This window comes from Stegodyphus dumicola, chromosome 1, assembly GCF_044657685.1.
Source record: "Stegodyphus dumicola isolate Sdum_Otavi_A_Nest chromosome 1, ASM4465768v1".
NCBI classification, from domain to species: Eukaryota; Metazoa; Arthropoda; class Arachnida; order Araneae; family Eresidae; genus Stegodyphus; species Stegodyphus dumicola.
In genome coordinates this window covers 46,747,899-46,819,987 of record NC_140768.1, presented here as the reverse complement: position 1 = coordinate 46,819,987, position 72,089 = coordinate 46,747,899, and the positions used below count along the sequence as shown (strand labels likewise).

Genomic DNA, 72,089 nt, shown 5'->3' with positions numbered 1-72,089 from the left:
GAATTATACATTGTGTTTGTTGCATATATTATTATATTGTGTTTGTGTATATATCGTGTATACACTTTATTATGTATATGTTACCGTGAAAGACCGAAATTGGAGAATGTCGACTTTCACCGGAGAATGTCAACATTCACCAAATACGTCGGTGAAAGATCGAATATTGCATTGCATTCTTGCACATTCGGACCCTCACCGGTGTATGTCGACAATCACAGATATGCTCTGGTGTAGTCGAAAAGAGAGGAGTATATGTACACGCTGCAATTCCAAAAGGAAGTGTTCCACAAATAAATGCAGTTGTAAAAGCAAGGGCCTCTTGTGCTATTCAAAGTGTCATAATAGTTTAAGTTGTTGCAATAAATAAGATTTGAATCACATAATTTGGTAAGTTTATAACTTCTATTATTTTCCTTTCTCATTTTGAATGTACTGTGCGTTTTAAGTTCTTATATTCTTAAGTTCTTATTCTGAGTGTCAAGTCCGTTTTTTCGCGAACGAATTACGGAGAAGGAAATATAATATTCTTATATGTTCAACAATCACCATTAGTATATGGTGAAGTCGACATTCACCGGTGTAAGTCAGAAATAAGAGTATTTGGAAAATATTTCGGACATACACCAAGCGACTATGTGAATTTTGACATTCACCGGTGAAAGTCGACATTCTCCAGATTTCGGTGTTTCACCGTAACATATGTTTACTGTGTTTATTGCATTGATTTATACTACTGTATTTGTTTACTATATTGATTTATATATTGTGTTTCCTGTATATATTTTAAATAGTTTCTTTTTAAGTATGTCATATGTATTTGTTGAATCTGTTATCGTATATTTGAGTGCCATGAGTTAATTTCAAAATTAGGTATACAAAATTTACCATTGTATTATGTAATATTAAGTATTAACTAAGTATTTATATTAAGTAATAAACATTACGTATTAAGTATTACGCAATATTTTATGTTTGAATATTTCTGATGCCCTATGTTCAAAGTTGTCAACGTTTTTCCTATTAATCAATAAAGTGTATTTTTGCAATGATTGTAATAAATGTGCTGATCTTCCAGTCCTACCCTGGCAGTGGTAGCTGCTACAGTATATGAGCTCAACTGAGCAGGCACCAGTTCCGTGTGGTTTAAATCTTAGGTCGGAAGCCTGCCTCAGTGGTGTAATTTTATGTCAATCAGAAGATGAGAAGAGCCCGTTTTTATTTGAATGGATATATAAGCAAGCAGAAAGCAATCATATGTGAAGTTATGTCTTGTTGAAATCTCTTTACGGCCTTATATTATTCTCTTTATGGTATTTTATGGCCTTTCCTGCATTATAAAACTGCATTTGTAGGTAGTATTGCTGAAAATAATGCTAAAATTAAAATGAGAAAAAAAGGCCTATTTTAATGAATGACTACTTTATGAAAGAATAAAGTGATGCACTTTAGTAATTTCCCCCTTATCTTTTAAAATATTTTCGCAATACTTTATTCGCTCATTTCATCACAACGTTATGTTCCCTTCAGATATTTGCTCTTCCTCCCCAACCGAAATGATTTGTTTGGGAATTTTAACTGCACAGAATGTTCTTCAGAACGAAACAGTGGCAAAAAAGGTTACCGAACCCTGCTCTCTACACATCACAGAAAAGCCTCTCATTTTCCAAGAATATTCTCATGATCCCAACGACCTCCGCCCACGTAGATAGCGGCATTCATCTTACCTTGATCTTTTCCTCTCCTCCGCACACGATCTACCTTGAAAACTGAAAGAAGATGTAAATCCGACAGTCGAATCGTGACAAGTTTACGGGCATCACATCATCGTGGGAGACAGCTGCATATACATGCCTAATGCTTGCGTGAAGTGCTTGCTCTCTATAAGCCGCACAAGATCTTCGCAATGCTCTCTATAGAGCCAAACTCAACAGTAAAGGAAATTCTTGAAAATGCAGAGAACTTTTGGCAAATTTCCCATAACCTAGTGGCTTGCGAACTTTTTGTTTACCCGTTCCGTTCATTTCATAAATTTTCTCTGCTTCTCCTCGATTTAGTTTGAAGATCAGGCTGTTACTGATGTTTTTATTAATTTTGCATTAAGATTTTAAAATTCTGTAATTACAAAAGTCTATGACGAATTTTTATCATGCCTCTTTTTTCAACATATTTTTTAACATTTCTGTAACACAATTAACCTCTTTTTTTTAATCAAGTCACAAATTTATTCTGCTTATTAAACTAATTTTAAAATCATTACGGAAACTGTAAATAACTTTGGTTAAAAATTTACATTTTAAGTTTCATATGAAGGAGACTAAATAATTTTGGCCTTTTGCGACTAATTACTATTACGCAACGAATAAAATCTGCATTGTAAACAACATTTTTTTAATATTCAAAACACGTTTGTCAGTAGAAATTTGATTAAAGCATATTTATTTTTGAAGTAGAGCAAAACATTTAAGGATATTAAATCTAAAGTTCCTCTTCAAAGAAATAATTTTCACATTTGTTATATTTTCATGAATGTCAAAGTTTATTTTATTCTAACATATGCAATTAAACTACTAAGCATTTTGACTAAATCATCTTTGTTATCCGGTCCCATCCGCGTAAATATCGTATTGTCAGCGCAAAGAATAATATTGCAAAAAACGTAGAGCAAATATAAGCTAAGTTGAATTTCGTGGCATATTTACAGAATACAGAGCAAGTTTTCGTAACTTTTTTCACTTGTGCAATCCGTCTTAAAACTAATTTCATAAACTGTAACGTTTATTTTTAAAATAGTAGATTAATTTCCCCTTTAAATACTGATAATTTTGTTAAACCTCTATCTTAATATTATAGTAAAATAATAGTAAAAGGAAAATTACAAGACTAGAAAAGGAAATGGATTATGAGAGGTTATGAGAAAAGTTAGGAAAAAGGTAAAAAGGAAAATTACAAATCAGATATTAAATTTACTATTCTCGTGCCGTCCAACAGGGATAGTGGTTAGTGACTCTGACTGCCGTACCGAAGAGCCCGGGCACGAATCCCGGAGAAGCCATGGATATTTGTAAATGTATAGTGTCTGTGCGGCAGGGGGAGGGCTCTCAAAATATGTGGTGAACCGAAAGTCCTCTCGAGATATTCGTAGCAAGGGAAGAGGGGTGGGAAACTCTCGGATATGTCTTCTTGGAGTGCTCTCCTTTTAAAATTGGGAGCTGAAATGAGCAAACTCGTTCTGTAACCTGTATGGTGCCCAAGGCTTTTGCCATCGACAAGAACAACCTTGCCTCCTTACCCCAATGAATTTGGTGGGCTTGCTCTGATATCACACAAGAGAGATTAGTCACAACAACGACAACAACTAGAGTCATAACACAAAAATAAGCCTCGCTTTGTATTAAATAATGCTGATGAAATATTTAACAAACTCTCAATTTAAAACAACATTTGTTTCTGTTATCTGAAAATCTAATAATTGTCACACGGATTACTAGCCGATGGAAACATTGTGACTGAGCTCATTGAGCTTGGTTTGAAGTGTTCAATGTTTTTAAATATGCTCAAAACGTAAGAGACAAAGGTCTTAAATCCGAATTGGTGTTAATGGTTGCTGCAATATTTATTTCTTATTATTATATGTAGAGATGAAGGTGTAACACCGGAAAGCTCTTTCCACTAGCTTAATATTTGTAAAGAGCCCAAGTTATTTTTATGCTTTCTCACTAAGCTGATCGTATTTTTCCCTGACATCTATCCGCAAGGTAATGAGATGTTTTCTTTAAAACATAATTTAAAGAAGAATTCGGAGAAGCTCAATGAATTGCTCTTTTTTCTTGATAAATAGTTTAATTTCCGCGAAGAATTCTTCTCTGAAAGGACCTAGAATGCATTCATTTTCTTTTCTATGCTGAGGGAAATATTTGTAAAAGCACACTTTGAGACCTTTCAAGTGACTACAGCACTATATTACGAAATTCTATTTGATGCTAATGAGAGAGATATAAATCATTCTCAAATAAGAAGTTGTGCAGAGTTTCACAGACTTCAGGTTTTACTTCTTTCAAAATATATACAATATATTCGTATATATACACAGTATAATATTCAATGTACAGTTAACGATTGTATACAGTGCATTACAAAAGACCAGTTTTTTAGTCATCAACGCAATTTTGTCTTTCACTTGCCATGCAGTGACTGAGCTATATTGAAGTATAAATTTCAGTTTGTTTATTTATTGAAAAATATCTGGTAACTATGCAAAATTCTGAAACCAATCAGTTTAATTAAACTTTGGTACAAGAGGGAAAGGATGGTAAAACAATAATATAATAAAATAATTAAAAAAAACAATTTGGACCTTCACGTTAAAAAAAAAAATCTAATGAGGACAACACATGACTTTCTTGTACGGCCTATTAAATTATACACCTTTTTGTCTGCTGCATTTCGTTTAAACTTATTTCATCGATACGTAAAATCAAAACATCTTCATTAAAAATTGTAAAATACAGAGAAACATAAAACACCAAAGTTAAAAAAAAAAAATTGCAATTAAAAGAGTTTCTACGCAAAAATAAGAAATTCGGCCAGTGGATAGGAAGACAGATTTTTCGATGCTCAAAACTGAAAGTCTACTTTTCGTCCAACTCAACAAAAACATACTGAAGTTGGTGCAGATACTGACTTAATTTGCTATTCTACTTAGAGTTTCAAATGTAAAAAAATGGTGGCTTCGTTAGGCTTAGATCATTTAAACAACTTTTAAATTGCTGATAATTCTATAGCTATTGAATAGAGATTAATTGACTAAAGGCCTAAATACCTTAACCAGAACATAAAAACAGTATAATTCAATCACTTTTTAAGCAAAAAATGCACAAATTACCAACATATAAGAACACAAAACTGAACTCACAGAGCCGGGTAACAGAGTTGATATACACACGCACACACACCTGTATATATGTGTGGGTGTATATATATAAAATTACAAAAATATTTTTTAAAACATACTTTTTTGCATTTATAGGATTATTTGAAATTTATTACTTATGAATTTCAATTTTTGGTCTTTGTGAAAAATTGGTTCTAAATTTCTTACTTTATGTCTTTACTGATACTTACTAAATATATCAGTTTTTAACTGTTTAAGGCTGAGATTAGATTTTATATTATTCATAGAAATCTCTTCTGAAAAGTTTTTCGTTTTCTTGGTATTAAAAGTTTAGGATCGCATAATTGGAGACCCCCCAAATTTTGAGTGTTGTTTAAATGACAATTTATTTTAAAATATATTTGTTTTGCTCTTTGTAATTGCTTTTGAATGTCGGATTTACATATAACGTTGTTTGAACATTTTGTTTTGAGTGGTCAATTTGCATAATGTAAAGTTTTATTGTTTTTTTGAGTAGTCAGTTTCGCACAATATAATGTTTTATTCTTTTTTTTAAGTGTTTCGAAAGCATGTAGGGAAACTTCTGGATGCATTTGAGATTCGATTTTTCTGTTTTAATGTTTTTCGGTTTTAATTTTAATGTCTTAAATGAAAATTTAATTGAATCCTTTTCGGTTTTTGATCTCAAATGAACCAGAAGAACGAAACATGCTTTCGAAGCATATAAATTGACTTTTATGAAACTTTAATTCATTTTCCCCTTATGAGATCTGAATTAGAGTTTCAGTAAAAGGAGATTAATTTTTATATTTTTATAATTTTTTATATTTTTTCCTTTTTGTATTTAAAATTTTAGAGTTTATTCTACTGACGAATTCTTATTTTAATTTTGATATGTTCAGATACAGTGTTAAACCTCTTATACACGGTTGCAATTATTAATATTGTTCAGGAATTACCTTGCTTTGATTCCAGTTTAGTTTTTACTTTAGGTGCTTTAAGTTTAATTTATATATATATATACATATATAATTTATATACTTTTGGTGCGGACGATTGCAACCAAAAAGGGAGATGCATAACTGCATGTTACAGCAGTCCCACATACAAAATTTCAACATTCCGAGGCTACTCATTTTTGAGTTATGAGAGATACATGTATATAGTTAACCCACCTGGACTCTACAAGCTTTTAATGCATTTAAGTTGAGAATTTTGGATCTGAGAAAGAGAGAGAGTTTCTGACATTCGTAAAGTGTTGTTAGAATTCTGCCAGCTCTAGCTAAATGTAATTATCTCGGCTTTATATGCGCTTGCAGCGAACACTTTGAACTTACGCCCCGGTAAAGTATTTGAACCAGCTTGTAACTTAGTTATTTAAGCTGTGTACAGACTTAGAGTACTGAATAAACGTTTAAATTTATTTGACTGTTGTTATTTTATTTTTGGTCGTGATTATCTTTAGAGCACGAGCCATTTATGTTAAAAGTACAATTTAATAAAAAGTTTTTTAAACTTTTGAAAGTTTTTGTCGTAATACTTTAGACATACCGATAAGTCGCTACCTGCCTAGTAAAGTTATAAAACTTAAGCTCCAGTATCACAACAAGTACAACTTTATAGCTTCCAGGCAAGCATTGCAACATTTTCAAACAAATTTTAACATGTAATTCTGCATCCTAAAAATTGTATTTTTCTTCGCTAATCCTATTATGCTGTTCGTTTAATTCCGGTTCCTTTAAATTTGATTTTTAGTCTTCATCATTTTTTTGCAATTATTGAGTGTGCTGCCAATACTCCAGAACAGCCCTCAACGCGCATACCGAGGAATTGATAGGCGTTAATTTGCCCTCACTGGATAAATTTCTGAAGGGGTGAAGGTTTTGTGGTGATTTATCTCACTTGTCTAACAGTAACATAAGAAAAAGCCCACGAAGTTCATCGTGACAAGCAGTGCAAAACTGTGCCTGTCGTTGGCAAGAGCCTTGAGCACCGTACAGGTGACATTACGATTTTGCATAGTTCTGCCATAGTTTGCATACAATTTCGCATAGTTTGATAATTTATTGATTGATCACATTTATTGATTTTGAAGTAAAGACTTCCTTTGACAGCTTGAAATCCTTGTTGAAAAGAAAACATTTGACTATATGGCAAGCAAAGTGGAACGACCCACATTCTAAAGGAAGATTCACATATAATTTAATCTCAACTGTAAGTGAGAGAAGATGCTTAAGTGACAAGTATCTGAGGCAAGCTTTAACTAATCATGGACACTTTCCCTTTTATTATAATAGGTTTTTGATTAAAAATTGTGCCTGTCCATGTGGCATGAGTAATGTCGATATTGAGCACCTGTTATTTAGATGCTCTTCTATGAAAAATATTGTTCTAAGATTTATTCCAAATATTGCTAAATTTAATACTCTAAAGGATCTAAGTAAAAATACAGTGACTAAATTGAAATTGTTAAATTTCATAAAATATGTATCTGTAAATAAAATGAATTTATATATTGATTGTGTTTAAAATTTCCCTCTCTGTTTTAAGAAAAACTAAGGTGTTTAATGATATTCTGTTATTTTATTTATTTGTATGTGTAAGTAATATATTTTTATGCATGTAAGTAATATGTGTTATATTTTACAACGTATGTAATAATGTGCTTTTGTTGGTGTAGCTCGTAAATATCACAAGCTCCTACATTTTAAGTTCATATTTTAGTTGTTAATTCTATTTAAAATTATTTCAGGTAGTATGTTGGCAGTTCTACTGCTTAATGGGCCTGGTTTAGACCTTGTTTGAGATCTCAATGTTTCTTTAATTAAAAAGCTCCACTAAGCCCCGTTAAGTATCTAATGGCGGTACAGGAAGTTCGACCAGTCATAGTTTGATAGAGGGACGGGTCCTAGGGTCTACTACCCCACTTCTCCTACCATCAACCTCTCCAGAGGACTTTCAGCTCGCTGCATATTTTAGAATGCCCCCATGCTGCACAGGCACTATAATTTACTTCTCCGGGATTCGAATGCGGGTCTTCAGTACTGCAGTCAGTGTCGTTAGCTACAACGGCTAACGACCAGTGGCGGCTGAGTGGAAGTAACAGATGAAAGAACTATTTGAGATTTTCGAACACGTAGGCATGATATAATCAAGTCAGATTTCTGGGTGTTGCAAAAATAGTTAAATAATTCTAATAATAACAATAGAACCTTTTAAAGGGCACTAGAAAGCTGCTGTACATTCATAAACTTACAGCTTCGAAAGTTACACGGAGAATCAAAATAACCTTTCATTTTAAATGTTCATCGATAATTTAATCTTTGACTACTCTCAATTTCCACAAAACAATTTATGAAAGTGACACATTACGTGATTTGCTGTTTTAAGCTTATGCTTTGCGTTAACTCCACATTGCAATAAATGCGAAATAATCAAGAGCACAGTTCAAATGTAAAATGTAAAATGGTTGAGGGCCTATGTTTTAAATCAAAGAATTCCTTACCGCATGCAAAATTTCGAGTTTATCATTCAGCGAGATTTTGGACGACTGATTAACAAACTCGCAAATAAGAATTTAGTTTTATATACTAATACGGACTTTATTAAGAGGATTTATAATTTTGAAACTGATCTAATTTAAATAATTTGCTCAACATATAGCAGATAAATTATTTTCTTGAAACCGAAAAAAAAATATTTGAACTTTAAAATTTTAATTACTAAGTTAATCTACAGACAATAGCCAAGTTACATTTCTCTCTTAATTCTATTTAAACACAAAGTAAATTTTTAATGTTGGCATTTGAGGAAAAAAAAAAAAACAAAAAATTGGATCAGTATCAACAATTCTTGCCAACAGTTTATCAAGGTGTCGCTTATTCATCCCAGACATATTTAACTACTACTTTCTTTCATCACATGCAGTTCTATCTTTACCAGATCCTGCTGCAAATCCAAAATTGTGAACCGATCCACCTACCTACGCGCATTTATTTGAAGATTCTTTTGCCGCTTGTAATAAATCCGGGAATTGAATAAAGGTTCGTTGTGAAAGATCAGAAAATAAGAATAACAGATGTGTTTATGTCGAATTATCCTTACTATCATTATTCCAACATTAATTTTTTGAAGATAAAAAGAGAAATAAAAAATAAAGTTCAACTCGAAATAGGAGAGTCAAATAAAAGCCTGCATTTAAATGGAACTAATTCTCAGCAAAAAATTCCATTTCCGGAAAATAAATTAAAACTCGAGCAAATTTCGGTAGTATATTAAATCAAGTCAACGTTGGGGTAACAAGCATTTAATTTTACCGGAGATAGTTTTAGATTTTTCTAAAACATGTAAATGGGAATATGCTGTTTCAAAAATGTGAAACATCAACCTCGAATCTTGATGTAGAAGGTGAATATTGCACAACAAGTAAATGCATTTATAAAAACATAAATAATGGATATCCAGTTACTAATTTTCTTCAAGTATATAATGATTTTGGAAAGCTATTCAACAAAGATTAAGCACCGTTGCATTCCCTTGATATACACGGATAATGAATTCCCAGCACCAAGAAGAAATAAGTTTAGAGGAATAAAATGTTGGCAAAGCATTTATCTGAACAACATATTACTTGATTAATGTTTCAGAGTTAAAGTATGTGTGCGAAGAGTTATTACAAATGTGAGGTGGCGATGCATTCGTAATCGCTGTAGTCGCCTTGATGTTGAATGCAAGTATGCAAACGTTGTGTCTTTTAAGTACCGTAAGTTATTTTCTAATATAGATTTGCATGCCTATTGCACTTAGACAATCAAATTGGTAGAGGTCTGTGCTAGCTGTGGATGATGCTGGATTTGTCGTCACATGTCCCATACGTGTTCGATGAGAGAACCATCGTGTGATCTCGTAGGTCAAAGCAACATGTCGGAACTCTGTAGAGAACATTGAATGATAGCAGTTCATAGGTATGGGGACGAGCGCTAGCCTGTTGGAAAATGCCCCCTGGAATTCTGCTCAAGAATGATAGCACAACCGGTGCAGTCACCAGTCTGTCGCAAAACTTTTCTGTCAAACTGTATGGGATAATGACGGGAGTGCTCCTGTTGTCATGGTAAATGGTTAGCCAAAACTGCAACGTGTTTCCGCCCCAGACATCTCAGACCCAAGCGCTCACCTGGTGTCCTACTAACCAACATACGGTCATTACTTTCACCAAGACAGAATCGGCTCCCATCTGAGAACAAGACAGATCTCCACCCTACTCTTCAGTTTGACACCATTTAACTCGCACATGGCGGTGCTTTGGAGTTAGTTGTAAGGCTAAGTAAGGCGGAGTTAGTTGTAAGGTTAGGAGCTTTCCTCAAGTAATCAGTTTGTTATTATTCACTGTGTCACTATGGTGCCAGGAAAAGCTTTAATGTTTGTTGCAGATGCAAATGCGCTACAGACATGTGGCGGTCTTCTCTTTACGTTGTGGCGCTTGTGCGGCTGGACCCCGGCTCTCTTGATACAGTACCTTCCACGACTGCTGTTGTCATCACGTATGAGCAGTGGATTTATCTAAGTCTTTCGGTAGTATCGCAAAAAGAAATAACACCATCTGATGCCCCTATTACACGGCTTCGTTCAAACTCAGTAAGTTACTGACCTGGCCTTCTTCCTTAACGGAAGCATTCTCGATTGAAATCTCGCTCACAACGCCCAATCAGGAAGATAAATATAGCACATGAAGTTCTTAACGCGTATTTAAAGCAAACATGATTTTCATGATCTTAGTGGGCCCACCAGCGGCCGAGCGGTAAAGACGCTGAACACTGGTAGTTCGGTCTGAGGTTCGAATCCCGCGAACGGGCTGGCTGCATGGGCGTTTTCGTGGTTTTCCCCATGTGTAACGTGCATACGAGCCAGTTTGCCTTAGAAAGTCCTCCACGAAAGGCATCCCTCCCTTTAGGCAGATAGCCCTCGTGTGCTCTGCCATAATTAAATACACCAACACACACACCAACCATGATCTTAGTGGCGCTACTAGCACCACACTCATTCGTCTAGCGCGAAATTTGAATAGACGTCAAAAACCGAATTCAATTAAATATATTAAATAGACAAATAATCTCACTTTATTTTCAAAAGATCATCGTCGTAATACTTACCTATTATTTCATTCATAGACTAATTAATACATTTTAATCATTTTTCTTAGCAAATAATATTGGTAAATTTTCACTTTAACTGTTATTGACTAATCCACATATAGCAATTTTTATTTGCTTCTAAATCTTGAGTTGCTTTTTCAAGAATTGATTTGATTCATAAATAAAAATAATAATAGATAATGCTTTGATCCACATTTATAAAAAATTTTGGTTTTCTTCTATTCTTCCTTAGTTATTTAATTATTGGAAGTAAAATTGCAAGAGGCATGTAATCATGGCATTGAAGCAATGTAATGTGTTCGTTTGTGATGCTTCTAATTTCACAAAACTTGCCTGCTTGAAAAACTTTGCTATTTTGCATTTGAAGCATAATATTTATAAATGCAGTATTTATAATAAATGATGAGAAAATGATAATGAAGCTGAACGCTGGTTACAGCTGAATACCAGGACGAATCTCGGTAAACGTGCTCCATGCATGCGCGGTTTATCTAAAAATGTCCTCCTTTTATACCATTTACGTTTTACGGATGATTCTAATTCGAAGGCTATACCTATATTAAGGCACTGAAAGGACATCTGGAAAATGTAAGCAGAGTATTTTAATAAAACTAGCAGCAATACAGAAGATAATGTAATATACAAGAAGGACCAACATAAACAAATTGCGTATACTATCTGATTGCTAATTAGCATTACGTATTTAGAAACGCATAGCATAGTTCTCGATAGTGAACAGAATTCAACAAATACTTAAGCAGCTGCAAATATCAGCACATTGTTACCTCACGGATCAAAGGATCTAAAAGATACTACGGAAAGGACCAGGCAGACATCGTTGCAAAAACACCGAACAAGACACACCAACATTAAGTAACAATTTTTTTTTTTTTTTCATACGTACCATGGTCAAGAAATCATCTCATTACAGATTGAAAGAAAAAACTGTAGTAACATGATAGCAGGAACAGGATGTCATACAGAAGTGTGAAATTACTTTTAGTATGTTACCAAAATTCTGATGTAAATAAACTAATAGCTACCTAAAGCATTGAATTGTTTCAGATCATGAACAATTCCCTACACATTTTTACTCCAGAGGCATTTCATCAACAGATAGCTGCATCTGCTATAAATTAACAGATGGTCTGCATAATCTATTAAAATGGCTAGTAACAAAAGACGTTCACATTCGTCTCCTTAACAAATAACTTCAAGATAAAAAATAAAATCTGAAAGCTTTCAGATTTTAAATTACGTCCAAAGAGGCGTTTATTTTTAGTCCAAAGTGGCTTTGTCCCGGAAGGACTATTGTTTTCGTTTTGCGATTTTGCGTCGGACTCATAAACGTCGGTTCACTTTTCAAACTGTTGCCACAAAATGTTAGAGTCCTGCATTATATTTGAAGAAATTAAATAACGAAAAATCTGCATAAATGATTGTTTATTTCTCGCATTGTGATAAAACAATGGTACATAGAGCCATCGAATTTTGAATGACGAAATCCTACTGCGAATATGGGCATCTGAAATCCCAAATTTGGAATTTATTTTATTATAGATTTTATATTTTGTAAAACTTTAACGAATTTTTGATTTACAAACTCAATGCTTTAAAAGCGAGAAATGGCAACGTTATATAGAAAAAAATACTTTTATCTCCAGCTCGCGAGACTGTGTACATCGGAAATTCTAAAGATATGCTTAATTTAACATTATTTTGCGATATTGCTCTTGAACTGAATTTTATGGTTTAAGTGCAAAGAACATGATATTTAATAAATAAAGGTAACACTCAAAACGTTAAAAAAACGCCCCTTTGGACGTAATTTAAAATCTGAAACATTTCAGATTTTTTTTTTTTTTTTTTTTTAAACAACATTTTGTGTGTTACCTTTATTTATTACCATAAAATTCAGTTCAAGAGCAATGTCGAAAAATAATTTTAAATTGAGTATATCTTTAGAATTTCTGATACATAGTCCCACGCGCTGGAGATAAAAATGTTTTTTTCTGTACAACGTTGCCATTGCTCGCTTTGAAATCCTTGAGTTTGCTAATCAGAAATTCTTTAAAGTTTTACAAAATATAATATCGATAATAAAATAAATTCCAAATAGCTTCCAGATGCCCGTATTCGCAGTAGGATTACGTCATTAAAAATTGGATGGCTCTAGGTACCTTTGTTTTATCATAGTGCGAGAAAGATACATACATTTATGCAGATTGATCATTATTTAATTTCTTCAAATATAATACAGGGAGATAATATTTGGTGGCAACAGTTTGAAAAGTGAAACTGACATTCAGAGTGATTCCATGCAAAGTGGAAAAACGAAAACAATAGTCCCTCAGGAAAAAAGCTCTTTTGGACTAAAAAATCGACAAAATAATTAATTCGGTAGTAACTGAACAGAAGGCACAAATTTATATCCTTCTAATAATGACTCCTCCATCTGACAACAAATTTTAACACGCTCAACAGGTTTCTTTCCTGCACACATAAAAATAAATTAAGCCATCAGAGCATCCATGTTGTAAATTACTCCTGTAATCTACATTTAAAGCAAGTAATCATGATCCAGCACATATACAATAATACAAATAAAGTATACTCTGTTTCTATGTACAACATAGCGTTTGATCTTCATGAATACGGCAAGTCATGGTTGTCACCAATGGAAACACTATTTAATACTATCGGCTTTTCAATAATGTAAGTTTGTTTCAACATTTTCATTAACCTAAATTGAAAACTTAATTTTTACTGTCATGTGTATACTAAATCAAGAGAGTCGCCACCAAGAATGCTATTCAATTATTATTGTTATTAATGACTTATTGGTAATTATCTTTTTCGTGAATTTGTGTACTGATATTATTTTGCCAATGATCTTGTCTTCTCCATATGCCAGCCGCCAGTAGGCTGGCCGTAACCATAGTAATATCTACCTCCCACAGTTGAACGGCTATCAAGGAAATAAAATCAATGTTAGTATTTGATATTCGGTTGGCTTTTCGAGTAATATTGGTTTTTCCGTATTATGACTATTCTTTTAGTTTTACTCTTGGTTTTCTATTTTTCATAGATTCGAGTTTATGCTGTATTTTTTTTGTTGAAATATTGACTGCTTGCATAACATTTTGCTTTATTTATCATTCACTATAGATTTAGAATGAAGGCAGTTGTTCTGTTATATATATAAAGTACTCCAATGTTATAAAGCTATTCGTTCTTTTCAATGGTTTCGAATATCGCACAGTGTCCTTCACATTTAAATAATTGTGTTTCCGAAATCCCTTCTAGCGAAAAATTAATAATTTTCAAGATCATTTTTTTGCTTGTGAATTAAAAGATTTCAAAATTACGTCCAATAACTCTTTTAAAAAATCAAAAGACCGATTCCATTAAAACATGTCATTAAACATGATGAAAAATTTATACAGGAAAAAAATGCCAAACGGCAGCTGAAGATTTCAAGACGTTTTACTCAAAATAATTTTATAACATGTATGCATATTTATTAAATGACTAAAAGCGTGTAAAAATGTACACGATCATGATCAGATTTACACGTACAGACATGCATACGCTCATTATGCGTTTACTTTTTAGGATGTACTGCAAACTTTTTTACTTTATCTGCAGTGTTTTACTTACATAATTGTTGAATGAAGTGCATATAAAAGTTTTTGGTGCTCACTTATTGAAATGAAATTAAGACGACCTTCATATGTGTTTTTGTAGTGTACGGGCGGGTGTTTACCCAGTAATAACAACAAAATTCCTTAGCCTAAATTGCATGAAATTATTAAATAGCAGCAATAAAATGCAGCAAGTTGTTGAGGCTCTTGAGACAAATAATAAAATGGAAAACAAACTAGGCATGAATTCGCTAGCACATGAACTTCAAATTATAAGGGGTACTTGACAAGAGAATGCGTCATTTTCGCAGATACATTACGCTTGCCAATCTATAGTTTAAATTAATGTGGGCATGCACATCACTTTATATGTCGTGGTCTAGGGCTTGCGAGTGATTATAAAATGTAACACTGTTGTTTTATTCCCATTCTTGATTTGAAAGTTTTGTGGTGATTGTCGTAGGAAATCTCATAGTTTTCTCTGCTAGCTAGTTATCGGCTCACCACTGGCCCAGTTGGTTAAATCTGTTTGATATCAATAGGATACCCGCGAACAAGATTGTTGCATGGTGATTTCGTAGATCTTTCCGTGTGTAAGATGAATACGTACTAGTTTTCCCTAAAGTCCTCTACGAAAATATTCTTTTTGAGACTGACAGCTTTCAAGTACATTGTCATAATCAGTTAACCAACCAACCGTGGTAGTTCTTGTTTTACTGTAACACTGCATGCTTAAAGATCAGCAGTTTAATCGATAAATTTTGCTTCGCTTCTGTGTGTTCTGTTTTTAAAATGTCAATCTAAAAGCTATTATATTTCAAAATTAGGTAAAAAAGCATCTTAGATTGGTTTAGTTTTTGTATAGAGTTTTATCGGTTTCAAGAGGAGCAGACTTAGGTTCCTATTCTTCAGGAATAAAAAATGTTTGCGACATTATTAATTTTACATTGGCTTGTTTCTATTCCAATGAAATCCATTAGAACAGGGATTTCAATTAATGGTTGTCTCATTACACAAAGAACCGGATTTTGAATCACTGTTATTACCGCTATGAATTATGTGTTGAAACTGTTAAAACAAACGTAAATGCAGTCTGTCTTTCGTAGACGAAGTCGAAATTCAGGTAACCATTTCGAGTTTCATTAAAACCAGCACTCTCATATGATCTGCGCGTAAGAGTTAAATCCTGTCAGAGAGATTTACCCCTCAGTTTATTAGTTTTTCGACGACTGAAGAATTCCGTTCATTTATAAGCAATGAAGTTGTGACATTTGTTCGGTAATGATAAAAGACTACTCTCCCCATTCTGACGTAACGGAAAGATTAGACTAAACATTATTACTCGCTGTGACGATTTGGTGGAGTTTATCTCAAACTAAAACTTCACAGTAAAATATGAAGTAGAGTTTGAATGGAAGGAGTAGATTAAGTAAAGTATTCATGACTTCATCGACAATATGCAGATTTGCAGCTAATACATGTAAAGAAATCCTTGTGTTTAATACAAATGTATCCTCGATGTTAGAATAAAATCTCATTTTCCAAACACTAAAGTAAATAAGCGGGAAAATATCTGATAACTATTTTCTCTGAATATAGAATCGAAATAGGGGATAACACTGCATTAAGTACTTCTAACAACCTTACAATAAAAGAACACATGTTAAAAATATGTTGCTTTGACAAGCACTTTTCTTAATTTTCTTAATTGCGAATCTTGCAGTGTGAAGGTATAATATCATGTATATTTCGTTCGGAATGTTTTCAGTGTTATGTAATAAAACACATAAAGGGGCATACAAGAATATATACAGATTATGGCAATAATCCTTATTTAGGGGAAGATAAAAAATGCGAAAATATGTATTTTTGAACTTAGTTACTTTCTTTACTCCACTTTAAAGTACTTTTCCTTTTATGGAATCAAATAGAGAAGCAGGAATGTTGAGGACAGACACTAATATTTAACGCATATTTCAACTTATATGTGGCACATCTTAGAGAATTATTTCATAAACTTATAGTTTCAAATATTTCTGATAAATTTTCTCTGGAAGAATAATTAATTCATATAAGAAATAAACATTTAAACGATGGGAATTTCAACTAGCCTTGCAACTGAACAGCACGATCTTTTTTCAAAAACCTCGGATTTTTTAATAAAATTAGGGCCGTCAATTTTTTTGCATTTCGCCTTTCATTAACTGACTATTTAACTTAACATCAGTAGACAATTTATAAGTATTTCTTTTTAGTATTTTAAGAAATAATGCAAAAATTTAACAAGAAGAATCTTATTTACTTCCTTGAAACGTTAGAAGCAAAAGGATTCTTGTTGCGAAATATCGGAATCCCGTTAAAAACATGGAGTTATTTTTTGCACTTGTTTCCCCCCAAAGACTTAAAAATATGAATCACTACGATAAATAGAAAGCGAAAGCGGGGAAAACAAGACCACATTTTCAGTTTCGAAATAGAGGAGGAAATACCAAGATAAAATAATAAATCTTAACAGTAATCTCACAACTCTTCGAAAAGGCTTTGAGTAAACAAAATAAATATTTCAAATAAAATAAACAGAGGATTAGTGACAGCTATTTTGAACAGAATCAAATCTTCCTCAACATCCCTACAATGCAATATAATTGTAGGCTACATTAAAAACGTAAATACATTGATACGTTTTTAAAGCGCTGAGTGTTGTTCACCTTCATTGTTATGGAGTCATTTGGCAAGGTTAGAGAAACAAGGTTATGCTCCTTCCAATGCTCGGGTTCAGTGACGTCATTTGACGTACAGAACCTCAACGTAGATCTCTACATACAGATATGGGAGAAAAGAAGACACAAAGGAAACATGGAATAGTTGCTTTTGAGCAGACTATGACTCAGTGAAGTGGTAAGTGATGTCATGAAACATTAAAGCACGAAACAGCAAATTTTGTAGTAATATTGAAGGAGTTAAAGTAAGAAGAATCAGTATAATATTCATAAATTTAAACTATCGAAATTAATCTTGCAAATTTATGATTCCGCGTGTTATTCTAACTGAAACCTTGTAGTGTAGTAACTAAGAAGGTTAAATCTATTCTAACCTCCTTGGTAGTAACCCTGCTCATTTGGCATGTCTTTTGCGAACAACAGCTCTTCTCCCTTTTCATCAGAGATTACACAGTTAAAATGAACAAAAAGCGAGTAGTAAGCCACCGTACTCGGGTGACGGAAGTGACGTCGCAGAAAAGGAGTGTGGTCTCCACCATCTTGGATCACGTGGCAACCGGAAGTGACGTAGATGAATGGGATGACGGAATGACGCCATCAAAGTTTCGTTCTTATTGTGTGGCAAAAACCTTATTTTGAAAGTTTTTATTTTTTGTGGCAACGAACAATTTTTATGCTTATGGCAACAAGCTCTTGAACCACGTATTTGGAATGACATCACTCTAATTATTTAGTACGTCATTATTTTAATTATTACCTTTAATTAATTTTTATTGAATTTAATATTTTCCCTGAATTTTAAAAATAACTCCACGAGCGGGACTCGAACTCGCCAACTCTTGCACGGGAGAAAAGAGCATTACCTCTAAGCTATCCCTTCGTCTTATCAGATTTGCTATTTCACCTAGTCCTCCCCTTTTCTAAATTTGATTTTATGCAGAGGAAACGCTATGATGTCACTAGGCTGAAGCATTGGGTATGTGCGAACCTGCTTTGACATGAAAACCGCGTCACACATTTGTTTTTTCACGACGGCGAACGAATACAATTTTGACGACCAATTAGATTCTTCCTAATGATATTTTTTTTTAACCACGAATGAGCATGTTTATTTCTTGATGCGGACTAGGATTTCATTTTCTAAATCACTCCGTTCTTTGCTGTTTTAAAATGTAAGATTTTCCCACAGTTTAACTTATTAGTATTAGGATATTTTTTTTTTTTCTTCTCATTCTTCCTAAAGTTAATTTATTAATTTTTCATTCTCTCCCTTTTTTTTCCCTTTTCCAAACATAAATTTTATATCTAACTTTCGCAAATTGACGTTTATTTCTACAAAAGTGAATTTTTCTTTTTACTTTTTATTTCGCAAAAGTTTTTTTTTTCCAAATCTTTTCGTATTTTTACTTTTATATATATATATATATTTAACTTTCTTTTTGGTTTTACAAAGTACATTTTTCCTTTTCACTTTTTTATTTTGCAAAAGTTTTTTTTCAAATTTATTCTTTTTCGTATTTTTACTTTTTTTTTACATTTAACTTTTTTTGGAGGGTTTTAAAAAAACAAATTTAATTTTTCTTTTTCGCTTTTGATTTTAAAAAAAAAGTTGTTACTACATTTTTAACTTTATTTTTTTTTTACAAAAGTAATATTTATTTTCACAAGTTTAATTTTTTTTCAGTTGTTTTGTTTACATAAATGCAGTTTTTTGTTTTTATTTTTTCCCTTATGTATTTTACTTCCAAAAGTTAATTTTAATTTTTTTCCCTTTCCTTTAAAATTTTTTTCTTGTTAAATTTTTATTTTACCCTTAAATTCCCCCCCCCTTGTTTTTAATAGGACATGAAGTTAAATTTCTATTCCTCCAAAAGTAAACTTACTTACATTTCTCTGTCTATGAAATTTTAACCTGGAATTTACACGCATATAACTTCACTCTGAACAGATAATATTTTCTGTAACTTCAAACCAATACACACAATGTTCATTCTATATAGTTTAACTGGAATACTACATTTCTTACTTTTTATACTACTAAGTTGGGGATACTCACAACTTTCACTTCTGATGTATTGTGCTAACTATTAATAACTGTATTAACTTTTTGGCTAACTATACAAAACTTTGCGGATTCTCTTTTACAAGTCTTACCTTTATTCAAAGGATTCACCAAACTATGTCTGAGAAATGTAATTTTTACACTTACCATTTACACATTTACCCTTATATTTAACTTATAAAACATATTCATGCTGTATTTCCGATTCATTTTCCCCCCAAAATTAAATATAGACTTACAAAAATTTCGTTATTGCAAGACCTACCAACTTTAAACAAATCTTATAAGGAGTAATAAATTTTCATGGTAAATCCACTAAAAGCAATGCATGGGGCATTTCTACTCAGTTAAGTTTAGGGAATGTGTACCAATAGTACTTCCTTTCTTATTATTTTACTCTACAGACATTTATATGTATATATTCAGAACACTCCCTTTTATTCAATAAGATTCATTTATACTACTAACACAAATTTTACTAACTCTTTGAAATACATATTTTACAAAAATATCTTGGATTTACTTGCACACATCCTACTTAAATCACCAAACATACACTGAACCTTGATTTTCCTTCATGTGAAAACGTCACTCGGATTCTTATATGATTCCACCATTTACCGCATAACTTCATAAGCACTACTATATTTGAACTTATCACAGCCATACTCTCTTAACAAGGTACAGAAGATCGAATTCTTTTTAACTACAGATATCCCCATTGTAAAGTATTATTTTAAATTTGAATTATAGTCGCATTTGTGAAGGAGAACTCAAAGTCTATAATGCACATGGAATTAGTATTCAGCCATGGAAATGGTTCCTTTTCCCAACTTGGAATATAAAAATTTGTTAACTTCGAATATTCTGTCAACCACTAAGTGTGATTATTAATTTTTGCTGAGTCTCATAGTTTTTTAACGTATTCATTGTAACTTAGCTCAAAGATACCCATATTTCCCATTGACAATAATTTATTTAGCACGTAAGTCTTACAGCCTTTTGAGAACGAAATTTAATTTATAATACCTGACAAATACTTCCTACATAGCTATGATACAACTAGTGTGAAAGAGCCGGTTTATGGGCAGGAGGCAAAATGCACAACAAACTCGCCGGTGGATTGCGGAGGCGGAAATGCAGCAGATAAGAAGGAGTGTTCCAGGTTTCTTCATTTAACTCATAAGATTATGTCACACTTTGATAAGAGATTATCTTATGGATTTTCTGGAAAAGTTCTCTGTTAATCGATGTTTAGTCTTTGTATTTTTCTTCATGTTCCAGCTATTTTAGGATGTACACAATGCTTATTTCCTTAACGGCGCTTTCAAATTTAATGATTGATTCAGAAGACCTTAACTTAAGATGTAATTTTTTTTTTTATGTTTCCGCATATTTTTAGTATTTTCTCTATACTCAGAAAATTACCTTATTTCTTAAATCTTCTCTTCCCAACATCAGATTTACTTTCCGTAATCTTACTTACATTACACACTTTTATTATTAAATTTATTCTACTCAGAATTATTTTCACACCTATTAATGTTAACTTACTTGTTATATTTTATTAGTGTAATTACTGAAATACGCATTTTTGTGTATTATATGATTCAATTTTAGATTAATTTTTAAATTTCTTCATTACTTTCAATGTTAGTGTTCTTCAACATATCATGTATTTTAACTTATTTCATGTATTTTCTGATCATATAGATGACCTTTACTTAATTTTAGATGTAACATTTTTAGCTTGTTTTATACATTTTAATCTTCATAATATTCAATGTACTCTAATTTTTAACTAATTTCGCATTGTATACATGATCTTATTTGATTTCTTTCACATGTTTTAACCTTCATAATTTCTAATATAGTCTTAATTTTAACATAATGCCTATATTTTCAGATCATATACCTGACTTTTATTTAATTTTTGATGTAAATTTTAACTTCTTTCCTATTTTTCAATAATTTTAGTTTCCAACATACTCTGAATTTTAATTACTTTGCTATATTTTCACACTATACATGATTTTCATTTAATTTTTAAATACTTTCATATGTTTTAACCTTCGTAATTTCAAACATACTTTTAATTTCAGCTTAATTCCTATATTTTATGACCATATATATGGACTTTATTTAATTTTAGATGTAAATTTTAACTTCTTTTCTACTTTTTAACATTTTTAGTGTCAAAACTACTCTAATTTGAACTAATATTTGCTATATTTCCACACTATGTACATGACTTTCATTTAATTTTTAACTACTTTCCTACATTTTAACCTTCGTAATTTCAAATAAACTTTTAATTTTACCTTAATTCCTATATTTTCTTACCACATGTAGGAACTTTATTTAATTTTGGATGTAATTTTAACTTGTTTCATACATTTTAAACCTCCATAATTTTTAAGCTACTCTAATTTTGAACTTGTTTATTACATTTTCCTACCATATACATGAACTTTAATTAATTTTAGATGTAAATTTTTATACTTTTCAGACACCCTTTTTTTTTCTTTCTAGCTCCCAACATACTCTAAATTTTAACTCTTTTTTTATAATTTTTGACAGTAATCATGCTTTAGAATTTACTATTTCAGCTAAATTTACATGTCTAAATCTCTTAAACATAGAGATAGTTTTCAATTAAGCATTTTATTTTACAACCTTTAATTGTTATTCAGATCCTATTCGTTGAATAGTCCTTACTTAGTCTATATCTTAATGTACTATTTTAATTTGCCAAATACACAATTTATCATTCTGTTGCAATCTTATCATGACTGTACTATTTTACCTCATTATCTTCATTTGCATTTTCAAACTTTAACATTTTCTGCATATTCTGGTACTTCCTTTCAATTCTTAATACTCGTTATATCATAATATGTGTTTTTAAGATCTTCAGTGTTAACAATGCTCAGTTTTGAACCTCGATTCTCAATAAGCTAACTTGATAGATTCCGCATTTTTAGAATGAAATCTGAAATTTCATCTACAATTTTAGAATCATATTCACTGTTTCATGTACACATCCAGAAATATTTCATATTGTTTTTAACGTTTCATACCTTTTAATTCGGTATTTTTTGATAATTCACTGCATTCATACCATCATTTTTAGACCTTTAAATTCCTCGATTATGCAAATTTTAAATTTATAACCTTTTTTCTGCACCAAGTACGGGTATTTCTACATTCATGGACAACTCTCAAGTGAAATAAGTTATTATTTATGTTACCTGTATAAAAGAAATTCCTAAGATAAACATTTTCAGTACTGAATTAGATATGAATTACCATCGAGTTTACCCATTGGTTATCATTTCAGCTCTTGAAATTTTGTTTAACCGATATAATTTTATTTCTATTGCATAATGTTAACACATTTCTTTGAACCTATTTCAATTCCAACTAAATTTCCCTAGACAATTGCATGTATAGCCTATTTTTTAATTTCTTATACTAGAATTTTCTTTCGTGAGTGTCAGTTTTTCATTAATTTATTTAACAATTTATTCTCTTATGATCGAAATCTTGTGGAACAGTACCATACCTTTACACAACATATATCATTACCAATATACTTATATTTACAGAACGAACCAAAGAAAGAAACAGTAAGATACATTTTACTAAAATCTCCGCTATATTTTCGAATATTTTAACTTTCATCCATCTTGAATACAGAAATTTATTCATAAATACTCATTATATCAGTTAAATATTCCTTACTAACACCCATTTAATGAGGAATAACCCCTCTAGAATATAAAATTACACCAAAATAAATAATTCCATTTTCCCATAATTGTAGGTATAGTAAGTTTACATTATAGGAACTCTCTATGTGTAATATTTAATAATTTGTAAATGATAACATTTAATATTTAGTAACTTGTAATTGGCAACACTTTGGATACAAATTTTGAAAATAGAACTATGCTGGTATTGCAGTTCTCTGTGATTATACATTCTAAGACTGTAAATAAATAGTTTATAAAAGCTAAAAGTGTACCCTCATAATTTTATACTATGCACGTTCAAGAACTGTAATTTAATTAATGCTGTTAAATATTACCTTTTTCTAAGGCACAAACTCCAAAGCTCATTGAACTTTCCAACTCTAAAGGCTACTTAAATCATTCATCTTCTCCTGCAGTATTTGCTCAGCACCGAATACCTATCTTAGAACTATTTTCTTAAGAACTAAATATGAAAGAAGCATTGTCCACTGTAGACTATTTACTGCTTTAATCCAAATGAAGATATAACCTTTATTGAATGTTATTTACCCAGAATTCCCCAACAAGATTTAGAAAATGTGTAATAGAAAGCAACTTATGTACCTAAAAATGAATCTTAACAGATTCTTATCGGCTTCAGATTTACTATCAGCGGGAAAAACCTGAAGTTCACTTCATCTAGCCTTGTCACTGTACGCATAAAAACCTCGAATCATTGTGTAGTACAATCAACACTTTAGACACATTTAATACTGGTTCAACTAATTTTAATTAAATTTAAATTTGAAATTTTAAAAGATAAGCATATTTATACTACAAATTATTAGATTAGTCAAACATTATTGGTAAAAAACACAATTAAATATCTAAGACTCACATACCCACTAAAAACAGTAGGAATAGTAAAACTTTATCCATATTTCCACAAAATGTGAAATCTTGTAGTCCATTAATATAAAACTTAAGTAATAAATTATTTCCTATAAGCACTATATGGTTAAAAAGAGCATTCTTATGGCAGCTTATCAACCCTTAAGAAGTAAGGTTATGAAGAAATTTTTTAGGAATTTTCCTTCATTTTCGATATCTACCCGTTTATATGAAAGAGAAAATTCAATGAAACTCCCATTTTTTTCTTGTGAAGGCATGCCCATTTCTCGTAACAGATGAAAACCGGAATATTTCATTTTCCCAGAGATTTAGACTTACTTTCATCGTAAAAAGAAAATGATTTTACTTAAAAAATAGGATATCATCTACTAAGAGACTAAGATATTTGTCACTCAGTGGTTCAGTTTCAAACCAAATTTTGATATTTTTAATCATGCATGTAACAATTTTCACCTTCAAATTAAATTTTAGATGACTGCAACAGATATTTCAGTGGCTATTATAATCATATTGTGTAAAAGATGTCCAGGTTTGACTATTTTAATTTATATTATTGAGAAATACATTGATATTTTCAGAAAACTTTACAAAAACAGGAAAATTGTTTCCAATACATCTTCTAGAGATACTAATAAATTCTGCTATAGAAAGAAGATTCAATTCCTATTATAACTCTAGATTCAAAGAAATAAGAAAGATTTGCCAAGAAACAAGACACTGTAGATGGTAACATAGCATCATATCACCCATATATTTCTAAAACTTTACATCAATTTCAGTAAGGCGAATTATTTGCAGAGCTTTCAGATACACACATATTTCTAAAAGAAATTGCCTAACATGCCGCTCTTTTACTTTTAATCATTTAAATAAACCCAACAAATTAATAAAATATTTCAATTTTCAGTGAAATTTAGTACATCTATACAGCCATTTAATTCATAAAATACTAATTATTGAAAATAATAATTCACCATTTCAGAATTTAGGAAGATATTTTCAATAATGAGAGAGAAAATATACTGATCTTCATGCAAGATTTTTTATCATTTGATACCAAGCATCTCACTATTTCGTAGATTCATAGAATATATACCAGTCTTTTTCAAAGGATATACAGTCAAAAGTTGTTAATCTGGACTCGTCGGGACTTTGGCGATTCCGGATTATCGATTTTTCCGGATTATAGATCATCAGTTTAAATCTGGTAAGACGGCATGCAGAAATTACAAAATTAAAAATATGAAACCGTAATTTATGAAATAATTATGATCTAAAGGATATCATAATTTACAAAAAGAAAAAGCTTAATATTTATTTGTTTACTTTATTAAACATTTCTTTCAATGAAGGTTGTTTAAGTTGCTTTGTTTCATGTGATAATACTTTCTCTTTAATTCTATTAAACAGACATAATTTCTTGTTTAGTTACAAAGTTCCGCTGTTGAAGTCCTATAATTGCTGTGTTGAGAGTACCGACTAATTTGTCAATCGAAATGTTTTCGTTTTCAATAACCTCTGGGTCACTTTCTTCACTATCCGAAGCGAATTATAATGATGAGGAACTTGATTTAAATCTTTCAAAGACGGAGTACATCGAGATGAAATACTACATTTAGTAAGGAATTATAAGGCAAATAAAATAAAAACATCTGCCCTGAAGATAAGGATAGTGCTGACTGATCAACTTCCAATTCATTGCGCGCCGCTGCGTGAAATTGATAAACAGATTTCGGATTTCAAAACATACTTTCACTTCTAAGATCCTTTACATATTAGTAAATATATGTCGGAAATTCTATTTGACATAATCGAAAATTCAAGCATACTTTTATGAAATTGCTCTAACAGTCTGCAAAAAATAATAAGCCAGATCCAATTCGAAGATTAAGGAACAACGCAATCTGCAACATTTAAGTGAATTAGATAATTTTAGTTTAGCTTATACCATCCGTTACACATTAAATGCGCATGCGCACACACATATTCGCAGTAAAGGTCTTACACGCACTCGTAAACGCCTATGCGTATGCGCAGAAAGTTTGTAGCTTTGAGGTCCGGATTCTAGATCATTCCGGATTATGGGTGCCCGAATTAACGACTTTTGACTGTATATCATTTCACATTAATTAGGGAATGCCATGAGAGTTTAACTGCAGGTATTTCCGAATGATACAAAAACTTGCAAATATTTTTAATTGTTTATGAATAATTATAATATGCCATAAAAGCTTGAAAACTTCACATGCTATAATACAGCTTCAAAACTATAAACATTTCAAAATCTCAACTCCCATAGAAAATTTTAGATATTTTTGTGTACACTTTTTTTCGAAGTTATATCACTTCAGTCGAACTTGAAGACCAACCAGACATATCACACGATTTGATACATTTCTGGTATTTTTTTCCGAAACTAGAAGTTTATATTAATAATACACAAACTATTAACCCAAATCAATTACATATTATACCCATATTATTTAAAAAATCTTTCATACAAAATTATTTTAAGTACCATATTTGAAGCTCAAGATCCATAAATTTTATATGCTACTGCAGTTACACAGTGAAAACTTGAAGAAAAGCTAGATAATTTATATTACACATAGAACATAGACTAGTGTACTCAAGGACCTGCTTAAAGAATACATCAAACTATTGAAAATTTAATCACATTTTTATATAATTGTATGCATATTTCATATATTATATTAAACACATTTCACGTTTTTAGAAATATAGCTAGATAAAGTGAACTTCTTCAGGTTTTTCCTGCTGATAGTAAACCTGAAGTCGTTAAGAATCTCTTAAGACGCATTTTGAGATTTATAAGTTGCTTTCTATGGCACATTTTATAAATCTTGTTGGGGAATTCTGGGCAAATAACTTACATTCGATAAAGGTTATATCTTCATTTGGATTAAAGCAGTAAATATCCTACAGTGGACAATGCTCCTTTCGTATTTAGTTCTTAAGAGAATAGTTCTAAGATAGGTATTTGGTGCTGAGCAAATACTGCAGGAAAAGAGGAATGATTTAAGTAGCCTTTAGTATTGTTAAATAAAAGTTAAATGATCTTTTGAGTTTTTACCTTAGAAAAAGGTAATATTTAACAGCATTAACTAAATTACAGTCCTTGAATGTGCATAGAGAGTTCCTATAATGTAAACTTATATGTTCAATTAATGGGAAAATGGAATTATTTATTTGGGTGTAATTTTATATTCTAGAGGGGTTATTCCTCATTAAATGGGTATTAGTAAGGCATATTTAACTGATATAATGAGTATTTATGAATAAATTTCTGTATTCAAGATGGATGAAAGTTAAAATATTCGAAAATATAGCGGAGATTTTAGTAAAATGTCTCTTACTGTTTCTTTCTTTGGTTCGTTCTGTAAATATAAGTATATTGGTAATGATATATGTTGTGTAAAGGTATGGTACTGTTCCACAAGATTTCGATCATAAGAGAATAAATTGTTAAATAAATTAATGAAAAACTGACACTCACGAAAGAAAATTCTAGTATAAGAAATTAAAAAATAGACTATACACGCAATTGTCTAGGAAAATGTAGTTGGAACTGAACTAGGTTCAAATAAATGTGTTAACATTATGCAATGGAAATAAAATTATATCGGTTAAACAAAATTTCAAGAGCTGAAATGATAACCAATGGGTAAACTCGACGGTAATTCATATCTAATTCAATACTGAAAATGTTTATCGTAGGAATTTTTTTTGTACGGGCAACGTAAATAATTGCTAATTTCACTTGAGAGTTATCCATGAACGCAGAAATACGCGCACTTAGTACAGAAAAAAGGTTATAAATTTAAAATTTGCATAGCCGGGGCATTTAAAGGTCTAAAAATGATGGTATGAATGCAGTGAATTATCAAAAAATACCGAATTAAAAGGTATGAAACGTTAAAAACAATATGAAATATTTCTGGATGTGTACATGAAACAGTGAATATGATTCTAAAATTGTAGATGAAAGCTCAGATTTCATTCTAAAAATGCGGAATCTATCAAGTTAGCTTATTGAGAATCGAGGTTCAAAACTGAGCATTGTTAACACTGAAGATCTTAAAAACACATATTATGATATAACGAGTATTAAGAATTGAAAGGAAGTACCAGAATATGCAGAAAATGTTAAAGTTTGAAAATGCAAATGAAGATAATGAGGTAAAATAGTACAGTCATGATAAGATTGCAACAGAATGATAAATTGTGTATTTGGCAAATTAAAATAGTACATTAAGATATAGACTAAGTAAGGACTATTCAACGAATAGGATCTGAATAACAATTAAAGGTTGTAAAATAAAATGCTTAATTGAAAACTATCTCTATGTTTAAGAGATTTAGACATGTAAATTTAGCTGAAATAGTAAATTCTAAAGCATGATTACTGTCAAAAATTATAAAAAAAGAGTTAAAATTTAGAGTATGTTGGGAGCTAGAAAGAAAAAAAAAGGGTGTCTGAAAAGTATAAAAATTTACATCTAAAATTAATTAAAGTTCATGTATATGGTAGGAAAATGTAATAAACAAGTTCAAAATTAGAGTAGCTTAAAAATTATGGAGGTTTAAAATGTATGAAACAAGTTAAAATTACATCCAAAATTAAATAAAGTTCTTACATGTGGTAAGAAAATATAGGAATTAAGGTAAAATTAAAAGTTTATTTGAAATTACGAAAGTTGAAATGTAGGAAAGTAGTTAAAAATTAAATGAAAGTCATGTACATAGTGTGAAAATATAGCAAATTAGTTGAAATTCAGAGTATGTTGGAAACTAAAAATGCTAAAAAATAGAAAAGAAGTTAATATTTACATCTAAAATTAAATAAAAGTTAAGTATTTACAGTATAAAGTCTTTAATTCGGACGTCCATAATCTGGACCTTAAAGCTACGAACTTTCTGCGCATGCGTAAATGCATAATGTGTTTACGCATGCGTATTTAATTTACAAAGGATGGTATAAGCTAGGCTAAAATTATCTGATGATCTATTTCAGTTGCAGATTGCGTTGTTCCTTAATCTTCTAATTAGATCCGGCTTATTATTTTTTGCAGACCATTAGAGCAATTTTATAAAGGGTAAGCTTGTACTTTCAATTATGTCAAAAAGAGTTTCCAATTCTGCAGCTGCCAAAGGATCTATAAAGCGAAAGCATTTTTCGATGTCCATTAAACAAAAACTGGAATTGCTGCAAAAAATGTATAAAGGCATGAAGAAAGTGACAGAGAGGTGATTTGTTTCTCTAACCATTCTGAAATCTGTTTATCAATTTCACGCTGCTCTGCGAGAGGAGGGGCACGTCGCAGCGTGCAATGAACTGGAAGTTGATCTGTCAGCACTATCCTCATCTTCAGGGCAGATGTTTTTATTTTATTCGGCTTATAATTCCTTACTAAATGTAGTGTTTCATCTCGATGTACTCTGATATGATTTAAATCAATTTCTTCATCATTATAAATATCACAAATACACACCAAATGGTTTTCTGGTTGCAATTTTCTAATTTCGACTATGTGTAATGTATGCTTTATGCATGCGCGTGTTGAGAGAAATATTTAAAGTAAACAAATAAATATTAACCTTTTTTTTTGTAAATTTTGATACCCTTTAGATCATAATTGCTCTTTATTTCATAAGTTATGGTTTCATATTTTTAATTGTATAATTTCTGCATGCCATCTTACCAGATTTAAATTGATGATCTATAATCCAGAAAAACCCCTAATCTGGACTCGTTGGGACTTTGGCGATTCCGGATTAAGGTTTTTTCTGGATTATAGATCATCAATTTTAATCTGGTAAGATGGCATGCAGAAATTATAGAATTAAAAATATAAAATCGTAATTTATGAAATAAAGAGCAATTATGATCTAAAGGGTATCAAAATTTACAACAACAACAACAAAAAAAAAAAAAAAAGTTTCATATTTATTTGTTTACATCATTAAACATTTCTTTCAATGTAAGTTGTTTTAAGTTGCTTCGTTTTATGTGCTAATACTTTCTCTTTAATTCTATAAACAGACATAATTTCTTGTTCAGTTACAAAGTTCCGTTATTCAAGTCCTGTCATTGCTGTGCTGAGAATATCGACTAACTTGTCAATCGAAATTTTGTCGTTTTCACTAACCTCTCTGTCACTTTCTTCATGCCTTTATCCATTTTTGCAGCAATTCCACTTTTTGTTTGATGGACATCGAAACATGCTTTCACTTTGTAGATCCTTTGGCAGCTCCAGAACTGGAAACTCTTTTTGGCATAATCGAAAGTTTAAGCTTACTTTTTATAAAATTGCTTAAACAGTCTGCAAAAAATAATAAGCCGGATCCAATTAGAAGATTAAAGAATAACGCAATCTGAAACATTAACTGAAATAGATAATTAGATAATTTTAGCCTAGCTTATACCATCCGTTATACATTAAATGTGCATGCGTTAACGCTACGCATGCCCAGAAAGTTTGTAGCTTTGAGGTCCGGATTATACATCATTCCGTATTATGGACATGTGGAGACTTTGTAAACAAGTTCAAAAGTAGAGCACTTTAAAAATTATGAAGGTTTTTGTAAACAAGTTCAAAATTAGAACACTTTAAAAATTATGAAGGTTTTAAATGTGCGAAACAAGTTAAAAATACCATCTAAAATTAAATTCATATATATGGTGAGAAAATATAGGAATTAAGCTAAAATTAAAAGTATGTTTGAAATTAGGAAGGTTAAAATGTATAAAAGTAGCTATAAATTAAATGAAAGTCATGTACATAGTGTGAAAATATAGCAAATTAGTTAAAATTCAGAGTATGTTGGAAACTAAAAACGTTAAAATGTAGAAAAGAGGTTAAAATTTACATATAAAATTAAACAAAAGTTAGGCACATGATCTGAAAATATACAAGTTATGTTAAAATTAGGACTGTGTTGGAAATTATGAAGTTTAAAATGTCTGAAAGAAATCAAACAAAAGTCATGTATATAATGTGAAATTAGTTAAAAATGAGAGTATATTAAATATTATGAAGGTTAAAATATATAAAACAAGCTAAAAATGTTAGATCTAAAATTAAGTAAAGGTCATCTATATGATCAGAAAATACATGAAATAAGTTAAAATACATAATATGTTGAAGAACACTAACATTGAAAGGAATGAAGAAATTTAAAAATTAATCTAAAATTGAATCATATAATACACAAAAACACGTATTTTAGTAATTACACTCATAAAATATAACAAATAAGTTAACATTAATAGTTGTGAAAATAATTCACGGTAAATGAATTTAATAATAAAAGTGAGTAATGTAAGTAAGATTACGGAAAGTAAATCTGATGTTGGGAAGAGAAGATTTAAGAAATAAGGTAACATTCTGAGTATATAGGAAATACTAAAAATATACGGAAACATAAAAAAAATTACATCTAAAGTTAAGGTCTTCCGTATCAATTATTAGATTCCAAAATAAGGGCTGTTAAGGGTACGAAGGAAATAATCATTATATATGTATTAAATAAGTTGGAATATGAAGAAAAATTACAAAGGCTAAACATTGATTAACAGAAGACCTCCTGAAAATCAATCAAAGATAATCTCTTATTAAAGTGTGACGTCATCTTACCGGTTAACTGAAGAATCTTGAAGCACTCTTTCTCATCTGCTACGCTTCCGCGTGCGGCGTTGCTCTGCGCTTCGCCTGTGCAATCCACTGGCGAGCTTGCGCCGTACTCCCCCTCCTGGCCGTGAACCAGCTCTTTCACACTACATGAAATACTGAGTAGAGTTTCAAATAATGATCCAACATAGTAATTAACTTAAAAGATCTAACACAGTCATTTTAAGATAGAAATTTCAAACTCGTGTTACTTTATTTTTGGACATTTAACTTCTCATAGGTAGTAAATAAAATTACACACAAATAATCATACATAATAGGTAATAATGATGGAAACTCCATATAATGATCTACTACAGTCAGCAACTTTAAAAATTTTAATGCATTTTAGTATGACTTATCACAAGAAAAAACACACTTCAAAAATAATACAACTCAAAAGCAACAAATGACAAGAAGAATATACTGTAAGCAAGCAAACGTGATAAATTACTCTTTTCGTTGATTTTCACGAATTCACAGATCGGGTGCAAAATTTTAATGCACTGTATATGAACTATGATTTTTTTTTTTCAAATTTATTTTGATCACTGTTTTCTATTTACATAGACTTTAAGAAAACATTTCATGTTAATTTACCCTTTTATCTGTGTATTTACTTAATTTTTGCATTTCGTTTACAATTATAATACCAAAAGAACATAAGAGAACATTTTTCTTGAAAATGTCCATATTTTTTCCCCAAACATTATTTCTTTCATAGCTTTGAAGTAACCTATTAAACACATAGTTATCTTGTATTGCCCTGACAGCCATTGGTCTTGCCAATATCTGAGGGAAGTCACAAAAGCTAAAGAATTTAAGTCATATTTTATTAACACACAGAACTTCTTACTGCGCTTTTGATGAAAATTGACCGAATTTAGCAGTTCATTACTAACCTAGGAGCATTTAACTATTTTTATTCGAAACAAACACACTCAGAAATTATCATCAAGATTTTTCATACAGATATATTTTTTTCTACTTCTCATGCCATTACACTTCCAATGTAATTTGATTCATTGTCAGATAATTAAATGTTTGTTATTTTTTTCCGCATACGAATGCATTTCGTGTCTCACATACGCTCATTACATATGATTTAACAAAATCACAAACAAGTTAAATGAATATTTCCTGAAATACTGTACATTTCATTCCGAAAAATTTACATGAGTATTTTCATTTTGAAACCTAAAATGTTTCTTTTCAGACATTCAAAGTAAATTTTGAGTATAACATTTTCAGTTTTGACGGAAGTTATTTGTGGGTGGCTGTGATGTGTTCATGTTTTCATAAACCGTTTTTGTGAAGTACCTTACTGGTAACCTTTAGAACACTTTGAATATTATCATTTTTTACATTACTGCCACTGCAAATCATTGAATTTTCAAAGACTTTCCTATTTATCATTTACAATGCCTCATAAAGTCTTGAAAACAAATTTTTACTAAATAGTTATATTATTTGATTTAATCATTTTGTTACACATTTAGAAGATTTAACTTCGAAAACACTACCACGCTAAACCAGAAGTTAAGAACTAAGAAAAGAAATGGAACTTTTATCTTAGTATTCTATGAGGATAGATTAATTTTCTCTGACATTGACATATTCATATGTAGATAATAAAGAATTTTAACCCAGCTCACATTGACTTAAAATATTTTCTGTAAGTCACCACAATCACTGACTTGCATTGTCACAGATTTTCTCGTGAAGAATTTCATTAGAAACATGTCTAAGAAACTACCTCATCTTCACGAGAAACATCAGCGCTTTGATTTAAATTAGTAATAAAATAAGAATCATTGTTTTGTAAATATGTTTCTCTTTGACTCAAAAGTTTCTTCTTTATCATACTCGAAATGAACAATTAACTGTTTATAAATAGTATATTGTATTGATGAAGCAGAATTATATTTTAAACTTACTGCATTACATTTCAAGTGAATGTGTTTATTGCATCTTTTAATAAAATCTTAAAGGCTGAAATGAGTGTTTAATTTCTAAATCTGTACTTTCTCATTTTATTCTACTGAAACGAAAACATTCATAACTTATTGTGAAGAAAAATTTTTACATGTTATACTTTTTGATTAATTTTCATACCACAGTATTATCTTTGAAAATTTGTTTCCTAGTCCACTGCTAATATATTACTAATTTTTGCTCTTTCAATACATTTCGTACGTGATAAAAAAAAAAATCAGTTTAGAAACTTTTTTTACTTAACACTTTGCATTGCTTTGCTGAACCAGGGACATGCTTTCATTTTTATTACATATCATGCGAATATTTTTAAAAAGGCATATTTTTTCCTTCTGTTAGCGCAATTTTAACCAGCATTTTGCTATTACAGAGACTTCTTTAGTAAAATCTCAATGGTTAAATTGAACGTTTCATTATTAATTTTGAAGATTCTGGATATATCTTACTTAAAAGTTCATAACCGAATAGCAAAATAATTTATATATGTACTTCGTTGTGCTCTTGGTTAATTTTTAAATCACTCTTCAAATATAACACTTGATTTCTAGAAGTATCGAAATGATTATTTACTTTCCGCTTTTTCCAAAGAATTTCATAGACACATATGTTCAGTACAGAAAATTTTCCTAACTTACCAGTATTATTACCAAAACAGAAAACATGCAAAATTTTCCCAAAAATTGATCTATTTGTATTTTTACAAACATGTACACGAATACCCACATTTAATTACTTAATGTGTATTTTCCTATATCAGAAGTAAAATTTCGAACTAAAATTTTTAAATAATGTCATGTTCCATAAAATTTATATATTTGTGATGTCATTGTCTTTTCGCAAACGTTTTGAGAGTGTACTCTAAGTAGTCGTTTAGATATTTTCGAAACTGTTTTCTCTTTGCTATTGGAAACAATTTTATCTTTTTGAACATGTGTTAATGAATTCTCGATACTTTTTTGGTTTATCTTCAGCTTATGAAATATTTAAATACTCAAAAATATATTTGTAGATCGTTTGACATTTGTAATAGATTTCCTGGATGCTTGTCTTGGAGAATGTATTTATTTTTTTTCACGTCAATGAAGCTGATGTTTTCTTAAAATTTCATTATTCATAGTCAATTATGACAGAATGCCGGATTTGTTCTCTTTATTCAACATTCATATGAACTTCAGTATTCCAAATCTCTCACGTAAATGTAATTTTTTATATCAGTAATAGAAAGACGAATGGAATAAATGCAGGTTAAGGTAAAAATCTGGAAATAAAAGAAATTCTTCAAATCTAGGCAATTCAGCAGAATGTGCAAATAGTCATTCTATTCAAAGTTTATTTTTGGAATTACATAGCATATAAAATGTAACTTTAATAAAAAGAGATATAATGAAGATCAAGTACTCTGCAAAATCTGGACGGTAATTATATAAAATTAGTTATAAGGCAGTTTTTCATAAAAAAAGTGGTTCCAGCAGAGGAAACACGCCAGTAGTCTCCCAAAACTTTAAGCGAGCACCTGATCTTTGCTTAAGTAGAATTGTAAATTCTACATAAAAGCGAAGATCAAACGCCCACTTAAGAGTTTCAGAAGATTGCTGGCATGTTTCCTTCGTTGAATGCTATGGAATTATGACGTAATTGAATGCAGGAATTTGAATGATGGGAAAAGGTTTGTTTCTGTCAGATTTTGGATAAAAAGTATGTTATTTTGTGGTTTACATGGCAAAATGTGGTACAATTAATTTGAAGTTTCTGTACAATTTGGAATTAAAGGGGGAAAAAAAAGCATTAATTGACATGTGTAAATGAAGGGTTACTAAGTGTCTTGTTTGTCGGGAAGAAATGTGTATGGTCGAACATCGGAAGATCCAGGTAATATGGAAGATATTTTTGTGAATTTATGTGGCAACACCAGTATACAGATTCTAGTTCAGATAATTTTAGTAAGTTTTTGGATGCTGTTAAGGAATTTTGTTTGACTGATGACACGGAAATTTGTAAATAAGATAAGTGGATATATTCTTTGTGTAGTGCTAAGATGAATTTCCTTTTTTTTTTTTTTTTTTTGTTATTTGATTGTTTGATTTAAAATGTATTTTATTGAGATTATATATTTTTTGTTGGCTGCTCCTTTCACTTTTTAAGTGAAAATAGATCAATGTGTGCATGGAAGAAATGAAGGGAGTGCGAAATTCTCTGTTTTTTGTTTTTTCTTTTAAGTGAAAATAGGTCGATGATGGATACAGAGTTTGTGCAGTTCTTTGACTTGTTATTTTGGATTTGTATCGCTGCTACACAAAGCCAAAATAACAAGTCAAAGAATTGCACAAACACTGTATCCATTTCCCCGCCAAAAATTGCCAAGGGGCACCCATAAATATATTTTTTCTTTTATTCTTAGTCTGCTGACATAATATTGTTTGCTAATACAGCACCTCCCTTTCTCCTCCTCCAAAAAAAAAAAAAAAAAAAAAAAAAAAAAAAAAAAAAAAAATCATTCAAACTATTTATAAGGTGTTACTTTATTTTGGGATAATAAAACAAATGGGGACATCAGACTTGCTTTAAAGAATTAATCACTGTAAATTTATAAGTACATAAATGAAATATTTCTAACATCTTAATAAAAAATAAGACAAGTTTCTATACTAATATGCACTTAATTTTGCTTTGATGAATATTCAAGTTACAGTAATTGGTAAACAAGTCTCAGAAAAATTATAATTTGCAACACATTCAAAATATACAATTAACAATGGTTCAATAGAAACAGTAAATGTTTAAAAAAGTATAAAAGGCAACACATTTTTTACTATTGAAATGAACTGTCAACAAAACACAACCCACAATTACAGAATGCATTTTTAATTATTGCATAATTAATAAGCAATAAAAATCTTCTCAATATATAGTGAAGTTAAACTGGGAAAACTTACTAATATGCATGTTATACTTAATATAACTATTTTTAATAATAACTATTTTATATGTAAAGCTTATACACATAACAATTATACTTATAACATATTTTAAGGAATCATTAAGTTGAATATGTGCATGAATAATTCACACATAATAAATGTTATGATAATTCTCTTATAAAGAAAATATTTTAAATTTGCTGATTAAAAATGCTATATAACTATATACAGTAAAAACGGCATATATTTAAACTATAATTTATTTGCTTATGTGAAGGTGAAATTTCGGAACATTTAGAACACAAAATTAGGGATATTAATGTCAAGAATTTCACAAATACTGTAAGGAAAATAAATATACACTGACAATTTAGTAGAATCCAAATTATGAAAAATATCTATAAAATAGCAAGCCTAAATAAATCATTTACTTTTTAAATTTTAATTTATTTCAATGAATCATATGAACAGAATAAATACGGTTTTCCTTAAAAAAATAATAGTTATGGGAAAAAAAAAAAAAAAAAAAAAAAAAGAGTTTAACTGAGGAAAAGGTACTTTTCTGTTATCAGAGGACCAGATTCAGAAATACATGTATATATGTACCCACAGAATGTAGATACATACATTTCTGAATCTGGTCTTGGTAATAGAAGAGTACAGAGGAAATGTGCACATTTTTATATTCACTTTAATCACTGTCACTGTCTGAGCCTTTTCTATTTGACTCATTAACTCTAATGTTGAATCTGTATTCCTGATCACAGCCCATATAAGAGTCACTCATAAAGTATAATGTATAAGTATGTTCTCCAGCATTTGGTGCTACAAAATCTAATTTTACTTTTGCCTTCTGCTGTAATGTAAGTCTTTTGATGGAAATGAGAGAATTTGTTTTGGGATCACCAATCACCACCCACCAACCCTCTTCACGCCGCTGAGGAAAGAGAGGTGCAATCACAGGACCAGTCACTTCATCTTCTCTTTCAAGCTGGACACTGACATTAACAGTCTGACCACTCATAATACTTTCCTTATCTTGAACTTCATAACTCAATTCAATGTTGGGATATCGATTACAGAACCTGGCAACATCAGCCATCTGGGCATCGTTAAGTTGCAACAGTTTATTCCTATCCTCATCTTCAAGTTCCATTACATCAAAAACAGTTTCCACACCCATTTCTGTACAACGTTTTACAATTTCTGGAGTAAAATGAGGCAACTGCTTCAGATATGAATCTTTGTTCCACATACCTTGAGTCACCATCTGTGCCAGTTCCATAGCTGCCAAAGCAGGTGACAACCAACCATTTGAACTCAATACATCAACACATGCTTGAATCAATCTTACAGCTTTACTTAGAATATCTTCAGTGTCTGATTGCAATTCAGCTGAAAGTTGCATACGAGATAAATGGGCCTGAAGTAACAAATTAGTCTTTACATGTGGATCACTAAATTTTGGATTAGCCAATTTATGAGGCAATCTGTTGGCCAACTGTTTAAGCAAATTATCCTCACGATGCCTAATTGGGACACTTTCATATTCTGCAGCTGAACTTATGATTTCAAGTAGACCTCTCACTTTGGTTTTGCTATTTAAAGACATGCTAAACAGTTCAATTGTTGTATAATTAATGTAATAATAAGCAGCAATCATACCTAAATTTAATGGTGACACATCCATTTCATCTTCAATACTGATACAACGGGACTGCTCCAAATCATTTAGTGTATTTTCAACCAATTCTGATAAATGATCAGATAAGTGACGATGTGTAACTCCTTGTAGATTATAGTAATTGGGATTTTGTGTCATACGACGGTATAGGAATGTCCAAGTAAGATAATCGACTGCATCTTGCTTATTATCAATAGTTTTAGTTACAATTTCAGCATTAAAATGATCATGCAAGCAATGGTCCAAATGGCTCTCAACTGGCAACGGCTCGTAAAGGAATTTTGTAAAGAAATCTTTTTTTGAACTTTGACACAAAAGCACACATTTTCCATCTTCATCATACTTTGGACGATTTGCTCGTCCAACCATTTGAAGCACATCGGTAATAGAATAATCTTCATATGTATGTATTTTGCCATTATAGTACTGTGTATCCATGATAACAACTAAATGTGCAGCTAGTGATAATCCCCAGCAAAGATTTCTTGAAACAACAACAACTTGAATAGCACCACTTTCAAATAGCTGTCCAATAATTTTACTGTCACTGGAATTTAAGCCTTCATGTAGATATGCTACTCCATTACTAATAGTTTCTTTCAGGGTTTTATCCACTATTTTGTCAACAAAAGGTTGTATATCACTATCGGTGCAATGAAGGAAACGAGCAGGTTGAGCTTCTGATGCACAGTATGTTAAAATATCTATTGCAGTGAGACGAGATTGTTTCCTTGATGGAACAAAAACAATTACAGGTTTTCTTGGCGATAATCTTGTTACTGCTTGATAAACAGGCTTGCTCATGGCAAGAAGGCGAGATGCATTATGAGTTATATTGAAACCTTGAATGTGAAGCTCCAGTTGAACAGGTCTTACATTTGGAGGAAAATTAAAAGTGGAATTCGGGCTAGCACCAAGCCATTGAGCAACATCTTTAGCATTTGCAAGTGATGAACTCAAAGCCACAATTCTAACTGGTTTATCAAGGTGAGATGATATGTATCGCATCCGGGAGCATATAACTTCTAAAATGGGACCATCTTCACCACCAATCAACTGCAATTCATCAACAATGAATAAATTTATATTTTGTACATTTTTTCTCTGCTTCCATCTACGAGATAGAACATCCCATTTTTCTGGAGTACTGATAATAATATTCCCTTTAGCCAACAATTTTAGATCTGTGCTAGTTTCCCCAGTTAATAGTACAACCTTTTTGTTCATCACAGTAGAAAATTTTGAAGTCCAATCAGCATAAATTATTTCAGCAAGTGGTTCTTTCGGAGTGACATATACGCATCTTCCATCTGGATTCTGAGATAATAAACGCAAAATTGCAAACTCTGCACAAATTGTCTTTCCACTTCCAGTAGGTGCTCCAACAAATACATTGTCATCGCTGTTATAAACTGAATTGAAAACTTGTGTCTGGATAGGATTGAAGTAAGGAAACTTGTCCTTGTATAATGATTCAAAGAATGGATTCCTGAGTGCTGATACGGGAAGTGGTTGTAAATCTAGAAGTTCAGTAGGAGGTGGATATTTTTCAGGTAAAATAAGATGGCGAAATGAAACTGGTAGTTGAGTTTCAGATCCTATCCACTGATCAGAAACTATTCGTATGAAATATTGTGGAGGCAAAGGTTCAAAAACCGGTACAAAAAACTTCACAATGTGCTCATCTTGACAAAATTTACTTTTCAGTAGAAAATATTCGTGATGGAGAATCACTTCACTGTCAACATCCTCAACTAAAATCCAAAAGGCTTCAGAACTACCATGCACTTTTTCATCCCACTGAAAATCTGGAGTTATTGTTAGCTCCACTCGCAACGTTGCTCTAGTTACAGGTTGAATATGAGCAGAAAGATCCAATTTAGGAAACTGATGTACATATTTATGAACAGTTTTACCTAGTTTAGGCATTCTTAAAAGTTCTCCAATTTCATTAGGCCCAAGATCATACAATCGTTCCCATGGGAAATTCTTTTTCTCAATTTTCTTTACAACTTCATCTGGTATTTTCTTAAACTGCCTCAATGGTGTCATAGATTGCCACATCCTCCTTTTTATCATCTTACATAAACTAAGAGCTTTATCAGTTAACTGTGCCCAACCTCTATGCAAAACAATCTCAAATATTGCTCGCATCAATCTATCAGCACTCTGTGTTATGTACACCATATCTGCCATAAGAGCAAGCCCTTCCAATTTCAATTGAGATATATATGCTTGAAGTAACACATTGACCTTAGCACTCGATTCTTCAATACTTTCTTTGATTGGTATAGGAACTCTTTCCACTAATTTCTGCAACTCCAGTTTTTCTTCTTCACGGATATTTAAATATTTAAATTCACTTGATAATGAAAACACTCTGAAAAGTTCAATCTCGCTCAAAGTTTGCTTTAAGAGCTGAGTATAAGTAGTCATTGTTTCATATGTACAGTAATAATGACTTGCAATTCTGCCTACTTCTGTGACTTGAAAAATACCCGCTTTTTTGTCAAATTTTAGTAAATTACTTTTATCTAATAAGGTAGCAGCTGTGTAAATCAAATCTGCTCGATGCTTTTCCAAAAGTGGATCTTCAGAATTAACTTGCACTCCATAAAGCGATGGACTACGCAGCATACGGATATATAAATAGGTATAACCTAGCCAAGTAACAGCTTCTTTCATACTTTGGATATTGCCCAGAACAATTTCAGCATTTAGCATATCTGGCAGTTTACTAATCAACTGGCTTTCAATTGGCAACTGCTGATTAAAAAGTGACAGATAATACTGCAATTCACTGTGATTGGTAATCAATATTCCTTCACCTTTAGTATCATACTGTGGTCTACCAGCTCTACCTAACATTTGAAGCACATCTAATGCTCCTAACTCAACCCAACGACCTTTTTCTGGACTATATATTTGAGTACCTTTAATTATAACAGTATGAGCTGGAAGATTCACACCCCAAGCTAGTGTAGCAGTAGAAACAAGAACTTGAATGTGACGATCTGCAAATAAATCTTCAACTAATGTACGATCTACACGGCTCATACCAGCATGATGAATTGCAAAACCATATGGTAATAAATTTTTTAACTCGTGATTCTTTACATGATCAGCTTCTGTCTCTAAAACAGCAGTAGAAGCCGAACCACCTCGAAGAAACTGCCCCAATGTATCTTTTTCCAAACACATATCTCGTATTTCTCGAGCAGTTTTGCCAGTTTCTTTTCGTGAATGAACAAATATTAAAACTTGATTTTTTCCTGCATGTTCCATGACTTTTTCGTACAGGATTTCTTTCATTAACATAAAACGCTTGATAGGCTTTTTCTCAGTTATGCCAATATATTGCTGTTCTAATGGAACAGGTCTGAAACTATTATCAAAATAAAACAAACCAGTAGCTGGTGTTACACGCAAAAAACTTGCTACATCTTCATAATTAGGCAATGTAGCACTCAATCCTACTAATCTCACTTCTTCTTGTGTCATTTCAATGTTACGGATAGTTCTAGCAACTAAAGCTTCAAGAACTGGACCTCTTTCATCATGCAAAAGATGAATTTCATCAAAAATCATAAGCCTGACTAACTGTGTATATGTCCTTTCACCACCTTTTCTTGTCACTATATCCCATTTTTCAGGAGTACATACAATAACCTGAGTTGCATTTATTTGTTCTCTGGTTAACTGATGATCACCTGTAAGCTCAGACACCTGAATGTTGTACGATTTAAGACGTTTGCTAAAATTCCCCACCATTTCTTGCACCAAAGAACGCATTGGTGCAATGTATATGATTTTAAATTCATCAGCATTAATTGTCCCATCAGAATTTATATGTTTTCCTATTTCTCGCATCATACATAATAATGCAACATTTGTCTTACCTGCTCCTGTAGGAGCACAGAGAAGTAAATTTTCATCTGTTTCTAGAGCAGTTTTGCATAATCTGCTTTGTATACGGTTCAAGCTTTTGTAACCTTCAAATGCATGTTGAACATATTTGGGTAATTTCTCTATAGGCATTAAGGATTCACTGGATTCAAATGGTTTGGGTTTCAAAGCTGGAACGTGAATTTCTTCATATCCACGTCTCTGCTTACGAAATGACCCATCAGGTAACTGACAACGTTTATTGGCCATAAAATGACTACCCTGTGTAAATGTCAAATCTTCTAAATCCAAAACACGACATTGCTGAAGTTGAGGCACACTTTCTCCATCAATGTCCATGGCTTCTAAATCAGCATCAACTCTAGCCTGACGAACCTGAGCTCTTCGTTCCCTTTCTTCTTGAATTATATCTTCTTTTTCTGTATTTTCAAGCTGTCTCAAAATTTTTTCTAATTCAGGATCACTTTGCATTTTTTCTTTCAGCTTAGTTTTTTCTGCTCCACTTTGTAATGAAGCAAGTAATGTGCAATACAATATTGTTTGACGATGCTGCCGTAAAATCTTAATGAACTCAAACTGATTATAACCTAAGAGAAATACTAACCGATTTTCAACCTCTCTGTCATCATCAGCTGTTTTCAATATGTCCAAAACTTCTCCAGCTTTTGTTTGTGCAACAACAGGATCATCATAAAATTTGCTCAGTTTTCTTTGCAACCAGTAAGCATCAATGTCACGAGGATGTAAACCTTTACCACTTTTACCCATGGTATCCTGGCTTGAACCTAAGTTTGTTGCATGAAGTGTACTATCAACAATGGCTTCATCCCCTTCATTTTCATCATTAGAATCCTCTTCTCTTACTTCTCCACACATATCTTCCTCTTCTTCATCAGACTCTTCAAACTGAACATTTACACCATATGTTTCATCAATGTTTTCTTCAGTAGTCTGAACCTTATCATCTACACCGTAATCGGTAATTTTCTTGCAAAGATTAACCAAAACAGCATACCTCTCTTGAGCTAATTGGCCGAGAAGAGCTTCTGTTTCCCGTCGTCTATCTTTATCGTCTCGAATTTTTTCATTTTTCAGAACAGCAAGAACTTCATCCGCAGCACCGCAGAGAATGTCCCTAGGCTGATCACCCAAAGCTTCTTGAATGAAACTTAATAAAACTTCGTATGTTTGCTTAGTTTCTGCTGTTTTAGGTCTGTACAAAATACCCACCATATCTTCTATGCCTTCAGATAGTAAAGTTTGACCTTTAAGTTTAGAAAAATCATACCTAGATTCATCGCGTTTCATGCGCTTAGCTTTTTTCTCCTCTGCTTTGGCCGGCTTCGTTCTTTGATATCGATCACCCATACGGGAGCCCTCCAACTTTCCCACAAGAGATACAACTTCACCGGTAGCTTCATCTCTGGGACGACGTTCTATAAGTCGAGTGTCAGCTTGTAAAACTAAATTAGAATTTGCTTTATATTCAAATTGCAACGAACGGGCAGCTGCATCCGCCATTTTTATTGCGGAGAACACAAACACCGACAATTTGTTGCCAATGCCAATGATTATAAGTTATGGAGTGTTGTGCACCATAGCAAGTCTTTAAACAGACGATATACTAATGATAAATGAAAACGATGGTAGAAAAATAATAAAGGACCTATCAAATCAAAGAAAGAATACATACATAAATATTAATTGTCAAAGCATGGTAAAGCATTGAACAACGGATATCATCAAAATAACAATAACATGCAACTGTTATCAAAATTAATTTAACCGAATGAAAAGGATAAAAATAATTATTATATATGAAATAAAAATTTTGTAAATACTTCAAAAAGCTAAATTTTCGAATCTTAAAAAAATCTAATGCAGCACAAATACCTTGTTTGTTTACATAGTTACACATACGTCTCGCGACCTCTGAGGTTAGCGGAATGTATCTCATTTATTTAAAAGACACAGGCGTCGGATCCTTTCTCAATTACGGAGTATAAAGAAGGAGGTGGAACTGCATAGTAGAAAATAAAAAAGGGTCCAAAAATATCGGTACATCTACTAAATGGTGCTGTAGATGCGTAAGAATTCCGCAAATCGGAACCCAGAAGTGTGTTCTACGTCATCACCGGATATGTACCTTTGATATCTCGATTGGCAACAAAACTTGGCCAAAGATGGCGAAGCATTTGGCGTTATTTTTTCTCACTTAAATTTTTCCACAAGCTAAAGAATACTCTAGCTACGCCCCTGCTTATCATTATTATTGTTGTCAGTTTACCATTCAAGGTTATTCTGATTTTGAAAAAGGTACAATTTAAATATGTTGTTCAGTCAGAATATGGGCTTGTGAAGAAATGAATAAAATCTCTGTTTTTTACTTTCCTAAACATAACCATGAGCAAAAGTTTGAAAATTGTAAATATCAGCCATTGAAACAAAGTACGCGATGTTTGATAATAGCAAATTTACGTTTGTCTGTGCCTTCACAAAAAATAAGGCATATCTTACAAGATGGATCAGGAACTCCCAAGAATAGAAATAATTTCCTTGTAAAGGAAAGCTTTTTCTTCCGTAAAGCTATTTGTGCTTATTCTAGATATTTAAAAAATCATTAGTGATGCAGTTTACTATTTATTATTAGTGATGCAGTTTATTTAAACAATTCATTAGTAATGCACGTCCAAGTAGTGATGCAGTTTCTGTTAATTCAATCATTGAAACTTTAACATGTGAAGCATACAATCCTGTATTGTTATATAAGCCTCAGAATAATTTAACTTTGTACGGTCCAGCTGATCTAGATAATCTTCCAAATTATAAAGTATTGTTTGCTGTTGGTCTTCAGACACGTGAAGAGAAAGAAATGATGATAAAAGGTTGTACAGAGATTTTATGTATCGATTTTATGCATAAGACTATCCAGTATGATTTTTACCTTCTTAATCTTATAGTACCTGATGAATTTGGTTGTGACTATCCAGTTGTTCATTTTATTACTAATTTTCTAGATGCTGACACTCTTTATTGTTTATTTAATAAAGTGTCGTTTACCAAATTTATATGTAAACTGTATGAAGACAGATGATGACAAAGTTACATATCCTGCATTTTCAAGGGTTTTTAAGAAAAAATGTTAAGCATCTTTTATGTTCGTAACATGTATGCCAAAATTGGTTCCTGCAATAACTTAATTCTTAAGTGGTAGATAAAGAAGTACGACAAAAAATGCTAGGAGAATTAACAAAAATATTACCTGAAAGAAACCAGATCACTTTTCATGATCAAATAAGTATGTTTTTGAATGACTATTCTGGGAAAAGTAGAGATTTTATTGAATATTTTTCTGAAAATTGTAAAAATAGATTAGAAGAATGGGCTTTATGTTATCGGAACTTTCCACATGCATTTACCAATCCTGACATGTACTGTGAATCTTTTCACAATCAGCTGAAAACTGTTTAAGCGGAGACATAATAGACAATTAGATATTCTAATTTCTACACTTCTGACAATTGAGAAAGCTAAATATTTAAATCATACCTATAAATTATACACTAATGTATCTCCCAGAAATTCCATTTCTTGTTTCTTAAGTAGGCATCAAAGAGAAATGAAAATTAGGGACATTGATGAAAGTAAATGCTCTGATAATTCTTGGACTGTTTGTTCCCAGACAAAAAATAAAATACAGTCAAAAGTCGTTAATTCGGACACCCTTAATCCGGACCTCAAAGCTACAAACTTTCTGAGCATGCGCGTAAGACCTTTATGGCTGCGAATATGCTTGTGCGCGTGCACAAAATACGTTTACGAGTGCGCCTTTAATGTATAACGAATGGTATAAGCTAAGCTAAAATTATCTAATTATCTATTTCAGTTAATGTTGCAGATTGCGTTGTTCCTTAATCTTCGAATTGGATCCGGCTTATTTTTTGCAGACTGTTAGAGCAATTTTATAAAAGTAAGTTTGAACTTTTGATTATGTCAAATAGAATTTCTGATATATATTTATTAATATGTAAAGGATCTACAAAGCAAAAGTATATTTTGAAGTTCATTAAACAAAAAGTGGAATTACTGCAAAAAATGGATAAAGGCATATCCTTTGTTTATCTAAACTTTAACGCGGCGGCACGCAATGAATTGGAAGTTGATCTGTCAGCACTATCCTTATCTTCAGGGCAGATGTTTTTATTTTATTTGGCTTATAATTCCTTACTAAATGTAGCATTTCATCTCAATGTACTCCGTCTTTGATATGATTTAAATCAAATTCCTCGTCATTATAATTTGCTTCCGATAGTGAAGAAAGTGACAGAGGTTATTGAAAACGAAAAAATTTCAATTGACAAATTAATCGGTAGACACAGCAATTATAGGACTTGAATGGCGGAACTTTGTAACTGAACAAGAAATTATGTCTGTTTATAGAATTAAAGAGAATGTATTATCACATAAAAAATGAAGCAACTTAAACAACTTACATTGAAAGAAATGTTTAATAAAGTAAACAAATAAATATTAAGCTTTTTTTTTTTTTTTTTTTTTGTAAATTTTGATACCCTTTAGATCATAATTGTTCTTTATTTCATATTTTTAATTTTATAATTTCTGCATGCCATCTTACCAGATTTAAACTGATGATCTATAATCCGGAAGTCCCGACGAGTCTGGATTAACGGCTTTTGACTGTATATACAGTGCAGCGTTTTTTTTAAATTTGTCCGTGTCAGGACTTTTGCTTTCATAGATGCCCTAAAGTATCATGCGTCTCATTATGTAGTCACTTGTATCACTACAATTGCTTAGATAAATTGCTGTGCAAACATATACATAAAGTGCATTCATTCGTTAATAGATAAAATGATTGTATGTTTAATTCCTCAGGGATTAATCTTGAATCGAATCAGAAATGCAACGAAAATATGAAATCGATCAATGTGCATTCTGTTAATCATTACAATCCACAAAGTACTGAACAGAAAGTAAATGCACGTGAGAAGTTTGTTGAAGAATTACTAAGACAACCAAAAGTCCAAAATGTCGTGTTGTGATCCAGAAATGAATGAATGTGTGGAAAAGAAAATTAAATTTAAAGCCATAACATTTGATTTAAGTGACAGTGATAAACATCTGTGTTGTAAACCAGAGTTGATCAAAATAAATCATTTTCCCTTCCACTGAAATTTTAACGAATATATTTCTGAAAGAATTTTACAAATTGGTTGCTATGGTACAATCGTATTGCTTTAAAGTCTTTAGATTCTTATATCAGTACAAGTGAAGAATTTTTTATAAAATTGGTTTGTGCAGATTTTGTTAGGGAATGGTTATTTGATGTAATCATAAATGCATTTTTATACAAAATTTTAGCAAGTGATCATGAATATATTTTTGCTGATTCCATGATTATCCAGCTTATCTTATCTGGTGCATTATAGGCATTATAGGAAGGGATTTTTTTTTATTAATAAAGAAATTGATTGAAATTTAAAAGATTCATCTAATATGTCTTAATGCATCTTACACATAGCTTGGCACTAGGCATTTTCCCACCTGATGCAGTCTCTGTGGATCCTAAATTCTGCTGCCTAGTGCCTTTCTAAATTCTGCTTCTAGTACCTGCTCTAAATGTTCATATTACTAAAGAAGTAAAATTAGCTGCTTTTTTCATACATTCTAAATTCATTTAGTGTATTTTAGAATAACAGAAATCCTTAATTAAATCCAAAAACTCTAAAATGAAAAGGAAACATGTTGAAGAAAGAAACTGAATACATAAAGAAAATTATTCTTCAAAGATATGTGCAGTTATTATTACAGAAATTACCCAATTTTTTACGATTTCAGCCTTTACTGTAATTTCCCATTTCTATTTCCTCATACGATAGAGTTACTGAGCTAGATTAAATTAAAATTAAATTGTATAATCTTTAACCACTACTCCACATTTTTAGTTTGAATTTGACTGTTCTTGTTTAATTACGTCACCCTGAGCTGCAATTTATTTTGTTAGCATCAGAACATGCCTTTATGTTCTAAGTTCTTTTTAAATAAGAGGCTTATTTAAAACTTCGTCTGATATTGTAGTTTCTTACAGACACAGCGATAATATGCTTCACGTCTATCGGGGGTTTTGGATTAGTTAACTTTTAACAGATCAAGTAAACCCTCATAGGTACATTGTGGTGAGGTTGACGAGTTAGGAGATAAAGCAGGCAGAAACTAGCGAGAGCATTGGTTTGTATATTGAGACAAATCTCTAATTGTTAGAAAAGATGCTTAAAGAGAGAAAAATCGATATAAACTAGCCAAAATTTTGGGAAGGCTTTAAATTAAAATGACGGATAAATATTTTGTTGAGTGTTGTTACAAAACATTTAAATGTTTTGTAGCTTTTAATGTGTAATTATCCTAATATCGTTTAATAATCAATATCATAAATTACATGTATTTTAAACTGTGAAATTTTATTAGATTGGGATTTTTAACAAATATTGTTAAAAAATAAATAAAATTTAATTGTGGCCATGTAAATGCATAATGACTAAGGTTATCTTATACCTAATTTAATTACTTATAACTAAGTGCCTGCTTTTAAAAATTATCTCTCATATTAAAGCAAGTTATTGCCTTTCATTAATACTCATTGTGGTCACAAGATAAAATACAAAAATGTAAAAATTCAAGTAAAACTTATTCTTTGCTAAATGGGTTACAACCCCTGGAACTCTACACAAACCTACGACACTAACTGCATCAAACAGAGCGTGACTAACTTTCAACACTTGCCTACATCAAGCCTTTCAGATTTGTTCTAATCAGCAGGTCTCTCTAGACAAGCAGCAGCAGTGACAACATTCAGTCTTTTGTTATGAATCATGCTGATTATGATGTTACTTTTCATTTTAACCTATGCCATGTGACATAAAATCTACCTGCTATTTTCTAAATCTCTAGACTGACCAAGTATGTGACAAAATGATACATACAAAAAGTCAACATAAAGCTAACTTTTTTTTTAGAAGTCAAACAACAAAAATCAGTGTTATATTTTAAAATTTTCACAGGACTAGTTTTGATCAGCTGCAAAAGTGCAAATGAACGAGATAAGATAAGAAAGCCTGGACAAGAGATAAGCTGTAGCCTTGGCTACTAATGTTTAAAATTAATTTATGACTAGGAACAGCATGGATTATAAACAAATAGCTAAGTTATTGCATTTTATTTTCCAGCTATCGAAATGCGATGCTACGAGCAACGTTTTGAAACCAAAACCTAGCAATCATGAATCAGAACTAGAACTAGTTGCCATTCAGCATAATTTAAATATAAATATGAACTACTTATTGCCATTCAGCATTAAAGAAATATAAATATGAATATTAACAAAATATTAAAGTTAATTTTATAAAATAATTAAACACATGAACAAATATATGAAATAAAAAATAATTATTTCTCATGCAATAACTGGGCCACTACACTACTCCCCCACCAGTAACTAAGTTACATTACGAACATGGAGAAATAGGTAGTAATAAGGCTCCTCTAAACCAGGCTGAATCACCAACTTTTCTCTCTTGGCGAGGGAGGGAACGAGCTACCAATTTTGGCGCGTTTATCGCACACGCTGGCTGAATGTCTGCTGTTTTTTTAAAGATTTATTGTATAGACACGCGGCATTCAGCGCACATAAACTTTTCGGATAATTTATTAATTCTCGAATAGTATATAGACGTTTTCACTTAAATAAAAATTTCGCGTATATTTTGTAAACATATTCAAAATAACTTATTCTTTAGATGTTTCAGTTTTGTTAGCAGACTAAAATAAATAAGATATGCATAAAAACTTTCAATAGTGTCAAATGGGGAAATAGTTAAAGCGTAGAGTGTGCAAATAAATTTATCTTAATGACATTTTAACAAAAATTTCCATAAAAACACTAAATTCATACTAAAAAAATAACTTAAGAATATGTTGTCATTTTAGTCTGAGGTATATGGAAATAATTGTGCAAGACTCTGAAGAAACACTTTCTTTTAAATGTGTGAAATATTTCACAACATATATGGAAGAAGAAAGTACAGCATTCTGTGTTTTGGATGATTTTCACCAAATGTAATATAAATACGAACTAGAAACCGTAATAAAAAGTCCTTCCTCTCCAATCAGATCACCTTTGTGTTGCATTGTATTTGTAATACTTCTAAAAATCCAATTTTTACCTAAATTAAAAAACAGTTATTCCATAAAAGATAATAAATTTGAACGTATATAGAATGAATTTTGTAATTTGAGTTATGTTACAAAATAATTCATAGTTTATATATTTTATACTAATAATTTAGATAAAACCTGTCCAATGTAAGAATGTGTGTTAACCACATTCTTAAATTGTAAAAGGACGACTTAACCCCACGTAATTCATTTCAAAGCATAAAAGAAAGCTTATTTTCTATTTTACACAGCAACAGCATTTTCATGCAGTCAAGGTTTTTTAATTGCTAGTTATTATACATAATACTTAATTTTTAACACATTCTTATTAGAAAGCATAACTAAGAAACTTCTTTTTAAAGCACCACAGTGATTGCAAAGAATGTCGTTAAATTTACAAAAGTATTGAAGATATATTGAACAGCATTATAACAAGAAACTACTGTACAAAATATGTAAATTTAGCATAATTTCTTTTTTAGTATTTGCATAGTTTCCTCCAAATGAACCTTAATGGGAAGTTATCTTGCAAAAATTTAAAAGTATTAAGATGTAACTGCATTTATAATTATTTTGTAATTGTGAATAGATTATATTATTGCAATTAGATTATGCACTTACAACATAATTGCATAAAGTAATGAAATTAAGAGTTCACAGATACAATGTAATATAATTACAATGCAATTATCTAAATTGTAATTATAATCACTTATTTAATACCACAATATTATTACAATCACAATGTAATTTAAATTGGGTACTATATTTGTATACCCTCCACTCAAATGGAGGTACTGATAAGCCTGGAAGTTATTATCAACAAAAAGCCTGTTCAGGACAGTTTGATGACAATTTCCACCGGGCGAAAAGTACATTTTTAAGCCCAGGCAAATCATGACAATAAAAATCATTTAGTCTCATGATTCACTATATTTCAAACCCTAAATTTGAATTCTGCACCAAATTATTTACCTATATTTTAACATACTTTATGAATTATTAGAAGCGATATGGCAAATATCTTCTAAAAATAATTGTAAAATATTTGTATCCATTAATTGATTCAGATACACACTTTTATTATTTAAGTATATCAAAATAACAGTTTCATGTTCCTGAAATACAAAAATTATGAAAAAAGTTAAAAGTAATATTCTTAGAAGCATATTATATTAGTCACCAGCTGCAAAATAGTTAATTTTTTGCCCTAAATACAAGTTTATTACACAGTAGTCAAACGTGTAACTTAATAACATGTTATATAAAAAATTAATGATAATAAGTTTATCAGAAATGAATTAATTCTGCAAATAAACTTTCTGCATTTGAAAATTTTTTACACCTGAGGGGAGAAAGAGATCTAGTAAAATTAGATTTATTATAACTTCAGTTGGACCAAATACCTTCTCTCTATATATATGCATCACTAAAGAAAGAAATAAAATTATCATGCTTAAAAAACAGATGTACCATACCTGTTTTTTTCCCCTTGTTACCCTTTACATTGAGAAATAACAAACAGTACAGCGCTGAAAAATACTATCCTTGAAATTTTGTTTAAATGAAGAAACACACACCATCTTTTTATTTAAGCATTACACTTCAAAAGCAGATATACATACCAATTTATTTTCACTAGCCTTTATACTGATAACATGCCATATAAAAATGAAAAGAATTATTCTTGAAATTTAGATAAAATGAAGTAACACAATGGGAAAATTTATGCACACGGACATCTTTTCTCTATTGCATGTTGTCTGACATGATCCACAAGTGCCTAAAAATGTATCCAAAGAAACACATTTCAATATTAACAAAAAATTCTTTACAGATAAAAATTTATTTATTTCATACCAGTATTATAAAGATCATGCATGAAACAAATCTGCTTTCCCATACTTTTAAGTAAAACTTAACTGAAATTTTATACTAGAAAATATGCTATATTTCTATATATTAGAAACAAGAAAATAATACCATAATAATATACTCATTGCCTAGCAGAAAGTAACATATATAACATCAAACACAGAAATTTATATACTCGTAGCCTAGGAAAAAGTAATACATATTACATAAAACACATAAATTATTTAATATAAAACATACATACCTTCTAAAATTATTTTACTTTTTGTTTCTTATTGGCCGATGCTGATGAATATGAAACGTTATGGGCTCTTTTGTTGATAAGATGCTGTGTAAGGCCTTTGCATCTAGTAATAAAAAAATTATCAATAATTACTTTCTTAAGATTACAGCATTCTGGCATGGCCACATGCGTACATTTATCAATTATTCTTTCAACTAATTCTTTTGTGATGGCTGATTGTAAACGAAGGAGTACATCTTTACATTTTTGAAATTCTCGTTCAGCTTCCCTACATATTCGATACATTCCTGAAGAGATGACCTTCAGTCCACCTTTATTGCTATGTTTTGTAAGAATTGTGCGATGACAACACAAAATAACGCTTCAGAAAATATTATTTATCATGTATAAAAATCTGTTTTGTAACACAGATCAGTAATAACTGTTTATCAATGTCATGAGGATTTAATTTGACGAGATCACATTCTTTAGAAGTATCAAATTCATGAAAGGATTTTGGCTTGGCCTTTGAAATTCATCATTACAGGCAGATTTATTTGATTGTTATGCATGCATTAAATACTACACATGCATTAAAAACACTACAATTATTTTTGAAAAGTACACATGCAGTTTCACAAGTTTTCTGTGCTTATTTGAATGTTCTGCATTCATTTCTAAATCTTTACTCTTATTATCTTTTTAAAATTGCCAAATTGTATAATACTGTGATTATAAATATATGGTACTTGCAATTATTGAAGTCGGATTATATATATTTTGTCTCGTACTATTCAATTTATTCTATTGACTTCAGATGTCAATGTCAAAATTGTGGAAGTTATTTTAACCAAGAAACAGTAGTGGACACCGTGCATAAACAACTCATCTAACTTTTTAACAACAGTGATTATAAAATAAAGAAAAAAATTATATATCATTCCAACGATATTGCAACTATAGTATAATGTTACATATATCTTTAGCAAACATTCAGATTTTATCTTGACTTTCCAAATTATTATTTATTTTTTAATAAATTTCAATATGCTAATGATTTTCATGTTACATTAGTATAAATTCCACAATTAGCACAGGAAAACAAAATCTGCGCTTTATATTAGAAGAGAAATTTCTTTTCCACATTCAAAACATCCACATTGGCGATGTTTGGCGACGGGTACATTAACCCTAGACTAATTTAATTATAGCTATTATTACAGAAATTAGCAGATACTCAGGTTATTGTACACAAGAATTTCACTTTACTTGCACATTATAAACATCAGAGAAGACATAAACTCTAAATGAAGGCGTAATTAACATTATACTTACTAAGCAAAGTTCAGCGCCTGGACCAGGTTTCCAATTGTCTTTTCGGCAATTATTTACCCATACTTTTCTTCTTTCTTCATTTTTAGGAAATTTTACCAATGTATGACCTTTCCGTGAATGATTTGAACAATTAATAGCTGCACATCCACCCATTTTACACAAAAAATTGTTGCACCGTAACTACACAGCCGCCATTAAATCTCCCACTTGGGATCGCGAATGCCTGATGATTCAGCCTGGTATATAGGAGCCTTAGGTAGTAACTAGTATTGCAGTGTTAACCACTCACCACGATGTAGCCTTGGCTACTAATGTTTAAAATTAATTTATGACTAGGAACAGCATGAATTATAAACAAATAGCTAAGTTATTGCATTTTATTTTCCAGCTATCGAAATGCGACGCTAAGAGCAACGTTTCGAAACCAAAACCTAGCAATCATGAATCAGAACTAGAACTAGTTGCCATTCAGCATAAAGAAATTTAAATATAAATATGAACTACTTATTGCCATTCAACATAAAAAAAATATAAATATGAATATTAACAAAATATTAAAGTTAATTTTATAAAATAATTAAACACATGAACAAATATATGAAATAAAAAATAATTATTTCTCATGCAACAACTGGGCCACTACAAAGCTACTGGCGCCATTTGTTGATGAAACCAGAACTAAAACATAATTTCTTTAAAGGCTGAAGGCAAAGATGGATTGGAATTGTTATTGTATCTTAATTATAAAGCTAACTGTTAGTAAAACATAAATGTCACTTATTTTCTTTCAAATATGTCCAACTATTATAAGGGTAAAATATTTAATGTTGCTTGATAAATTGCTTAAAGTTTATTTTATTCTCAACCTTATTAATAATTATGTTAATTAATTCATGTTTAGTAATAATGCATAGTACTTAGGGATCTATTTTATTTTTAAGATGGTGTTACAAAAGTTAAATTCAGGCATAGATAATATTTTTAATTGAAGTTATTCAGTTCCCATTTGCTCATAGGACCTTAATTTTTTTCGTTAATGATCCTTAAAAGTACTTAATTTCTATGTGCAGAAATGTGTACAAACCAAAAATTTGCTGTTAGAGCAAATTTTTGTATTAAAGATCCATTACTAACAAGATTAAAGTCAGCAAAATTATTTTTTATCCCTGCAAATTTAAATTGCCATTAAATATTAATAATAGTAAGTATTCCAGGTATGGTTTTTGAATTTTATGATTCACAAAATAAATCATGTGGGCAAGAGTATCAAATTTTAATTCATACATGGTGTAAGGTTTTAGCTAAAATATTTGCTACTAGCACTAAATGGAAAATAATTTGTCCTTCACTTATTTTGCAAACTGATAATATGAGCTGTGGTGTTTTAGTATGTTACTATGCTTATCAGAGGATTAAAAATCAAAGTTTAAATATGCAAGTTAATACAGCTGAATTCTGGAAATTGATATACGAGCATATAATTTTAAGTAATTGATATATTTGAAGAAATTAAAATTAAGAAATGTTTTTTGGGACAGCATTTCATTCTTTTGGTAATGTTTGAAAAATAGAAAGTATAATGGACAAATATTTTGCAATTCATCTATTGTCTTACAGTATATATAAAAAAACATTTTTTCTTATTTTGCTTTATTTTATAATGTTATATGGCTGGTAAACAAATAAAAATGCCTATGTTTGTATGTAACTTGGTAGTATAAGATAAAATTGGGTACTTACGTATTATCGCAACCAGGTTGACGCTATTCGTAAGTTTTGACGCTATTTGTAAGTTTGAGTAAAAAAGTATGAATAGAAAGAAAATGTACATTTATTAATTACAGATAATTTTTAATACAGTTTTTTATATTATTTTCTTTTAAAATATAAAATAGCAATTAAACCCTTCGGGTTTCGAATTTGAATAAGTTGCAGAATTATTTTTTCGGCGAAAATCTTTTGGCTATTGCTTTTAGCACTGATTAAAAACCGTATTCGCCATAACCATGTACACATCGACTTATTTTTACTTAAAAAAACATCCCAGAATTGCACAAAAATGGCATTGCGCACACTCTTCACTCTATCCATGTACACTGCTATTTTCTCATAAATTACAAAAATTTGCAAGAAAATTTTGTGAATTTTGGCCTGGTTGCGTTAATACGTAAGTACCGAAAATTGTTAAAGTAGGCAACAATGAGCCGCTTTGGCCGGGGTGATACCCCCAATTGTGGATAATAGAGAATAGTTCATTTTATGTTAACAATGCATTTTCAGGGACCTACATGCCAAAATTTTCTCTTATTTTTAAAGAAGAATCAGAAAATTTGTACTTAACACTTCATCCCGTTGACTGTGAAAGATTTCCTTGGGAATGATTGGTAGGTCTTCACCAATTTTCATGGCCAATGGGATAGTATGTAAGTACTGCAAATTTTTCTGTTCATAAATAATCTCATAACATATCTGGTTATTTTTAATATTTCAGGCTTATGTTCTCAAAATGAATAGTGCATTGTTTTCAGTGATCTTGACTGTTTTACAATTGAATTTAGTCATCTTTAGTTTTCAGTAAACGATGGGCAGGAATCTGGTACGTATTTAAAAGTCAAGAGCAAGCTCTTCCAGCAGAATTTTCTGAAACTGTACTCATAATTTTTTAAGTAATGTTGTTGAATAATATTTATTCTCTATTCAAGAAATTTTATCTGCTGTGTCTTTGTTTTCAGAGAGAAAAGATGAGTAAAAGCTATGTAAAATAATTATTATGTATTCTGAATAAAGTATGGGGAAAAATTATCCATTTTTGAATTATTTTTTACTGAAAAATTACTCCACATATTATGAATTAGTCATATCTGTGAAGCATAAATAAAACTATGTATAATGTGAGTAGTGTTTCTTACAAGACATGAATAATACAAAATTGTCCCAGTTCCTTCTTGAATAAAATATATTTTCATTCTTTATTTCATCATCCATGATATCAATTGATTTTCACTGATTGCGATTGAATAACATATACTTACTTAAAAATATGGGCTTTTTTTTTTTACTAGTCTATAAGAGTACTTGCATATCTGTAAGTTTTAGTATGCAGAGCTGTATACAAATTAAACTTTCACACATTCCAATAACAAAAAAGGTCCAGCTACCATTAATTAGATATTTTAATTATTCAACATTCAGAAACAAGGAAATATGAGTGAACTTCCTGCTAATCAAAAAGATGAATATACTAGTCTTGTATTTAGTTATGGAAAATGAGTGCTGAATTTACAGTCCATTTTTAATTTTTAGCTATTTATTGCAAAATAAGAAGGCATAAAAATTTATGTATCAGGCAAAGGGCTTGTGGTCGTTCACACATAAAAGTGTAGCCAGACTTCTATTATATGAAAGCAATCTTGTAATTTTAATTCTAGAATAAGTCTAATAGTTAGATAATGACTATTATTACTTCCTTCCATTTCAGAAGTATTTGCTGAAATTTCTGTTTCTCATTTGCATGGATGGTTTCAGAGTTGAATTTTCTGCAGAACTCCAATATCCATAAATGGTTTGACACATTAAAAATAGAGAATATTTGCTCGAAGCATCTATATATTTCATTTAAATTTGATTAAATCAGTATTGATCTCCTTTTCTAGAAAACCATTGTGATTAGGAACGGTATTATCATTTCCTTGTAAATAATGATCAAGGCTGCAGTATGCCATCCCCCCTCCCCTAAGTTTGCGTAGGTGATTCGTTAGAGCAAAAGTCTAACATTTTCGTTTGGTTTATTTGATTGCAGCTAAACACTCAAGGGCTATCTGACTAAGGGGAGGGACGCCTTCTTGGAGGACTCTTTGAAGGAAACTGACTCCTTTACACGTTACAGATGGGGAAAATACCCATGCAACCAGCTCTTTCGCCGAGATTCGAACCACGAACCGAACTATCAGTGTTCAGTGATTTTCAGTGTTACCGCTCGGCTGCTGATAGGAAAAAGCAAGTATAGTAAAAAGCATTTTTTAACATATAACGGAACATTATTGAAATTCTGGCTTTTCCAAGTTTTGTTTTTTTGGATTACTGTATGCCAAACATTAAATGCCCTGCTAGAACCTCTATTACAGAGAGTGAGAAGAGAAACTAATAAATGTAGACTTTGACTTAATTCACAGCATGAGAGCACGAAGTAATATTTAAATGGTTTATTTAATAGAAAAAAGTAAATAAAGATGAAGTTAACGGTATGCAGGATTAACATAATGATGTAGTCCTTTTACACCTAAAGGCATAACATCAAAAGCACAATCTAAGTTCATAAACTCTTGAAGACGTGTGAGCCGTCTGCTCACGTCTGCCATCCGCTCTCGACCAGGTCTCAGTGCTGTCTGGGATGATTCTTACTGCGCTGGGTGATGCTATACTGATGACGTCATCTTGTATTCTAATTCAGCATTGGACGTTATGATTTCCCACAACTTCGGCCAGCCTGAAGAGGCATCGTCCTCGATGTCTGTTGAATGGACATCACCATCATGTACCTGCAAAGATAATTAAAAAAAAAGAGAGAGAGAAAAGAGTATCAGGTCCTTAGGTTTTGAGCTGTTACAAACATCAAATCAATCTGACCATGGCTTCATATGGTCAGCCGCAGTAGATGTCAAATTTGGTCCTTCATAGCATCCTACTTTTTCGACTTCATATCTGTCATTTGGTCGAACAGCTATGATTTTATACGGTCCATGAAATTTTGGTCGTAGTTTCAAACCAGTCCCATATTGAGTTCTCTGAATGGCTACCAAGTCACCGATCTTGTATAGTTTCGGTTTCTTACGTTTCTTGTTGAATTGTTTACGGTTCTCTTCTTGTATCTTCAAAATGTTGTTTTTCGCATCTTTTCTCATTTCATCACGTTCTTGTATCAATTGTTTTAGATACTCTTCATTCAATATCTCACTAATTCTCAAATCTTCTTTGTTCTTCATTTTCGTGCCTATGAGAAGCTCAAACGGTGAATATTTCGTACTTCTCGTAGTTGTACTGTTGATTATCCTCTGGACATCTGGAACATACTTAAACCATTTCGTTGAATCTTCATGTGATAATTTTGACAAAACAGGAATCAAAATTCTATGAATTCGCTCAATTTGTCCGTTACCTCTTGGAATACCGGTAGTAATTTTGACATGTTCTATTCCTTCTTCAGTACAATAAGCTGAAAATTCTTTCGATGTAAAGGCACTACCTCGATCTGAAATTATTCTGGCTGGATTTCCAAATACAGTCTGTTGTTGCTTCAATTTTGAAATAACTTCTTGCGCAGTTGGTGATTTCACTGGATAGAACCAAGTAAATTTCGTAAAAGCGTCGACAACAGTTAGAATGTGTTGGTATCTCTTGTTCGTTGATGGAAGAGGTCCAATAAAGTCGATATGATACGTACTCAAAGGAACGTTTTCTTTCGGTACAGGATGAAGAAATCCTTCTGCTTTTCCTTGCTTCTTGTTGTACAGTATACATTCTATACAGTTAGCAATTACTTTTTCAACTTTGCATTTCAGTCTGGGAATATAGAATTCTTGCTCTACAGCATTCACAGTTTTATCTACAGCAAAGTGACCTTTTTTATGTACCTTCTGTATGATTTCATTCTGTAGGGATTCTGGCACTACTAGAAGATCTTTACCATTTTCAAATTTGTACAAAATATCATTTCTCACGAAGAATCCATTTTCTTCTCCCTTCTCAACTAAATTCTTGATTAACTTCACATGTTCATCTTCATTCTGTTGTTGTGCTAACCGAATCTTCTCAGTTACATCGGAGGTGTATGATGTTAAAATTAAAGCATTTCTACTTAAAGCATCAGCACGTTTCATTTGGCTTCCTGAACGATGTACAATTTCGTAATCGAATTCTTCAATAAACATTGCCCATCCCGCAATTTAAAGAGTTAAATCTTTCTTATCTAAAGTTTTCTGAAAAGCGCTACAATCAGTTACAATTTTGAATTTAGTCCCTAACAAATAGTTTCGAAATTTCTTCAGAGCTTCTATTACTGCAAGGGCTTCTAATTCGTAACTACAGTTTCTCTTGCTGCGGTGAAGTCTTCTTACTCATATACTGGATTGGGTGATAATTACCATCATCAGACAATTGGAGTAATACCGCACCAAAGCCTTGACTACTAGCATCAGTATGAAGTTCTAATGGATATCCTTGCCTAAATATGTGTAGAACAGGTGCCTGAGAGAGAATTTCTTTCAATCTGCAAAAAGCTTCCTGTTGTTCGGAATCGAACTTAAAACCAATACCTTTTCTAAGTAAGTCACTAAGAGGTTTAGCTATTTTAGCATACTGAGGAATGAATTTACGAAAATAACCTGTTAGTCCTAAAAAGCTTTGTAGTTGTTTACAGTTACGCGGTTGTGGAAAGTTTCGAACAGCAACAGTTTTGGAAGGTGATGGTCGAATAGTTCCGTTTTCAATTACATGTCCCAAAAATTCAATTTTACGTTTTAAGAATTGACACTTTTTGAAATTTATTTGTAATCCATACCCCGAAGTAGTTTTGAATACTCTTTCTAATTTGTCTAAACATTCAACTTCATAATTAGCTGGTATGACTATATCATTCATATAAATAATTAGTACACCTTCATTTAACAAGTCACGGAATACAGAATAAATATACCTTTGAAAAACATTTGGACTAGTACATAAACCAAAAGGAGCTTTAAGAAATTCGTAGATACCATTATTCGTTACAAAAGCGGTATATTTGGTGCAATTTTCGTCTATGTCTACATGGAAAAAGCCATTTTTCAAATCTAGTGTCGTGAAGACTTTTGACTGTTCTAAGCGATCAAGTACTTCCGGAATTAAAGGCAGTGGAAATTTGTCTTTAATAATCTTCTTATTCAATTTCCGATAGTCCACGCATAAACGTTTCGAATTATCACGCTTGTTACACAAAACAATAGGCGCCGAATAATTAGAATTGCTAGGCTTTATTATGCCCTCTTTCAACCATTCCTTAATTTGATCGTCAACAACTTTTTGTTCCGCAAAAGACATGTATCTTCTATTTTGACAGACAGGAATATCATCACATAAATTTATTTGCATCTTGAAGTCAGATTGTCTATTTTTCCGAGGATGGTACGAATTAATTAAATTACACAGTCTTTCTTTATGTTCTGCATTTGAAATATGCGATAAATCAATTTCGTTGACAGAAATAGCATTCACCAGATGTGAAAGGTAATTAAACGTTGAGCTACTTCCGCTTTCGGGACTTTTGTTTACATTAACAGAGACGTCAGACGACTGAGAAGGATCATAAACATTCTTCAATGACATAGCAATATTCAAATTTCCCATAACGCAACGAACGTTAGAATTTCGATATGACTCAGCAGTTATCAAGTTTACATTACTTTTATTCCGATGAGAAATTATTTGAAGGCCATTCTCGGTAAAAGAGAAGTTAAACTGATTCAATACATCCAAACCTAATACAATTTGATTACATAATGACTTAACAACATAAATTTTCGTACGCAGTGAAAAACTGTCAATTGAAATATCAGAAATAAAAAAGCCGATGGGGTACGTTTGCTTTGATTCAATTCCGTTTAATGTGATATCGCTACAATTTAAATTAGGAGAACCAATCTGCTTGTGTAACTCTACGCTGCATATCGTTACATCTGAACCAGTGTCAACTAGACTATCAACTAAATGATTATTTATTTCTACAGTCTTCATAATTCTATCCTTGTCACAAATTCGTTGAATTAAAGCTGCTTGTTTCTCGGGGGTCTGCTCTAGACAGTTCGTTGAATAATGCCCGAACTTCTTACATTTTATACATTTTACACCCTTTGATTTGTTTACACAATGTTTTGAATAATGCCCAAATTCCTGGCAATTAAAACATTTGACCTTATTAACGTTAGACTGATTTCGGTTTGATGACGAAAGCTTACTTCTATCTTTAACTTGAGTGTCTACTTTCGGTTTCGGATTTTTAAACTTCCAACCCATAAGAACGCTGGTTGCATGATAGATTTTCACAGTTTTTACATCTGCAACATGAATTTGATCCAGTCTCTTTAGAAAGTCCTCCATGAAGGCATCTTTTTTCCTCAGCAGATAGAACTAGCATACTTTTCCGTATTCAAATAAGCTATCCTATTCGCCAGGAGGTCTGTCATCTCTTTTACATTATATGGATGAATCAGTGAATGCTCATGAATATATCTGAATATATACGTGTACATGACCGAACCGTGACGTGATTCTGTAAGTACATGACCGGACAGATGCGTTTATAAGCTTACATTTCTTTGATAGGTAAATAAATATCAATTGTTGCAAATTTCTGTAAATATTTAAATTGGTTTTATTCTTATATAGATATATTTCTTACATGCAATTGTAGATATTTCAATTCTGTGTCCGAAAATATTTAAACCGTAAAAATAGCTTAAATAATAAATTAAGTATGAACATGTACGTTCCTAACGTGTCTTGCTGTTGACTTGCTCTAAGGGGTGAAAAAAATTTACTTCGAAGCCTTTAAGACCAATTTTTTACAGAACTCGTGCTACACTATATACACTGGTCACCAAAATTAAAGCATAATGAGGAAAAAATATGCTCACTAAATTAATGTTGCAACCAATGCCCAATGCTATAATTATTTACGTTAATTAAATACAATTGAACACAAAATTGCACTACCGCGCATTCGCGGTGACTGACAATATGGTGCGCAATGGATGCATGTTGGAATTCCGGTCTGTTGTACTGTTTAAATTGAATACGGTTTCTGAGAGTGGTCAGTATTCAGTATTTATGGCTCAAAGGTATCATTTAGTAAGGTCAAAAGTGGCGAATAATTGGTATAATCGAGAAGTCAAATACAAATGGAGGTCGCAAAAGATTTGAATATTCTGCAAGTCTGGAGCCGCTTTTTAAGCAATGAATCGGTTGACAGACAGTCTTGGTCAACGGCCAAGAGCAACAACTGCATCAGAAGAGCGTTTTCTATCCTTGTAGACGCGAAGAAACTACAAGGGATTTGGTTTTAGAACTTCATGCTGCCATAGGAATTTGAATTAGCTGCACGATGACTTAACGAAGTTGGACTATATGCAAGAAAACCAATGGTTTGTGTCCCATTCACTCCATCTTCCAGAGGGGCCCATTTAAACTCGTACCGTCGTCATGTTCAGTGGAGCTAAAACGACTGGCCCCGAGTATTGTTTACTGACAAGTCCAGACATAGTCTAAACAGTGATTCTAGACGTGTGTCTGGAAAGAAAAGAAACGCACAACTTCTCTTCTCTTGTCCGTGAAATATTCCTTTTCCGCGGTTTAATGATTTGGGGAGGAAATATGACCAATGGCCACATCGAAATATTTCAAGCATATCTGAATATTTTTCAAGGAGGTTCCGTAACCGCTCGGAGATATGTGGACGAAGAGGAACTCCAAGTTAAACTGTTTAGCGGTGCTGTTGGCCCAGAATTTTTGCTAATGGATGAAAATTTTTGTTCTCATCGAGTATATGTGGTGTAAGAATACTTGAAAAGGAAAGATATCACTGGAATGTATTGATCACCTTATTCACCCGACTTGAGCATGTGTGGAATGCCTTAGTACGCCGAATTCATCCGCGGACCCTCCAGTAGCTGAAATATCCCCTTTTAGATCAGTGGTGTGCAATTCTACAAGACTTCATCAACTTTGGTAAAGTCTATGAAATCAAGATGTCAGGTATGCATATTTATCCTAGGTGACCATACACCATATGAAAGAAAAAATTTTTCTGCAATTTAATTTTTCCATCATTTTTCAATTTCCATAAATTTCGTTTTACTTTTAATACTTTGCGAATAATCAACTGCCAAATATTGTAATTTATGTTAACTAATGTTTTTGTACAAATTTATATTAATAATTTTTCATTAAGTATCAGTTACTTTTATTTCTGTCATTATTCTTAAATTTTGATGACAGTGTAAATACGGCTCTGAAAGACGGGACGAGTTAGTTGTTAATCAGCTGTAAGACTTTGAAGGTTAAACTAATGTTTGCGTTTTATAGTTGATTCATGAGTGATTTGGGAATATGTAATATTTCTTATGCACTAAGGGGAATAGCTTAATGTCCACATTCTCCTTCAGCTATTTAATTTCTTGCTGTTCATCTGTAGTTACTATTTAAAGAGACAACCATATGTATTCATATGTATATGACATATGAGATCTCATATGTATTATGGCATATGAGACAGATGATCATTGCCATATGTATATGACATATGAGATCTCATATGTATTATGGCATATGAGACAGATTATCATTGCCATATGTATATGACAAAGATAAGTTTCTTACAGTTGTTTATAGACCAGGAAAACTGGCCTGACAAGTAGTTGAAGCCACAAACACTTGTAATTTTTCTTGAGGTTTATTCTAGTAGCTGGAACAAACTGCTTGCATGCATTTCTGTAGATTTTTATCTTGTGTAATGATGTGTCAGCTAGTTTTTCTTAGAAAAATCTTCACAAAGCCATTCTGCTTGATAAACAGATAACGTCAGTATATTTTGCCATACTAAAAATATATATATATATATATATATATATATATTGTTAGTCTAATCAGTTTATTTGCTTTCGGATCCAGAAGTAAAAGCTGGGTTCATAGTGAATATAAGACAGTTTCTTTTTAAAATTCCTCCACAAAGGCATCCCTTCATTTAAGCAGATAGCTGTAATGTAATTTGCTATATTCGAACAAATAAAACAAACAATTAGTGACTTCTGTTTCTACAGCATCTAGTCCCTCCCAATAGTTAAAATTTGCTGAATATTTTTCCATGATGCATTCAACAGTGTCTCTAGTTTCCTTACAAAGGTCATTTCAAAAATAGACATTGCACATAGTACCTTTCAGCAATTTTCAGAAAACCATTGTTTTTTTTTTCATATTAATAAAGAATTTGGAGATTTTTTAGCCCATCTTATGTATTAGTCTGAATGAAGCAGGTGGATAGAGAATTTATTGTGACAAATTATATAAAAGATATGCCTTTATGAGAAATTTTCTAAAGGCAGTTAGCCTAAATTTCTATAGGAATAAATGCAGCCTTTTTTTTTTTTTTTTTTTTAAATTAACGAATTTGTATGTTTACGGGAAAGCCATGAAAACCATGCATTTCCAATCTATTTATCTACTGGTTATTGAATCTGAAAATAGCATTCCATGGCTTCAGACATTCGACCCATGATGAGCCTTTTTTTCTAATAAAGTAAAACACGAGTAATTTTTATTAAAGCAAACATAAATGGTGACCTTTCAGTAAATTTATGAAAATTAATACATGCATGTGTACAGTTGGTTGAATACAAAATAAAGAGCAAAATATTAACAATTTATTGTAAACCAGACATATACAAAATGTTATAGCTATTTCACAATAAAAAGGAATGGAAAAATTTATTTGAATAAACATTTTAATTTTAAAAATGCATAAGCCAGGCTGTTTTCCATATAAACATTCATAGTATTGAGCAACTAATTGAACTTGGAGACAAGTGTTCATATCTACTTTGTAATATACTTCTGTCATCAGTCTATTGATGGAACAATAAGCAAGTGACAAACAAAATCATCCATTATCAGTCAATTATATGTGTTAATTTAAGTTTGTATTCATATGACGTGACAGCTGCTTGATTTTTACTCACTAGAAACACTTTTTCATATGAAATTAAATATCAAATTATGGAAGTTTATGAAGTTGACTTGTTAACAAATGAAGAATGAGACAGTGACATGAAAAGTTCTTGGGTGAAAGAGATGACATGCATGATTAAGAATGTCCTGGACAGACATCTATTATTATGAATGAATTATAACATAGAATGGATATTATGCATGATATCATTACCTGCCATCTGAATTAGTGAAAAAGTGTGTGTTAAGTAATAACAATATATGCTTATCAAATATAAAGTGTGTGTGTGTGTGGGGGGGAACCTTCATTTAGAGCTGCACTGATATTGGCACAATAAGCAAATAAAGGTGATTATTTGCTTTCGTATATCATGACTGAGAAAAAAAAATCGAGTTGTCTGTTACAGCCAAATGCAAACAATGATGTGTAGCATGTTAGATTAAACAATAACTTATGGCATGGCAACATGCACATTATTAATCAAGCCAAAGAGCAGCTAAGCAGATGACCACTGCATTGTGGTACATTAATTGCTCCACTTCTGCTCATGAAACATTGAATACACTGAGCAGAACCTTTTGAAATTACAAGAAATGCTTCCTGGCTGATAGCATGAGCTTCAAGCTAAACTCATAACAGCTACTTTAGAAATTGTGATGACAGGTTTGGGAGCAATTGGTCAATAGCCTCAATCTCATCCTCAATATTTACTGTTTTTTCAAAAGTTAAGCAAATTTTTGGGCAAAACTATATTACAACTACAAGGTATTCCAGAAAATAGTATCTTCATTTCTAAATGGACTGCTAACAAACGTGAATGATTAGCATTTACAGAATTTTGTGTCCTTGTAAAATAAGTACTTCAGTAACAGAAATACCTATAGGGAATGATAGCCAAAATTACTTTAGTATAAGGTTAGGTACTTTTAATATAAAAAGATTTTACTAAACTAACATTCTCTATCTTTTTCAATTAAATATTTTATTGCTAAATGGATACTGCTTTCTGGATTTTTTTCATGCATTCATTAATAAATATTTTTTATGTTTGGATACTGAGTTGTCATTTTCAAAGTTAATTAACTAACTTTTCAAAGTTAATTAACTGTTAAAAGTTAATTAACTAGATATTAAGGTGTCTGACATATAAAATTCTAGTAAATTAAAAAAAACTCAATTAACTTTTCTAATTACAAGAAATGTATGTACAACTTTACAAGAATCTGTGATTATATCTAATCTAATATTATCATAGAAGTCATGAATCTAATATTAACATAAAAGTCATGAACAGGTTTAAGAAATAATTATGTCCATACTTCTCATAGTATATAAAAAAATAAAATCTATTATTTAGACCTTAACATAGAAAATGCATAATGTTTGTAAATTCAAAGGTTCTTCACTAGTTGTTAAACAAATAAAATCTGTTCATCGTTTTAATTCAAAATTCAGAAAGAAAATGAGATTTTGTGTGGTTTCTGCATATATGTGATTCATACATATTAATGACTCTAATTAAAACTTAAGCAAATCCTTCATTAAATATAATAATGATAAACCTTATCTCTTGCAAGAATCTCAAACATAAATTTTACTATTTTATTACAAAAGTATTATTTTATAACAACTGCACATTTAAACTCCCTTCTTCTCAACAATTTTACTACAGAAATTAATCTCTAAGGATTGTTAGTTCAATCCATGTTAGACTATCGGCGAATAATTTATCTGCAAGAGTATCTTCATAATTTGTCCTGTGTGCAAAGTGTATATGAATGTTACATACTTTCTTCCATGATTGACATTACTTTCTTCTATGTCCTTTAGAAGTTTTCCTACCTCCTCCCGGTTAGCAATCGGTAGATGTCTTGGATGTTGCTTAATTGGTGGATGAACCCCGGAATCGATTCTATGCTATGTTAAACTGTTTCGACCCACGCTAGAAGACGGGCGAGAGAAAACATCCTGAAGTTCTTGGATGACACTTTCGGCAGCATTCCTCTATTCATCTTTTAATTGAGCATTCTGCAATAACTTCGATATAATGCTCTGTGAAGACACGGATTCTGGAATGATACTGTTTCGTTTAATGCTGATCACTGAAATTCATGCTACAATCACTTTACCTTTCTTAATAACTCTCGCCTTGCCTGTTACATTGACAACTCTCACCGGGATAACGGTCCTCGATTGGTCGACGAGTGCTGAGGCTACTAGTACGGGCTGTTACAGTTCTTGGGATTTTCTATGATACCGTAGCGAAAATTTCCATTTTCGGCTATGCATGCAGGAAGTAAAAATTCTGTTCTTTCTGGTATTGTGATATCATCTTGAGTTAAGATTTTGTGGACATATTTAACTAACTCCTTCGTTATTAATTCCGAATAGGGCTATGTCCTCAGAGGCAGAATGCATTTCCTTATTTTTAAAGTCCAAGGAAAAATTGTATTTCCTTTAAGTCCAATCCACGTATGCAAGGATCTAAGGATCTGTAATATCTGCCACATATGCCGTGTGGTGGTAGGCAGTACTTCCAAACATGATGCTAACTTTAATTTTCCATCAATGTCGATTTGATAACCGGACACAGTCTGGAGTGTAACCCAGGGCGGCATCCAGATGAGTTTAACCTTCCAGCTTTTGAGCCAAATCTTTTCTAACGTTGGCTTCTGTATGGATGGTCATACTACAGGGAACGCCATTAATATGTCCCAAGATGAAGAGTCCATTACTGCCGCCACTCATTGCCGAAATCTGAAGCGATTTAAAATGGGACTTCTTGTTATCTGGCAACCTCCGCCCCACGAGATGGCCACTAATTAGTTTTCCTGCTGTTTGTTAGGAGTGGTCTTAGCATCCGTGCCCTGGGATGTTCTGCAGTTTCGTCGTATGTGTCCTTCAGCACCGCAGTTCCAGCACTTTACGGTCGGTTTCTTGTCACCAATATTCCGTCTCAAGGCGTTCAGTTATCTAGTTAAATCGTCTAGACGAGCAGTGACTTGATCCCCTGGCTCCTGGACTTGAGCAGCTCTGACTGGAGGGCGGTCTCGACGGGTGGCTTGCTGGGCTGCCTCAAATTTCATGGCGTACACTAAAGCGCTTTTCAGATCTTTAACATCCGCCGTTCGCAGTGCTTTCTGTATTTCAAACATTCGTCTTTTAAACATTTCTCGCCGAAGCGCAGCTCCAAAGCGCCGGATAGAGCTTCGAAATAAAATCTAGCCTTTGATTTCCGGGAAGCGTCTGCAGGATATCCGCTGCGTCTGCTCTCAGAGAAGCGGCGAGATGACAGGCCTTAGCTTGGGAATCCCATCCATTCGCACCCGCAACGATAGAAAACTGGGTCTTATACACTTGCCAGGATGTCTTCCCATCATATGAGATGATCCCCGCCGTGAGATGGCCACTAATTATTTTCCCTTCTTCATGTTAGGAGCTGCCTCATCATCCGTGGCCTGAGGTGTTTTGCAGTTTCTTCGTATGGGGCCTTCAGCACTGCAGTTCCAGCACTTTAGGGTCGGTTTCTTGTCACTAATATTCCATTCAGGGCATTGAGTGGTCGATTTAAATCGTCTAGACGAGCAGTGACTTGATCCTCTGGCTTTTGAACTTGGGCAGCTCTGATTGGGTGGCGGTCTCTACGAGTTGCTTGCTGAGCTGCCTCGAAGTTTATGGCGTACGCTAGGAGCGCTTTTTAAGTCCTTGACATCCGCCATCCGTAGAGTTTTCTGTATTTCAGTATCCCGGACGCTGTCGGATGAAGGTATTGCAGGAACAGGATTTTTTTGTTTCTGTTGGCAATCGAGAAAGGCGAGATGGGACAGCCTTTCAGCAGCCGTGGGGAGCTCCTGGAGTGTTTCCGTGGGCTTCTGTTGACGGGATTTTAATTGAAGCCTGCTATACATTTTTAAACACTTGTCGCCAAAGCTCAGGTCCATCGTGCCGGATAGAGATTCGAAATCAAGTCTTTGTATTTCGGGAAGAGTCTGAAGAATATCCGCAGCTTCTGCTCTCATAGAAGCGGCGAGATGACAGGCCTTAGCTTGGGAATCCCATCCATTCGCATCCACCACTAAGGGAAATTTCGTCTTATATACCTTCCAGGAGGTCCTCCTATCATACGTAGATAGTTTCAGAGAGAGAGAGAGACGAGCAGGCATGGATAAAAATTTAAAACCATCAGAATTGTTCCCTGTCGTCACTACGAATTTCTTTAAGGTATCAACTTCTTTGGCGACCACAAAAACCTTGTCATCAATCTGTTATTCCACGGCAGAAACTCTCTCTTCTATTTGTTCTTTCACAGAACAAACTCTTTGATCGATTTGTTGCTGCACAGCAGAAACTATTCTGTTTGTTCATTAACAAAAGAAACTTTTTCTTCAATTTGTCCAACTTTATTTTCAACCACGTCTATTCTGTTTTCCGTAGCTTCATATTTGTTTTTTATTAAGTAGGTAATTTCTCTTTTCATTTCTCCTTCACCTGCTTTAATCTTGCTTAAAGGGCTTACATATCTTCTTTAACTGATTCTTGACTAGCTTGCATCTTTTTGCGAACGGATTCTTAGAAAGATTTCACCTCTTCTTTAACCGTAGCAAAGGCTACCATCAATTGTCTTCAATGTTCATCAATTCAGTGTTAAATCCACGTGATCTTGTATTTTTACTCTTTCAGCATAGCTTTCTTTTAATATTTGTCTCGTGTTGCATTGCATGGGGAAATACAACAATTTTAATTATAATTCTACTAACCATATCGGTACTTTTCCGTTTTCCCGGCGCAGGCGATAAAGTCGCCAATAGTGGCAAAACTGATGCTAGACCGAATACCCTCGCTGGTAACCTTTCACGCATCATTTTAAAAACAAATCGCAGCCATTTCCTATCAGATAGTTCAATTTTATGCCCTAAGGCCATTCGAGGTAATTAGGTCGATTAGGATGCAATCACACCGCTCACCAGAAGGCGAAAATATAGAAAAGGCAAAGTCAATGGTTAAATTCATCAATTCTAATGAGAATGCACTAGCGAAGTAAAGCACTGCGGTTTTACATAATTTCTGAGTAAGCTATTCGTACGAATTGAAATAATTCTTGCATTTAAACTTGTATTCCACATTAAGATTTAACTTTAAATTAATGTAGATAATTACTGAGAGAATTAGATTTTTGTAGTGTAATTTACGTGAGATGAGATTATGTGGGGTCGAGAACCGGCGAATCAGGATGTTGAACCATGAAAGCATAGTAAATTTTTAAATTAATGTCCTTTTACAAATTTATTGGATTTTTACAAAATTTTAAAGGATATTAAAATGTTTATGCCTTCAAAATAAAATATTCTTTATATATTCAAACTGACATTTGTTAAAATTTTTTATGTGTATACTGTATGTTGTCGCCAATAAAGTCTGCATGGCGATATTTACACATAAATATATAATACATACAAAATTAGTAACAATATCTAGGTTAAATATTTATATTCAGAGTTATTCAAAATTCCTGATATTAATAAATCGTTTAAAATTTATTTAATGCAGAGAAACTGTGCTTTATATTATTTTTAATTAATGAAAAATTTTTATTTAATTAAAGATTTAATGAAAATAAACTTATATCGTGAAGTTTATTCTAAGTGTGGATATTTTTCGACAATTTGGGGTTTGAGATCACTACTGGAGGGCATAAGCATATGCTAGTTACTATGTGACTTTTAATTTGGAGCCTTTCATACAATAGGAATAACATTAGCAAATAATCATATTAAATTAAAATTAAAAAAAAAAAAATATTTCTGCCTTTGCTGTCAGGGAAGAACACTTTTCCGGAATATGTCGCCATCTACTGGTAAAATTAATTACTAACGGAAAAGGAGCCATTTCCCAAACTGCAGTGTGGCGCCATCTGTCATCAGACGTCACTTACCAAGAATTAAATTAAAATTTTCTTTGATATAACCCAAATCATCGGCAGAATAATGAAATGCTCATATTCAGCTTTCATTCTTTAAATTGTTCTTTAGTCTTTAAATTCAGCATAAAAATTAATCGATGTTTTTCACGATTTTTTTTGGGAACATTCTAAAACAGTTTCTTTCTTAGCCATAGCAGCAAATTCAATAAATTTATTTATTAAACAGCAAGTATTTAAGACAATTATTATAACCAAATGGGTATACTCAACGTTAAATATTAAATTATTTATTTATTTCTGTTTCTTAATCTAAAGACTCTCAGCTTACAGGAACACAGAAATAGCTTTAGAAATAAAAACTATGAGGGATGTAATTTTATTTGAAACTTTCATTATTTATAAAATGCCATTTGAAATTTTATGTAAACGTAGGAATGTTC

The 72,089-nt window shown here is 31.7% G+C and overlaps 1 protein-coding gene and 1 long non-coding RNA gene across 2 annotated transcripts; both read right to left on the bottom strand.

Moving 5' to 3' along the window:
* Positions 1-32,131: 32,131 nt before the first annotated feature.
* Positions 32,132-43,869, bottom strand: Brr2 (U5 small nuclear ribonucleoprotein l(3)72Ab). The gene has a single exon (XM_035358542.2). It carries the CDS (start codon positions 43,831-43,833, stop codon positions 37,414-37,416), a length of 6,420 nt encoding a protein of 2,139 aa, XP_035214433.1. The 5' UTR covers positions 43,834-43,869; the 3' UTR covers positions 32,132-37,413.
* A 7,528-nt stretch (positions 43,870-51,397) lies between these two features.
* On the bottom strand, positions 51,398-54,422 carry LOC118188169 (uncharacterized). The gene is made up of 3 exons (XR_015040476.1): positions 53,978-54,422; positions 52,664-52,766; positions 51,398-52,327 (listed from the first exon to the last, which is right to left on the bottom strand). It is a non-coding gene; the product is annotated as an uncharacterized LOC118188169 (long non-coding RNA).
* Positions 54,423-72,089: the final 17,667 nt, after the last annotated feature.

Coding starts and splice junctions, on each gene's coding strand:
- Brr2 (XM_035358542.2), bottom strand. CDS start 43,833: ATGGCGGATGCAGCTGCCCGTTCGTTGCAATTTGAATATAAAGCAAAT.